At 40.5% G+C, this 72,089-nt stretch overlaps 3 protein-coding genes across 4 annotated transcripts; all 3 read right to left on the bottom strand.

The window, feature by feature from the left end:
• Nucleotides 1-28,265: 28,265 nt before the first annotated feature.
• LOC138210615 (homeobox protein HMX2-like) lies at nt 28,266-30,041 on the bottom strand. 2 transcript variants are annotated; one of them, XM_069169869.1, is made up of 2 exons: nt 29,747-30,041; nt 28,266-29,470 (listed from the first exon to the last, which is right to left on the bottom strand). In XM_069169869.1, exons 1-2 carry the CDS (start codon nt 29,985-29,987, stop codon nt 28,905-28,907), a joined length of 807 nt encoding a protein of 268 aa, XP_069025970.1. In that variant the 5' UTR covers nt 29,988-30,041; the 3' UTR covers nt 28,266-28,904. The 2 variants fall into 2 exon arrangements, with proteins under 2 accessions (XP_069025970.1, XP_069025971.1); XM_069169870.1 differs by having other exon boundaries at nt 29,771-30,041.
• A 1,568-nt stretch (nt 30,042-31,609) lies between these two features.
• LOC138210638 (homeobox protein HMX1-like) lies at nt 31,610-33,863 on the bottom strand. Its single transcript, XM_069169907.1, has 3 exons — nt 33,551-33,863; nt 32,774-32,974; nt 31,610-32,232 (listed from the first exon to the last, which is right to left on the bottom strand). Exons 1-3 carry the CDS (start codon nt 33,801-33,803, stop codon nt 31,805-31,807), a joined length of 882 nt encoding a protein of 293 aa, XP_069026008.1. The 5' UTR covers nt 33,804-33,863; the 3' UTR covers nt 31,610-31,804.
• Nucleotides 33,864-62,549: 28,686 nt separating this feature from the next.
• On the bottom strand, nt 62,550-66,287 carry LOC138210669 (alpha-2 adrenergic receptor). The gene has a single exon (XM_069169949.1). It carries the CDS (start codon nt 65,967-65,969, stop codon nt 64,668-64,670), a length of 1,302 nt encoding a protein of 433 aa, XP_069026050.1. The 5' UTR covers nt 65,970-66,287; the 3' UTR covers nt 62,550-64,667.
• Between the last annotated feature and the right edge of the window lie 5,802 nt (nt 66,288-72,089).

The raw sequence follows: 72,089 nt of genomic DNA, 5'->3' as shown, positions 1-72,089 counted from the left end.
ATTACCACCAGATAAAGGTCGTATTACCGAATCATAGAGGGAAGTCTGCTTACTTGACCCATGACAAGTCAGTGAAAAAATAAAAACAGGCTTCTCAGAGGATTTACAAAACACAAACATATCTGGCACCAAACGCAGTCAGCCAAACAAGCAGAGGAGAGACCTCCATCCACAGCGGAGGAGGGAAATACTGCAGCATCACACAGCTCTCCGGAGGGCTCTCAGCAGACGGGCAGATGGCATCAGAAACCCCTGCAGGTACACGCAGGATGTCTCCAATACTGGAATTCAGTAGGTGCTGTGCAGTGCCTGGGAATCTGTGTTATCATGGCAGGGCAGCATCGACTTTACAGTAATACTACAAATGTAGCCGCAACCGTATCTGGAAGAAAGGCTGCCTGCCGAGTGACACCGTATCCACGATAGTTTGTTGTCATGTGACCTAGGAATGTGATTGGTCAGGTGATGGCAGGTGTGTTTAAGATAAGGCTGCTAGCTCATGAATAATTTAGACCTTCAAATAGGTTTAAGAATGAACTTCCGAGCTTGACCGAGCTGCAGTTGCTTTACGGGTGAGTGTGCTGCAGGTAAATTTGACGATGTCAGTGGGAAATTCAAGTGACAATTGAATTCAGTAACTAACTGTAGTATACGTACTGTAGGAGGGCGTGTCACTTATATTATCAAGGATAGATGTTCTTCTTTATGTTTTGAGCACCCATTATTTTACACTTTCTGTGACAGTAGTGAACCTTGAGGACAACAGGACATGAGACACGCTGTGCAGCAGTAAGGAGGAACTGGAAGGGCTAAAAGTCCAGCTGGCTGGCTTAAAACGAAGTTTGAATTTGAAATGTGGGGAAATATTTCACAAATTCCCTCTCGCTTTGCTCTTTTTTTTTTTTTTTTTTCTCTTAACCTGTTTCATTGTATTGCTTTTATTCAATGCTTACAAATTTCCTTATAGGTTACGATCTAAGTCACATACTCAGTTCAGCTGGATTTTCTTTCTGAGTTTTCAGGAGAAGGTTTAGACATTTTAGTTCCACTTTGGCATATATGTCAGCTGTCATATGACGATATCCATTGCTCCACAAATGTACCATATATTTTAGGAATTTTAGAAACCACAGAATGGACTGACTGACTGACGCTGAGGTCTGAACCAAACCAACGCCGGACTGAGCCTGTTTGCTTTCCTGGGACCCGTTCCTCGAGCTGCCCATGTCAGGTGGGGTGCCGGGTCACCAATTACTTTGTGAGGCTGAGAAAGTAGCAAAGAGCTGCCCTGAGCTGCCATGTTGTGTTAGCATCATGCTGCTGGCAAGTAGGTAAGTAATGCCTGATTTCAGTTCAGTGAACCTGCTCTCTGTTCTCAAAGGAGCTTTAATACGCTTATGTCCCTCCTCGAGATCGGTTTGTAACTATGACTATTTATGAGCGCTCAGTCCACCGTGTGGACAGAGTGCCACCAGGTGCCAGTATCACAGCAGGGGGTGATTTTTTTTTTTAATTTAATGCTCTCATTAACTGATTTTAGTACACAAATGACAAGTGTGCTACACTTTAAAGATGAACTTTAGGGACTTGATATATACTCTTTATTATATCCAATATTTATGAGCACAATTAACATTCAGAGTTTGAATCTGAGTGCAAAACAGAGGTTTGACGGACAGTGATACAGAAGGCACAGACAAGATAAAACAGTATATATAGCAAGGACAAGTAAATGTAGATCCAACACATAAAAAATTATATGATTAGGAAAGAGCCTAAGAAAGAAAATTAAGTTGTTTTTCAAAGATCAGTATTATTTTCCATTGGTGATCGGTTGGTCTTTGCAAATCAAATGACCATAGATTCATGTGAAAGTGATATTACTGAGTTTCTTTTATACCATGATGTTATTGTGGGTTAAACAATTTCTTCATGAAATATAAATGATCTGAAATATTCTTTCAGATGCTTAGAAATAAACATAAAATACATGATGGGACATGCCATCTATCAGTGATTTCTTTTTTTTTTTGGCCTTTGTGGTCACCTCTGCTGAGACTAGAAAAGGGAAACAAATTTAAAACTGAAGAGTCTCACGTATCCAGTTGAAAGATTTTTATGAAGAAAAACACTATTAAAGGAACAGTTCGTAGGATTCATTGGCTGCACACCTCCTCCCCTCACACCCCATTTCAAAGCACGGAAGAGAAACTACGGTGGACGTGAAACTGCAAATCTAGAATCTAGTGTTTGGTTTGTCCCTTCTGGGCTACTGTAGAAACATGGCGGCTCCATGGAAAAAGATCCGGCTCCCTATGTAGACATGAAGAACTCTTTCTAAGATCTATACATTTTGATCTACTATATATATATATAAATAATATATCCCATTAAATTACACTCTGGGCCTTTAAGGTGTCGTGATGATGGTTGCCCTTCTTTCTGATTCAGTTACTGTCAATGTGTTTTTCTATGTGAGGTCGAGGTCTCAACTTCTTGTTTGCTTTTTCAAGACAGGAGCAAGAAGCGATCCCCCGCTACAGGTGTTTACTTGGGAAATAATGAGGACATCTTGCCGTAAATAGATGATTATACCAATGCTACCATATGCCGCATGTTGCAGCGATTAATCCAGTTCACTCTGCTCAGCTTTGTAACATCCAGACGGGAAAAGAAAGACCGGACCGTGAGGAGGAACGCCGACGTTTACCAGAGAGGAATACATTTTACGTAATCCCCGTTCATTCATAAAAATGTCATCCACGTTGTATTGCTCACAGTGAAAATCTCCCACGTCACACACCGCGCCGCTGTGTCTCTGTGAACGTAACTGTACTCTCTTTTCATAATCCGTACAGCGGAGAGTCACTCGGCCCTGCCAAACTCCCATAATTGCAAAAACAGCATTTCATTTCCTAATAATGGCTCAATGTCAAGTCCAATTCGGTCTGCTTGTTAAGCGGCAGCAATTACCGAAACGTACATGTGCAGACAACTCCTCCAGTGGGTGATAATAAGCCACTTTCATTGTTACAGACCCTGACCAAACTCGGAGTGGGGAACACGTGAAGCAAAGATAATGCGGCCGGTCGAGCGTGAGTGTGTACAAAACCCCAGCAATCATTCTTGGAGAAAACCCCTCAGCTATGACAAAGGCAGGTCCAACTGGGTTAAGGTGATTCCACTTTAATAGCGCTGGGATCCCTAACCACAACACCAGACAACAATAGGAAATACAGCTGCTGGTTTGAGAAAGTCACCTCCTTTTTGAAAATAAGAGGCTGCGTCCGGGTTGACTGGCTGCTGGTGTTTAGGAATCGGAGGATTTGAGAGTTCCTTTGTGGCGTTTTTCCTTCTGTTGGTTTGTTTGGGGTGCTCTCCTCCAGCGTGACGGTCAGAGGTCACCGTACAACGAGGCCACACAAGGCTTCCGTCTGACCCGCGGGCCCGCGTGAAGAATCGTGTTTGCTGACATGTTCCTCTTGTGTTCATTTGTTTTCATGTATCTCTGCAACGCTCCGATACGCTCGGCGATCAAAGCGTGAGATGGCATCGAGTCACAGGAGGCCTGGTGGCACATAGGAGCAGAACGGACCATTTCAATTAAAGTTGTTATTATTTTATAATTATTCTTGTTCAATATTTTAATCTCAACCTCATGATGGAAGTAAAGGAAAAGTCAGAAGATCGACAAAAGTCGTTAGGGTTGATAATCTGAATTGTTGATGATTTGAGTGGTGCTGCCTTAATGTCATGCATCTTAGCAGTGTAATAGTCCGATATAAATTTGGTGTATAAGAGAGTGACTCTCTCAACTGTGTTAAAAAAAAAAAAAAAAAAGCAATGATATCCCTCTTCTGTTTTCGTGATTGTTGGATACTGAAACCTTCTGCTGGGCTTTTTATGAAGGAAACGTCCTTTGTAAAAGTTGCCCACTTTGTAACCTCAATGTAAAAAAGGCTCCTCCAGGCATCATTCTCCTTTTCTGGTTTTCTACAAATTCAACATGTGAGCTCACATTTACTCAAATAACACGACGATCAGTTGCACCAGACTCCGAGTGCTGAACTATATCTGCATTACTAATCATAATCTTCCCCGTTAGACAAGATGATTTATTAGTTGGGGCTACATCTGAGCCTGTACGGTGATTTATTGCAAGGTCTGAATTCACCACTCTGTCAAATCTCGTTCTCCCGGACTGAATGGAAACAGACCCAATTCTCAACGTAAAAATTCAACCCGACAGCCACCGAAACGCGAGAGGAGCTGATTCTGGACAAAATGCGGATAGGCAAAATTTGTAATAATGTGCCGTGACGTGCGATTTCTCAAGTCTGAATTTAGAAAGACGACGTTAGCGGGAAATAAATGCGTTCGTCAGTGAGGAAATCCAAGTATGAAATATAACAGAGACACTTTTGGATTCCCTTCACTCAGGAAATGGACTCGGCTCAAAACAGTTTTTGTAGTTTACGTAACTGCTGGAGTGTTTTGTAACACTTTTACAGGTATTCAGTTTATGCAGGTACAAAATAAAATCTTGATTAGATTTAATAATTATGTTAATGCTTAATTGTTGCTATAAAAACTACAAACTGCTGGAGAGTCACGTGAAAGTGTTGGAAGTGTATACAGCACTATAAAAAAAACAACTGAATTTTCTTCGTAGAATAATGTGAAAGAATTATGAGTTTTATGTGCACAAAATAAAAATCACATTAGATAGAAAAACGTAGAACGATACCGATTCGCTGTCAGTAAAAGAGGGCGGGTCCGCGGAAAAAAAAATCTGAAACAGCTAATTGAAGAGCAGCTGCAGGTCACGTGGTTGCCAAAAGCTGAAGGATTTGCGTTCACTGTCGTTTGGCCGGCGTCCGCGCACCAGGAAGTAGACGATGAATGATCACTACCAGGTGCATTTTACCTGCAAACTATTATTATATAATTAATGTATGTTTTACATGTTAAAGTAGTATTTTGTTTTTCTCTCAATGTTGGTAGTATTAACAAACCACCATTGCTTTTGAGGTAGCACAAAAAAAAAAAAAATAAGAAAAATGTTGAGAACAACAAATGAGTTGGATTTTGTTTGAATTGTTTGATTTGACCAGTTGGGTAAAATGGTGGAATTTGATTGGTTGATGTCCAGGAAGGGACTGAGAACCAGGAAGTCTTCCAAGAAGTCCTTTTTCTGCAGATGTCTCCTGATAACAAGATCTAAGTCTTCTTTGCTTAGAGAACATTTATTCATATTTTAGCATCATGTTGAGTTATAGTTATTTTATTTTTTGTGTGTGTCTGCTAACAAGCACTTGTCAGTGTGTATGTCAGGTGTGTTTCATTTGTTTGTTGAGCTGTTCACAGACTCTGGTTGGTTACTGAAGATAAGTCTGGTTCTGTGTTGGGCTGCAGAACTTTCAAAGGTAAAAACAAAACAAAACTTCAAACAATTTTCAGGCTGTGTGATTGATCCAGTTTGAGGGTGTTCAGGTACTGACGGTACCTGGAGCTTCCCCAGTGTATAAATATGAATAAACAGACTTTCCTACATGGACTTAAATTCACTGTGTCAGAGAGCAGGAATATGTTGGCTCATGATCAGGTGTTGCGTTTCACCGCTTTCATATTTTCTGCCTCTTTTGGGCTCGAGGCCTTGAACTCGGTAACATGAAGCATTTTTTGATGTTCTTGTGTTTTCATTGCTGTGTTTGCAGTTAGTGTATTTGTTGGGCGAGTCGTTTCTAAGCACGTTTTTGCCGTAATATTCAATATAATGGTAGTATAGAAATATATTTGCAGCTTTTCCTCTGTCAAACCTTCATTGACTTTAATTGCTGTCACCTGTGGCCTCGTAGTGTCTGATGGGAATGTTCCTCTTTGGAGAGTTTTTTTCATCTTATTTTCAGAGCAAGTAAAATTTCTTACTTTCACCACAAAGTAATGTCAAACCTAAATCTTGTAGCTCTAAAAAAAAAAAAAAAAAACCTCCCACTTTCTTAGTGGTGTATATATATATATATATATATATATATATATATATAAAGTTTGACAGGCGTTCAGGTGTATTTTCACACTTCCCAGTGGCTCATGAACGCACCATGAAAGCTCTGAGAGAAGACACTTTGTAAAATCACATTGTGAAAAATAACTTTTGTTTTATCTGTAAAGTGTGAAGCGGATTAATCACGTGTAGTTTAATGAAGGGAAACTGATGCAGTGGCACATTTACTGTAAAAAATGTTTTTACTTCATAAATAAAACTAAGCTATATTGATTTCATGCAGATTAACTGCGATAGAAATGAGTACAGACTGTGTGGAACTGGAGCACAGCTTTGTTGTTTACCGTGACTTGTTTCATCCCGTTGTGTTTTTGAAAGCTCCATCGAGTTTTACATGAACAAATTCATTTTACATGAATTTTGTTCCTCGGTTAAAATGGCCTCCACGATTTTAAAATTCTGGGATTGAAACAAGAAAACTTTGCACAATCGTTTTCTTTCTTTAACATGTTGGGCCAATCTTGTAGATTTAGGAAATGATGGTTAAGATTTTTATTGGTATGTATAGTGGAGATTATCTTTTTGCCTTTTAGCAAAGGTACAATGTTTTTCTCTGTGCTTAAACTTGATCTTTTATACCTATTGTTTTAAAGTATGGGTTTGATGGTCTCCTGTATTTTTCTTATTGTCACCAAATCTGATCTGTAAATACTCAAATCCATGTGTTACATCCAAGAGAGCTAGAGGCAGGGGAAGAAAGGGAGATTTGTTGAGCACAAGAAAACAGAATAACATCTTTTGAACCTCAGACACACAAGATATATTGCCGGTGTTTTGAAAATTTGGCATTAGCTGGCGTATAGATATCTGAAGAATAATTCCCTGCTTTCGTGCCATGAACAAGCAACAAAACATATTTTTTCTTTGGCTTTTTAAAATACATTCCTCTTTGGCAACACGATAATACAACAGACTTATGTTACCGTTCTCCAAGCCATCCCTCCTCTCACAGTCGGGGATTCTCCCATATGAGCTATTCTCAGCAAAGCACAGTCTAGACACTGCCAAATTTAAAGCTAGAATAAAACATAAAGCACAATTGAAATAAGTGTCCTTGATCTTAATGCACATTATCGCTGTGTCCCAGGGATAAAAACACTTAAAAGTCAGTCATGAAGAAGAGAGAGCCCAAGGGCTCTTTAGGCTGGGTACATGTCCGTGATGCACCCAGCTACTTTAGCTGTCATGCAGCAATATCTCAGAGCCTTCGCCGGGTGCACTGATGCTTGGCTTAAGCCATTTAGCAGCGCCCTGGTTAACTGAAACCGACAAAACTTCTGATTCCAGCCTGATCTTAGAATAACACCCCTGGCGATTGTGAAGCTGTCTTTTCCCATTTCATCCGGTGCGGTCCCACAACTGCATTTGAAGCTGACACAAATGCAGAGGCAGATGCCTCGCGATGTTACAACTGTTGCCCAGAGAATTGAATTAAATGGAAAACATTAAAAAGAGAAATCAGATCTGGCTGACAGTTGTAGAAGAATAAAAAGGGGGCTTGCTATTGCTTGGAGAGAGTGCCAGACTGAAGGGCGCAGAAGAGGCCTAACATGAATAAAATACGATGGCATTTGGCCACTTAAAGCCAATGGGGGCTCCAAAGGGTAGAAGTGTTGGATGATTCCAGTCTAATATTTGCCAAGAGTTGCTCTTTGCACAAAGTAGTTGCCCGGAATCATTCAGAGCAGCGATGAGATGTTTACAGCTGAGTAGAAATGTTAACAAAGGGCACGTTGGAAGTCAAATTTGCTCGTGACACTGAACACAATTTCACAAAATGTTACAGCTACAATGCTGGTGGAGTGTGAGGCATGCTAAAAATGTAATGTTGCAGATTGAGTTGAGAAAATGCCATTTTCCATTGTGTAGCTCCTCAGTTTTAACCTGCAGAGGCTGCCAAACCTTTCAGACCACTAGGTACCAAACCAAATATACCAAATAACTACTTCTTTCCCACGGCAGATACTAATAATTTTTTTCACAGAATAAAATGAATTAATTTAACAATCTACAGAAATAGCTTCAGAAAGGCAAAAATAATAACCGCATAAGACAAAGAATTTACATCTCTTGCTGGAAAAGCTGCCACTTGGTGGCTCAACCCACAACTCCTCTTCATTGTTGAAAGATTCATTTGAGCTGTCAGGTCCAGCGTTGTACTCTGACTTTCAAATGGGTTTTTTTGGACCTTGTTCCCATTAAAGAAAAATGTCCCCCTCGGCTTACTAAAATCAATGACTGCGGAGCGCGACTTTGTCAAGCCAACGTTAGCATTTTGCAAAGTCACAATCATGACGAAGCACAAGCGTCTTTTATTTCTAAAATATTTAAAATGATTAACAGCTGATTTTTGCATTGCTGTAATGTGATGTGTATGCAATAATAATTTTGTGTGATAAAATGAAATGAAATGAAATTGTTTTGGACCAGTTGGAGTGCAATTATTTGTCCTTTGGGCAATACTCTTGCCTACCACAAGGTGGCTCCTCATGTACCACCGGTGGAATGTAGGCTGACCACGGTTTGGGAGTAGTTGCTCTCCTGCAAAATACATCCTGGTAAACATCAGGCGGTACAAATTATAAAGGTGGCAGGAACACAACAGCATGCCCTCTTCAGAGCTTAAATCCTCATCTTGCCCACTACTGTCAGTTTCATCCTTGTCTTCATGTCTGAGAGATGCTCACAAACTGTCACTGCACATATTTTTGTCCTTACAGACATATTGTATTACATATGTATAACGCTAACTTGTCTGACACAATAACAGGAGCAGTGACTGTACAGCCGTATGCTGATTCCATGCTATTCTAAATATATTTCATGTTTTTGCTCAATAGGAGAAATCAACATAATTGCAATGACCAAACGACCTGAACTCGTGTTCACTTTCAAACCTGTTGACATGTCTTTGTGTTTTTCAGCAGATGGAGTTTGGAGTCATGGAGACATGGACCACCGGATGAAGACCGAGGACGCCAAGTCCCATGATGCACTGTGAGTAAACCTTAATTTAAGATTTAAAAAAAAAATAAAAATACTAGTAACAGAAACACCCAAATAATACCATCAAGAAAAGTCTAACAAAAAAAAAAAAGAGAAGTGCTTTTGTACGACTATATATTTGTTTTTCTGTGCTGACGTATCACAACTGCGTTGTTTGTGGCATGCAGCAGATTCGAGACAACAGCACAGCAACCAGACAATCTGTAAAACAAATGTAGTTTAAAAAGGCCAGTGTTTCCGTCACAGCATGCTCATGCTCACAACTTAATCAAGCATAGTCCTGTGCACATGAACTTTAAGCTCGTATTAGTCGTCAAAAGAGATCTGCTGCTAGGTGCACTGAGCTAATTACGTGATGATAAATCTCCTATGGCACGAGGTAATTTCTCAGTGCTCTTTAAAGATAGTAGAGGATATGGCAGATAACTGCTTGAAGCCTTTGCGAATCAGCAGCGGCTAAGCTAAATGTGGCAGCAAGTGTCAGGCCAAATCAATACACGCTTCCCAGGATTCCTTTGGTGCCATAATCCAGGCTGTGGTGGGCACTGACCCTGCGGAGGCCCGGCCTCTTGTTTTCTTGCCCTGTTTTTTCAAAAGCAGCTGCACTTATGGATATGACAGTATTGAGCACAAGCTAATTACCTTTTTTTTTTGAGAGATGAGAGTTTGTGCTGTAAACCGCTTAGCTCATAGCTGAGGCATGTTGAAACCTCTCTTCCCAACGGCGGGCAGCTATATCGCCTTTGGGAACTGGAATATGCAGAATTTACACCAAGGTGTTTTCAAAAATTGGTGATGACTTCAGGCAGAAATGCTACGCAGTTTAGCTCTGAAACTGATCTCTTAATGTGTGGGTGCATAGATGATATATGTGTCAAAAATTGCCTTTGGACATACAGGTTTGGTTAACTATTTCACCTCCGAAATTTGACCGGCATGAGCTGCATTTGGCAGATGTTTCTTTGGTAGAAGCCCTCGCTGTCTTCCAGCTGATTTCACAGATCCCATTAAGTCATAATCTTGTGTTATTTGTCTTAAAATAACAGGAGATAATTCTGGCATGAAATTAATCAGCCATAAAATTGAGGAATCTCTGACTAACTGAACTGCACTGCAGCAAGGAGGATGGTTTGTGTGCAAAAATTAAAAATGTGTAATGTTAACATTTGGTTTAAAACCTATACCTCCTGCGAGTTTTGAATTGCTTTTCTTTGTTTTAACAGGAGACCACAAATAAAGCCTCGTCTCCTTTCCTTCACCCACCAGGAGAGATCGTTTAATCCAGGACGAGGAACTGGAGGTGTGTGTGGAGGAGGATTTCCAGAACATCACATCTTCCCTGGTAAGCGGTACTCACTTACTTAAGCCATCAAGCCAGTCATTAAAAATGTAAAATTACCGTTTTTAAAGTGGAACATGATTCTACTCTGCGCTCACGAGGCAGTGAAGCGCGATGTTTGCATATGAAATGCACTTGGTCATCCCCCTGGCAACAGGGAAGGAAAGGGTGCATGAACTGAAATGAGAGCAGATTGCTTTTATTCTTTATTTAGAGAGTTATTCTCAACGCCGTGTCACATTGTAAAAAAAAATCCCTCCTGCTAATTTGAGGTTGTTGGAAGAAAACGTTGAAGGCTTTTGGTCTCTGTGGGGAAGTATGAAAAGCGATCATGTTTTTTCTTTTCTTTTGTAAACATGCTGCAGATTTGGACAAATATTCTCTTTACATTTAAATATAAAATTGCAATAGGCGAGCAAACAGCAACTACAGGTGTGTGTGAGAAGTTCAATGGTTTCGTTAACAGGGTCCTTGATGAAACGCGCTCTTGTTCACACTAATGTCTGGCCCTGGGCTGAGTCCATACATTTAAATGTACTTGGATTCATGTGTTCCGGATGTGTTGAGTGTAATGTGTTCCATATTGCAAATTTCCTGCGCAAACAGTGTATTCAGTTCCTTCAGCATCTCCTTTACATGGTCCTCTGTGAGGACCAGAGCTTCACCCACGTTTGCTGCTGATTATTTGTAATATTAGCTCATCCCAGAATAAGCAGCAACATGCTGTTGAGTAGCCCGACAAGATATTGCAGCAGGAGTGCCAAAGATCATTTTAACCAATTTGTTTGTTTGTCCACCAACCAGCCTAATATTAGACATTTTTACTATTTGTGACAGTATCTATCCACCGCTCTGTGATTTGTTTCAATTACAATTCAATGGATTACCATAAACTTTGGTGCAGTTAGTCGTGATCCCCAGAGGATGAAACCTGCTGACTTTGGCGATGCCCTGACTTTTCCTCAAGCCCCACTGCAAAGTTGACATTTCTGGTTTTGAGTGAAACACCCACAGCTTTGATTTATGACTAAAAACCTGCAAAAACGAATTCAGATTTTTGCTAATTGGCAAATGTTCGCATGGTAACACCCTAAGCTATGTAGCTTTTTAACATCGTGAACATTACTTCAAATGAGCATGAATTCATTTTTCGTTTGTTTCGAAAGTAAGGTGAACCTTCACGCTCGACTTTAAAAAGCAGAATTAAGATTTGAAGCATCCGTCTTTTAATTGTATTCTGAACTCTCAAATATTTTAGTATTTGCTTCAAAATCCATATCGTTTCAGTTGGACAAGTAACGGAAAGAAAATGCACATCCCGAAGTCAATCACCCTTTCATTCCTTTTATTAAAAGTCGTATTTGTGGCCTAAACGATCAAGCATTTTCACAGCTTCCTAAAGCTCGCATTTGTGGAGCAACTTTCTCCCTGAGAATTAAAAGGCACAAATCATTTCCCCCCTCTTGTCATCATCAATCATAATTACGCAACAATTTCTTCACCTTGGATCAATTTGTGCCATCAAGATCAAACAGTGGCGTTAATAGGCACCCAGATTTCTCTAAAGTTAATCTATATCATGTGGTGTGACCGCCGCTCTTTCAAGCCTCAAGTCAGCTCGTGTTGTATATTGTTTGTCAGTGCCACAGCTTTTTCCCTGCAGCTAACATGTAGATATACTGTTGTGTCTCATCTGTAAAATTGGACAGCCATTAGCACAGTTGGAGCGACGGAAAATGTACAAATTAATAGAACAACTGCAAAATAAGACATTTTCAAACAAATTTTTAACAGCGTGTATTAAGATTAGCATGATAAAAAAGATCTGCTCTTTAAATGTGGTCTCTCCCTTAATCACAATTGACAAGCGAACAAGCTCTAATCATCATTGTTCCAGTCACAACACAAACTGGGTCTTCAAAGGTTTCACCCCGGTGTAATTGCACCAAATTGCTCTCACCAGTGGAGTCAGTCAGCGGCTCTGTTTTCTGCCCTCTCTGCCTGTAAACAGGATGTTTGAATATGTTATGAATGGATGTTGTAAATTGGGCGGTTAGGATCGTGGAAAGAAATACTGAATCATCTCATGCCATTCATACCAGATGGACAAAAGCGGTGTGTGTGTGTGTAGCGGTGAGCCCGGCTTCACACAAAAAGGAGACCTTTTATAGTTCAAACATGCAAAACCTTTTTGTGGCATAAGATGACGCCAGACCTTAATTATTGGTCCAGTCAAACATCAGAGACGCACTAAAGGGCATTTGTGGATTTGACGGGCCGGTTCATTTTCTACAAACCTTTTTTATTCTGCATCAGTTTATTGTGATCTCCATGGTTCCTGTAAAAATGTTCAATGTGTACAACAATGCAGGAATAATCTACTTAACCTTAAAACGGTAAACATGGGATTTTAAAAGTTTCTAAAATGTACAAAAAAAATTTCTACAATAGAGGTCCACCTCATCTTTTCTGGGTGTTTTAACAGCCTCTCCAACTCTCCATCATCATCTCCAGCATGCCAGAAGGATCACGCTGATGAAAACATTGTGATGTAGTTGAAAGCCCCGGAAAAAGCAAAGCAAGTCAAACTTGATTTGGGATTTTTTTTTTTGTCACACTGAAACAAAAACCCCCAAAAGACATAATGAGAATAAAACTGAAATAGAAATAGTCAAGATCCCTAAAAACTAAAGTGAAGCTGACATGAAATAGTGAAATAACCCATAAATACCTGTTGTATGAAAAGTGAAACTACCCCCAATAAACACTCAACACACAATTAGAGCCTTTTTAAAATAAAAGCAACCGTTAGACACATTTTTAATGCATATCAACCAGCCTGTTAACAGTCGGGTTTAGTTAAACTCTGGGCATTAGTTTGGCTTTGTTTTCCTGTGTTAGAATAAGACAAAACACCAGTTGGACTCCTCGGACAATTTGACCACATCACCCACATCTTATTGAACCACATCATAAACTCCCAGTGCTTAAAGGGCATTAGCATGCCCGTACCCAGGAGGTGTAACACTATAGTGTTGGGAAATACTGTAAGAAACAGCCTGCTGCAGATGAAAGGGCATGAGCCCATCGCTGCTCCTTACATAATGTGTTTGTAGTTAGCAGGAGGCAGTTGTTTCTTAGCCTCATGTACTGTAGTTTAAGCACCCTGTCACTTTAAACTAGCGTGATCTGAAATTTTGCCGGCTGACTGCTGAGAATGCTAATGCCCCGAGAGTCGTATCCTGTGGCTCTTTTTGGCTCAAATGAAACCCAGAGAGACACAAGGAAGAGCTGGGCAGCAGCAGTAGCCCCGCCCACTCGAGAAAAGGCTGGTAATGTAATCCTTTGACAAGTTTGTTGGGATCACAGAGTTGGTAATACGGGCCTGTAACTCCAAACACAAGTCATTTCTCACAACTATGACCAATAGTGAATCCATAGCCAAGACATGAGGCTTTTTGATGCTCAGGAGTACAAACGCAGGCTGGATTGGTAGATTTTTTTTTACAGTGTGTCGACTTTTTAAAGCTGTAAATTCTTCCATGACGTCTTATTTAGATCTGGAACATTAAACTTCTCGAGCCAACAATTGGCTGCTGACTGGGTGATTATCGTGTAATTCTTTGATTGGTGACGTGTCTTTTTTGGGAAAAAACCCCACCAAATAATGTGATGCAGACGGCTTTGGGACTTTAACTGTGTTCAAATGCAGCCTGTTTTTATATTAGCAGTAAGCAGCTATGAAAAATAATAATAGATTATATCACAGTGAATATTTGTTAGCATCACAAGCTTTAAACCTGATTTTTTTGTACATTTTCTGCCTTTTTGTTTGCCAATTTCTAAAGTAAAGATAATTATTTTCAGCAACAGGAGTAAACAAGGGCAATGGTTGCCGAAAAACCTTACCAAATGACAATGAATATTTTTCTTTATTAATTTAGTAAGTGGTAAACTATTCATGAGCAGCCAGGACACGTTCTCGGGATACCCATTTGAAAACGTGAACTAACATGACAGCAGAGTCTGTTACAGTGGATTCACATTTACAGCAGAAATCATTGTTGTTCTGTTAGCATCGGCTCCTGGCAAAAAAAAGGAAAAAAGATCTGTCAGAACAGCTTTAGTGTTTTACAGCTCAGAAGAAACACAATACATTTTATGCACTTTATTGTCACTGTTTATCAGCATCACTGTAATTTCCAGTTTGGCCCCAAATTTTTTTACGCATGCAAGAAGTGTCTATGATTTTTGGCACCAGAGAGTGATCAAGAAAACACCAAACTGCTTTTTAAAGTTGGATTTGTCCATTCGCTGTTGATTAATAGGGAATATCTGACAAAGGTTTAGCCGACACGCTCGCAGCATTTTTTATTAAGCAGCTCCTTGTAGCGTAGGAACAAGTCGTTATAACAGACTTGAGTTTGATATCCCTATTCCCAATGAGGAATAACTGGTTTCTAATTTCCAAATGTGTGGGCGTTTAATGAGGCCTAAGACATTTTATTTTCCTGCTATAATGCTGTCTACAAAATTGTGCGCTGCTAAGTGTAATCATGCAATGCTATCTGGCACAGACACTCTCTGGCGGCAACGAGGCAAAACCTGCAGCCCAGAACTGCTCCACTTAAAGGAGGCTGATGTGAGAGGAGCAGACAGGCGAGAGTGGAAGGCCCTCCAGTCATGCAAAATGCAAGAGAAATATGACTTTATTACAGCTCCCTAATGGTGACATAACAATCTGTTCAGCCACTTCCCTCCAATTCTCCGAGCATTTTGGGAGAGTGCTTCAGTCTACGGGACAGGATGGGCTGGAAAATCTCTGTGTGAGTGAGTTTAAACACAATTGGGTTTGAAGTACGGCTTTGACCGGCTCATCTGTGACAGCTTTTTTTTAAAATATATATTTATTTATTCCTTGTTCTTCATGTCAGAGCAGTAAAAGTCCTGAAAGACAAAAATAAAACACAACAGGATGTGATGAGCTGTCAACGTTGATCATTGGAAGGATAACGCTGTCTGTGCTGCGTCGTATTTACTCCATAACCATTTGGAAAAATAGTTCAACACAAAGTTTGGCGAAAGTCTTGCGTCTTTGCATTAGTTAATCCTAAAGAGGGAGATATTGACCTGTAACATCGCCCACTGTCCTGCGTAGCAGCTGGTTGGAAGCCCAGTGGAGTTTACAATACCACCTCATATCAAAACAACACAATAGGCCGATTTCCTTTGACTGTTACAATAATAAACAAGTTGTTAACCTTGTGAAACAGTTGCATTTTGGTTTAAGTTCAGACCACAGGCTGTATATAAAAGTGGACGTAGCGTCCGGGTCTAAAAATTGAGGCTAATTCGGAAGTGCCTTTAACGGCAATACCACAGAGGGCCACTAGGGGCTGGCTCCAAAAAGCCTCTGGCTCCATAGACTCCCATTTATCATGAAATACAAAGTCATTATGGTGCAATTCGCTGAAGTGGCTCTTTCTTATTAGTTTTCTGGAGGTCCATCTAAAAACAATTATCCCATCATTAATTAGATATTAGGCCTCAAAAACATATTTTTGGGGATGTGTCTGTTTAATTGATAGCCAAATATCATCCAAATATCAGCATGGCACAATAGCCATTCACAAACTATGAGTGATATCACTGTTGCCGCATGGTTTTTAGACACCAACACTACTTGGTAAGGTAGAAAAAAAGATCATGGTTGGCTTTCCTTTTTTTCTTTCTCTGTTCAAACCCCAATCGAGTGTTTTACCTCCAACATAAAGCAGCACAGATCCGGGTCGTAACCTTTTCAGGACAGCAGCACTGGATGCTCACTCTTTGATGCCCATGATGAAATTTTAACCAGGACCATTTTGCAGCTATCTATTTGTGGATTTAAGAGATAAATAAAAGAAACACAAACTCTCTGTTTTCTCTTTTGTAGGGTTGTGGAATTACAGTGGTGAATAATACATGGCTGAAAGCATCCGTCTCTCTGAGCTGCCTCCTCTCTCGGACACCGGGGGATCCCAAAGGCAAGTAAGCGCAGATATTTGTGAAGTGTTGTTTGATTTCGGAACAAACGGATGCTGTCAGTTCGCCTCACCTGTTTTTAAAAGCACTTTGCGCTGCAGACAAACTAACAGCGAGAATCACCTTTTGGCTTTGTAGTTTCGAGTTTCAACCTCTGATAATGGGGTAAAACTTTTAGTGACTAGCACCATGAGGAAAGCCACATGGTTGTTATATTGACTACTATTAAGCCTGTGAAAACACTTGTATTGTGTCTTCTTAAGGTACTTTCTCAAATGCTTCTTAAGTTTAACATCTGAATACATATGACATATCAAGCATCAAAATCTCAACCATTAACCACTTTATTACCTACTTTGCCCATCTTCTCTGTTTACACCTGTTAATTAACAATTTGCCACATATCATATGTTGGTGGCGTAGACAGACATGTGGTTTGTGTTTCCCGCTGGGACTTTGCACCCCTCTTGACCTTTTTAATAGCAACATTTCTGAGAGTTTCTCCGACTGGAAAACTTTATTCTGTGTCATTTCGATATGCTGTATAGTTCATGTTCAGTATTATATTATCATTAATTATAGCTTAACAAATTCTGACTATTTACACGTCAAAGCGAATTGTTTTATAGACTGTACGTGAAATGTTGTGTTTAGCTGAATTGACGTAGACATTTGTTGACAGTCTGAAGCGAGCTGTGACCCTTGCAGCACATCAGTCATCCCAGCTGCTGATGAGTAATGTCGACAGCCGTGTTAATAGTAGTTTAGATAGCAGATGACAGGCTGTATGAGAGTCTGCTGAGCATCAGATCGTGATGCTGATGAGAGTTCAACCTCCGGCTGCTGTCATGATAGATCCACTTGTTGGCTAAAATGGATCTTCAGTTTGCGATCTCCACTTTATGCCAACGCACTCGTTCCATGATTGACACTTGACATTTACCGAATATAGCCGGTTGCTGTTTTGTTCCCATGAAGTCTGATATCCAGACTGTGTCTGTTGGGCTGTAATTAACCGAGCACTTAGTTTCGTTGCACCATCTGTATCTGCGTATAACTGAGTCACTGGATTTGTTGCAGATGAGCAGTTTGAACAAAAATAGCTGGACTGTTACAAATTGTGTTTCACTGGGGACTCCATCGAGGGCCAGAGAGCTGGTGAACGGGTCAGAGCTCTGGCACTGAGGCGGCATCGCTGTTTAGCTCTGATGTGACCAGTGTTGCTTCCTTCTTGGAGGGCAAGTGGAGCGGTAAGGCGTTTCGTTTGTTAGTCACTTTGAAAGCAATCGCACTGTGTGAGCACACAGACTCCAACGAGATCAGTTGTGTTATTTATAGTCATTCAGAGGGATTTTCAGTGGGTGAACAGAGCCATACAAAAAAAAAAAATCAAATGTACTCTAGTAGCTGCCAGTAAAAACACAAGTACTTTTTAACTGGAGTTGGACCATATAAAAAACATTGTTTGACGGTATACATATGTGGATTCAGTGTTCTCTGTAAAATCAGAACCTTCCTCTCTTAGTTGTAAATATATTTTATGATAAAACCACCTGATACGACATGTTCTTTCTTGGCACAGCAACTTACCATTAAATTGCACCTGCAGGTCTTGTTTGGTCTTGTTTTCCGATATCTACCCATAGAGTCTGATGGGTTCTGTAGTTTCAAAATGTTGCTGCTTCATAGCTGAGGTTATTCATAAAAACTACGTTTGAGTTGTGACTGTATATAATCACAGTTAAAACACATTTTATATCAACAATTATATTATTGGTTCCCTCATCTTTACTGTTTTGATTTGTTATAACTGCAAAAGTTTGTGTTGTTCGATTCAAGTAAAAAAATGCTCATAAATTCACTGTATACAAGGGCTAGCTGGTGAACATGATGGAGCATTTAGCAGCTAAAGAGCACGGTTGGTGCATCAGGAAATGGTGTCGACCAGAACGGAGCTAAAAATGTCCACCGTCCATGAGATGAAAACACTAAATATGCAACACGAATGTGTCGCAACAATTAAGGTCATTATGGGTTGTTAATGGGTTTTCAGCTTGTTCTGCTGGCCCGAAGTGGCCAACAATATCAGCTGCTGCTTAAAATACAACTAATGTTGATGGTCATTTTTGTAATCGTGAAGAATATAAGACAAAGACCAAAAAAACGTGTGTTTGGAGGTGTGATCGTGACACCTTTTTTTTTTTTTTTGCCTATTGAATTTCGATATATACTATTAAACATCCAATCAGAAATCTTTGGGTGACATCACGGACAGTACTCCCTCTAATTTTTCTATCCTCTGTGTGTAATTGTTTTGCCTTCAGAGGACACTATCTTGTCTTTTTGCTTCCTCACTAAACGACTGTATTTGTGCTTATGAGCGTAACGATTGTTTCTCAGCCGCTTTGAGTTGATGGCCATCTCGGTTCTCTGTAGCGGTATGTAATGGTTTAACTGTAGTGATGACGCAGGCTGTTTAAGAGCCGCAGGTGCATCTACCTGGCAGGCTGCCACTCAGGCTATTAGCCCACAATCCAGTGATCTCTGTTTGGGGAGTAGTTGTCCTTTTCACTGCATCAACCGCAGCTCGACTTGTGTTCCACTCAGCCACTGATTGCTCAGTGATATGTGTGTTTACAGATGATAAATTCCCATGACTGGGCTGTTGCACTTGTGATTTCGGGCTGTCACACTGGATGAGCTGAGCGACGAGCAGCTGCTCAGCCCTCGGGGAGAGCCGAGCTGCGAGCACATGCTGCCAATTCAGAAGGAGGCAAAAATGGTTGGAGTGCAGATTATTACATTTTTGTGGTGAGAAATGTGGGTCAGGTTATCGTCCTGTCGCCAATTGCCTGGAAGAGGAGGGTAAATCAACAGGAAATACACCAGTTGTCAATTAACGGTCACTCTGAGACCACAATCTCATATTGAGTCAGCACGATTTTATGAACACCTGAAATAAAGTAATGCGATTTTGAAGGGACTCTTCTTAATGTCACTGATATTGCAGTCTCTCCTTTTGAGCTCAGTGTTGCCCATGCTTCTTACACTGCAGATAATATTGTTGGAAATAATCTGTGGTTTCTAATCTGGAGTCAGAACGAGCAGTAACTAGATGAATCGAATAGGTTGTAATGACACGGGAAAGCAACAAACAACAAATGTCTTCTGTTTTTCTTGAAGGTTTGATATTTCAGTGTTCAGGGAGTTTTGGTTCAATTTACAGGTCCCATGTTTTACTATTCACAAGTGTTTGAAATCTTGATATCCATAAAAAATATATTTTTGTGGTTTTAAGTGCCAAAAAACATCTCGATATAGTTGAATGTCTCTTTTTCTTAAGCATCTCTCTGTAAATGGACCAAGAACAGACTGTTTTGGTGTCTGTGTATTTGAGGTCAATTGCTATCAGCAACCCTCTCTTCTGATTGGCTGACCGTTTTCTGAGTGACTCACGCTCAACCACAGCTTTTCTTTGGTCTTGTAGTTTGCTAGCTTCACGACAGAATATCTGCTTAAAAGCATAAAAGGCTATACAGTGGGTTGTGCTGAGGGCGAACATATGACATGAGTGTGAGTTTGTGACATCACAAGTCCAAACAGCACAGTTGCTGAATACAGGTTGTGTGCATTTGTCTGTGTTTATAGAGCACCTACACCTGCTATCATGTTAAAAAGAAAAAAGGAAATCTAAATTTACACTATTAAAACAACCTTTTGTGTAATTGCTCTATAAAATCTGTGAAAGTTGTCGCTGTCCAGGGGAAAACTTGTATCTCCAAATTTTTTAATACTGATTCATGAGGTTTTTTTTTAGTTTTTGAGTCTTAATGTTTGTGTGAGAAATCACTCTGGATTTTTGACCACTGTCTCCAAGTCTTCATGCATTAGTATGATTTCTTATAATGCAATATTAGGCCACAAATAATGAGCAGGATTTGTATTTCCAATATACACCAATCTTAGCAGAAAAAGTAGTTATTGAACATCTAATAACCTGCTATTGATCAGAACAAGAATCCCTCTGGACTGCTAAGAAACTGATACGTCTGATATGTTCACATATCCAAGCACCCACAGACACATTTCTCTCCGTGGGAGCATTCACAGACTTTGTGCCTCCCCGTTTCATGTTAGTCACTGCAGCTTCTTTCCAATTCAGTCGATAGGCTTCCATTAAGAGCGGGTAGGCTGTCAGAGCAACCTGTGACCTCCTCTCACCCCCTTGGAGCCCACTGGCCTGTGATGTCTGTATCAATATGAATTTCATCCCTTTGCAGCCATCAGCCACGATTCCCAATGTCCATTAGTCTCAAGTTTCCTCCAACTTGTACTATTGATTTCAGTGTGTCTTTTGCTCAGAGCATGTCCTCTTGAAGACAGCGACAGCTTCTTACGCCGGTGGATTCTGTCACTGGAGTATCATAGTTTGTCCATATTCTCCTTACTACATGATTTTTTTTTTTAGCCTATCTCTCTCTTAATGGCACTTTTACTCTCACGACTGCTCATAGCTTCCTCAGTGGACATCTGATCCTCATCATGACATGACAGGCCGGACCAGTGCCCTCCGAGGTCATGGCTTTTCATCTCAGAGGTCACGATGACATGACCTGTTGCTGTCATACACAGAGGGACATCACGGCAAATCCAAAGGCACAATATGGTCTTATATCCCCAGAGACCTCGGTTTTCAAACACTCGCCTGCATCTGTTACCATGAGGTGTCATGCTGGTCTGATAAAAGTCATATCAGACTTTGTCATAGGAAACAATGACGAGGCAGATTAATAAAGACAGTATGAGATACTTTTGACTCTCAGTTAATATTTTAAAAACGTCAACTTCATAGTTTAACATGCATGAATCAAACAAAATAAGAGATTGAGGAAAATTATTTTAAAGCTAAATTCATTGCAGTACATGAATGAGTACAACAGTTGTTGTTGTTTAAAAAAACCAAAAAAACAGTTGACATCATCATCCCCAGACTATTTGCACAACCCATTTCCACCAAAAGTGAAAGTTGCACATCGAAGGAAGTCGCAAAAACGTCCACTAAAGAACAGAAGACGTGACCTCGCTGTCCTCATTGGTAGCCTCAACCTTGCTCAAAGGGGAAGCAGAGTAACTTCCTGCTTTGTTTAGTGCTAATTACAGAAATAATCTATTCTAAACAAATACAGATATGAATACAAAAGCAGGTACCCTATGGTGCCTTGACCTTCCCACTAGTCCCTCCCCACTGTGCGTCCAGCCTTTCCAAAGTGTGAAGAGCTTATGCTGACATTTGGCCCCTCTCCACTGCTGTGACATATTTGCCACTAGGGGCGGATTCGAGGATGAGATTAGATATTCCTTGACACATTAGACCAGCTCCTGAGAGAGGAATATAGACGACCTTTGGCTTTATTTATGTCATCGTCGCCACTCATGCAGGACCCTTTTCATCAGATACGGTCATTGTAATCCCAAAGCCCCCATTCAATTTACAGAGGCACTCTGCCACTGTAGACCACTGAAGTCAACCAAATTAATGGATCAATAAGCCCTCTGAAAGCCTGGTGAGAGGGTCAAGATCCCCCCGGTTGCTATCAAGTTACAAGTCATAATGAATGGGGTGTTGTTTATGTTGTAAAGTGCAACGTCACTGAGTCCTCTGAACAAACCATCCTCTGAGCCACAGCTTATTGCACCGCTGACGAGAGTTTTCAGGGATGTAATGAAGACACGATTAAATTATACCACTTTTTCTTTCTTCTTACAAACATCTGGGTCGATATGTTCTAACCAGTGCCTTTATTAAAGATTTATAAATCTTTATAGATCAGTGAAAATCAGGTTTTAAAGTTAAAAGAGCTCCTCTGGGGTCTGTCATGTCTTCTTTATCAATTAATTCACTTGCTGCTTTAAGAATAATTGTATTTGTGGGGCAGCACAGATTCAGGCTTGGAGCGACTACTGGTTCATTCTGGAGCGGATCCATTATTCCGTTTTCTTTTCTCACATGAAGGTTCCATGTTTGGTAATGACAGCAGACGACAAAAGCAAAAACAGTGAAATCTCATGACAGGTTCAGGTGACAATCAATTCAGGAAAGGTTGATTCGGTATGAAATAGGGCGATGTTATGTTTTTCTGGTGGAAGCTGAATGTGTTGTGCATTATTCGTACTGTGTCTTACAACTTGTCATAGGCAGCGCCGATCCTAAACTCTGGAGGAGGGGAGGGGGGGGGGGGATTTTCCGTTGCAAAAAAAAAACAAAAACAGCAAAGAAAACTGAAGCTGTGGGCGATAGTCTGGGGTAAATTGAGTATGGAGCTGCAAAACAATGCCTTCATGCTGTGTGTGCATTTTAAGTGTAACTTTAAAAGAGCAACAAACCCACTGAAAATTATTGGCAGTTCTTCATGAAGTTTTTAGTGTCTTTCAGCTGGTTGTTTTGTTTCTCTCTTTAGGTGTGGTCTTTGTGTTCTCAATTACCCTGTTTGCTTGTGGTGGAGACCAAAACACTCCAGATAATCCTAATTTTGCTTATTTGTCAGCATGAAAATAATGATTTACTCCGCTTAGATTTTGGTGTAATGTAGTCTTTTAGTGACAAACTACAGTATAGAGGCTATATTATCATACATACTACCATATTAGTGTTTGGATCGTGCGCTATATATCTGTCAGCCTCACGCTTCTTGCCAACTCTTGAGTGTTTACAATCGTGTGAAAATCCATAAAGCAGTTTTATTTCACAGCAATTACAGCTCAGTTCTTCATTCATCATTATAACAAATTAAACTCGGTCATCACAGTTAGTTGCCCAGTCACATCCAGCCTATCTCCAGGCAGCTTTAACAATAATTGGTAGTCGCTATAAATCTCGTCTGAGGATGCACAAGGAGAGCTCAGGGCGAAACAGGCCTGTTTTTTTCCCCCCGTGTGGAGTGGGCCGCGTAGTGTGCCCGTAGATTAACGGGCTCGTTTTCAGGGTTATTTAACAGCCGTTAGGATGCTCGGCTCTGTTTACGCACGAGGCCAGTGGTGAATGTTTGATATGGAGATCTCAATCACAGTTTTGTCACTCTGTGTTACAGAGATGAAACTGGATATGACAACATGTCGACCTCCTTGAGAGGAAGACGAGATGATCCTTCAGCGAACGCACACGCACGCCCGCACACACGAGTGGAGTACACGAATATGACTCCAGCACGTACAAACCTAGACCTCTGTTTACTCTCTCTGTTGTTTTGGATGTGATTTAAAAGGACTTTTCCTAACTTAATGGGGATGTTTGAACACGCTGCTGATGGTAAAACGAAGCCGTGAGCAGGGGTCACGTCTCCATATTTGCATGCAAGTGGCATGAGAGAAACTCCCACCGCAATCACTCAGCGGGACCACATGATCGCTTGCAATTTGGGATCAGTGATTTCAAACAATAGTGCTCGGCATTCATACGTTTTAACGCAGAATTGAAACCATGTGCCGCGCGGCTCACTGACGGTCAAACTGGAGAAACGTGCTGACAGCTCGGGATGGCCTTGAGGTGCACATCGGCCCAGAATAACTCCGCCAAACTCTCGGCTCTGTTTCTTTACAGAAAAAAAAAAACAGCCTTTGTTGCCACTGTTGGCAGTTAGTCAATCGCATGTATTAAACTACCTCACGATGCTCGCCAGTCATCGATAGCCCCTAAATGAGTGCACATGGAGTCCTGGCTGTAGCCGTGTTTTTGATCAGGTGGAGGTTTTAATGGATTTTTCTTCGCCTCTGACAGACGTGGTTGTGGGGTTTGAGCCCGGCTCGGGGCAGACTGCCGGCGGCCGGTGGGGTCATTTGAACCTTGTGGTTGCAGAGCAGAGTGCCGAGACACAAAGAGCCAGCGCTGCGTTCACAAGTGTCCGACAGTGGGAGAGTCAGGAAGTCTGGCGACTGTAAACCCCACCCGGTCCACCCCCACCCCACCCGGTCCACCCCACCCCACCCCGCCACCCCCACCCCCACCCCCATCCCTCAGACGCGCTCCGAGACACGCCAGGCGGACACTTCTGCACACACAAACCTGTACTTCCACACTTCTGAGGACATTTGTGCTGATCACATTATTTGTCTGCAGATGAATTTCAACCATAGCTGCCACATGTTTCACCCCAAACCCCAACCTTTAAAGTAAACTTAAACCCGTGGTCATAATTACAGCCTGTAAACAAAACTGTCAACCCCAGCTAAAAAAAACAAAAAAACAACAGTGACAGGGAGAAACACAATAAAATGACAAAATATTAATTATTAGTGTTTTATTATTAGTTATTTGTCTTAATTTCCTAATATTTGTAAACATTTGAATAAAATAGGTCTTTGTTTTGATTCATGATCACACGAAAAACCTAAAATAAATATTGTTTTCCTTTACATATGCGAACCTTAGATTTACATCAATAACAAACTTAGTTAGAAACCTTTAAAATTCATCCACAGGTACACCATTAAGAATAATATGTATCCTAATTCATTTTACACTTGGTTGTAGGGTTCTAAATATGAATTTAAACTCTCTTGACGTAAAGTTGACAAATGTATGAAAAATCACTGTTTGTGTTTTGCTTTTTAAGCTAAACTTGATTCATGTACAAACTTAAATCTGCAAGCTTTTAAAACTAAGATTATTTTCAAAAATAGCTTTATGGCAGCTTTAACATTCTGTTAACACTATTTATAAAGTTTACAGCTACTGAGAGGCTTTTATGCAGTATGTAAATATTGCCACCAAAAAGTCAGCTGTAAGTTTGGTTCATTTTTGTCATGACGTTTAATGTAAGGTGACATTTATTCCACAGTAAAAAGCTTTTCCTTATTGTATTACCTCTTAAATACTTTAATGACAAACTGGCTGTACTGTCATGTCATTACAGAACTTACATCCTCAATCATTCAGTGTAATTAATGCTACAAACTAAACAGGATGCTTAACATTGGTTAAGCAGGGAGCTAAAAGGTGTCATTTACTAAATGCTGCTTCCAGTCGATTAAACGCTAAAATTCCAACTGTGTGACAACACTGAAGGCTTAGAGAAGGAACTGCAAAAGTTTAGAGTTTAAGAGTTGGTTCCATGCTACTTTTACACTTTCAATTAAATGAGAAAGTACTTGTGTCCTGATAATTAGATATTTTACACCCACAGTTACAACTTTGCTCTCAGTTAAATGCACAAAGATTTAACTTCAGGTTAAAGCACTTTAATTTGTTAAAAATATGCAAATACGAAATGGAAAAAAGAAGTTCATGAAGCATGTTACAGACAAATGTGTTGGAATCTAATTTAAGAAAATCATTGTGTAAAAGAAAAGTTTGGTTAAAGGGCTCAGTCCTTTCTTTCTTCTCTCCATTTTTTTAATTTGGACACAACATGCTCCAAAAATGAGCCTCGGCTCAACATCCGAGCCGCGACTCCTCGCTTCCTTTGTGCGGAAATATCCCTGTTCTTTGCGGGAATGATGAGATACTGTACAAGTCAACATGCACTGCAAAGGTAGACAGGAATTTAGCAGAGAAAACAACAGATTTGCAGGCAGACTAAGTGGGTGAGTGAACAGGTTAACAGCGACGGGGCCCTGAATGGCTGTGACAGGGAGAAAGCAGCGAGAGGCTCCTGCACTGAAGGGGGAAGTGACCCGGAAACGGTGAGTAAGTGCAGCTTGCTGGGCCCTTTAGGAAAAATCTCTCCAGAAGCACTGATGCAAGTCTACCTAAATACACATTTCTCTTATTTCGCTCTACTCTCTCTGCACAGATGCATTACTCAGCTACACTCATGCGCTCTAACAGCAAAGAAAAACAGACAACGAGGAACCGGTGTTTACTAGTCTGCAGGAAAAAAACTCCCAATGATTCTTTCATTTAAGCAGATTTTCAACACTTAAAATACTCACTTTCTTTTCAATACAAAAAAAATTAAGATCTTCTATTTTAGTTGAGGTTAGATATGTGGCAGCATTATGTAATTTTATAAACAGTTTGGATACTCGGTGTCATGACTTGATGGACCGGGGGCCACCTAAATGTCGGAGTGTGTGTGTTTATGGGAAGAGTCTCGGCTCAGATTTACTCTGACTGTGTTAAAATGTGCATCTTTCCTCACAGAACAGTAAACTGATCAACAATAAGTGCTTAGAGTGTAAGACGCTATATAGCCCGGTTATTGAGAGATTTTACCCCCATTAAGAAGTTTTTTCCCCACATAATTTCTTGTTTTAAAATCCTGATTACAGAAACTAATAAAAAAAAAGTAAGATAAGTTTCCACAATATAAACAATTCATGAAAAGGGTCAAACTAAGACCAAAAGACTGTACAATATTTTATTATAGGATTGACAAAACTTTAGTCATGTCAAATTTAACATCTACACAGTTGACTAAACTCACTTTACACACTTTATCCAATGTAGTCCAAACTTCTTGACAGATAACTAGCCATAATGTTTGACTTCCCTCCTTGATTCAGGGCTATTTCATGCGTTTCAGTGTTAGTCACTTAAGTCCAAATGAACTACATATCATTATGCCACGTAGGTGTTTAAATGTAAAGCAATAACTTACAGGAACCTTTGTGACTGACACATGTTTGTAAAGACTTTGATATCTCGTTCTCTGTTTTATGTCTTTTAATGAACTTGTGAATAATGAAAAAAATAGATCCTAACATAAACAGTATATAACGACTACAAACATTTTAACTGCATTATCTTACTAAAGTAATCATCAACTAACTTTTGAATTTTTTTTCAAATCTTTCCTCTAAAAGTAGGAAAAAAAAAATTCAAAACAAATTCCTAAATCTGAACAAAAATATCTCTGCTAATCTCAACGATTTGTATTTTACAGCAGAAAATGCCACTAATGCTTGAAATCACAATATAAATAAGGACATGATCATTTTTGTACCTTGTTTTGCATTAATAGAAATCTTCCCCTCATACTACAGCTCTCATTGGTTGAAGCTTTACTGAATATTTTCACATGTTGAATTCTCAGTTTGGTTTAAAATGAGTTTTGTTCCATTCCATTATAATGTCGCACGACATTCATTTCAGAATAGAAAATACTCTCTTCAACTCATTGAGTCAGCCACAGGTTTACTTCTGAAGTAGAGAAGTTAAAGTTGAGAGAAGTTCCTCTTTAGATGAAGCATGTAAAAGTTATTGCGTAGATTCAGGTCCTGTTAAATGACACAAGTTGGCCTATAAAGTTTGAACAGGACCGCTCTATGGTGCAACAGGGTGGATAAATCAGACAGGCAGCAAAAAGGGACCAACATTAAAAGAAACTGGTAAGTTTCTGCAGCTTTAACACTCCACGTCAACGGGAAGCTGGAAACTGGTGATAAACCTAAGTTTTTTTAGTGTCCTTTGTTTATTATTTAGGATGCCAAAACAGACTGAACCATCAATATATTAAAGAGGCCGGTAAGAATAGCCAACCAACTAATTTACACAATTCAAAGATATAACTCAAATAAAAAAACAAAACATAAAATTTTAACTTCAGTTTCAGTAATTTAAATGACTCAAGAAAGTGGACTGTTGCTGTGATAATTATTGAACTAAATTTAAATTGAGTTTAATCTGATGTTGCATTAACTGTCCCTTCAATGTATGTTTCAAATAATAACACCTACATTTTTCAGTTTTCAGTCATGTTTAGTTCTATTCTTGAACTTTATAGCACCAACAATCAGTGAATTCATCACCTTGTCTCTGCAAGTAAAAAACTGAGCTCTAAATTTCATCAAATACTAATTAAATAACTCGGATTGATCTTCTTATAACCTGGAGACAAAAGTACAATCTTTTTTTTTTTTTTTAAATACAATGGAGCATTTAAAGACAAAGCAAATCTGAGACTTCCTAGTATATTTCAGTTGAAGTCAACACACCTTTATAAATTGCAAATCTTCCACTTTTTATTGCAAAATTCATCCTTGTTATGATAAAACTGTCCTCACAGTTTAACAGTCTTATGAAAGGTCACGTGAAAACAAACAAAGTTTTTTTTTTTTTTTGAAAGAACAACAACAATAATAAGGCCATATATAAATATAAATGTCCCAGTGTTGCTCCACAGAAACGAAAACACACAAAAACGGACAAAGTATTATTGCAGAATAACAAACAGCTGGTGCAGCATTAAAAGACATTCATTCAGATGACATTACTGCGAAAAGTAAAACTGCTCAGGATTTTTAATGCATGCACATTTTTCTGACCATAAAGTTTTGAAGTCAAAATTCCCTAAGCATTCAAAATATAATATTAATAATGATAATAATAATAATAATAATAATGTAACACCGTTAGGGGAGGGACAAAAAAGTGGCACATGCATGTCTTGGATTAGTTGATATGTTGACATCAAAGTTTGGAGAATTTTTCTTGACGTAGAAAAAGAAGAAGAAGAAGAAGAAAGAATGAGAAGCTCATCGGTCCGCGTCAAACAGGCCAAAATATTTGCCAGTGTTGGAGAAGTAGATGTAAGGCGCCGCGTTTGCAGTCGGGTACACAACGGGAAAAGGCATCGGTAACAAACATCCGCCCAGCAGGCTGCTGTCTTTGTAAAAAGTCGGTAATTGCACATTTTTTCCTGCCTCTGAGAAGTGCTCGGCGGTCAGCGGCCCCTCCACGTCCGTGGATAGCTGTCTCTTGAGCTTGTTGCGGCGGTTCTGAAACCAGATTTTGACCTGGGTCTCGGTGAGCTGCAGGGAGCTGGCGAGGCACGCTCTCTCCGAGCTGCTCAGATACCTCTTCATGTCAAAAGTGGCCTCCAGCTGAAATATCTGTCTCTTGGAGAAGATGGTACGCGTCTTCTTCTTGACCATGGCTTTGGTGTCCGCAGTGTCTTCTTCTTGGTGTTGTTGTTGTTGCTGTTGCTGCTGCTCGGACGCGTCCTCGGCGCTGTGCTGCGCGCTCTGCGCCCCGGGACGAGAGCCAGCGGTCAGCGGTGGCGTGTTTTCCCCGCGGTCCGCGCGATGGACTTTGGCCTTCACTGTGAATGGAGCGACAAAATGTGCTTTGATGCAGCGTTAAAAGCAAGCGTACACTTTTCTTTTTTTTTTTTTTTTTTTTTTTTATGCCTGCAAACACATTCGGAGAAGCTGCACCATGTTTGGTGCAGCATGATTAATAAATAGAAATAGACAACGACCTCCTGTTCGCGTCCATAACTTCTACATTTTCCTAAAAATCGTTCTTGAACCTTAAGATTCATCATCCTAAAACCTCCAATATTCCTTATAAAATCTCTGTAAATAATGTAGCCTACTTTTTGAGGACCTGGGGGAGTTACCCGTCTCCTCTGGCCCGCTGTCATGCCTCCTCCGGACGTCCCACACCTCTTCATACCGCGCTTGAAAATCAGTTTTACATCCACTGTCCTTCTGCGACTTTGAGCCGTCCAAATCTCCGCCGCCGACCTGCTGCTTCAGGTTGAGGATGTTGTCGATGGTGAACGTCAAACACGCGCTCCGACTCGGGGCATCCTCCTTGCTCATGTTCCCCGGCATTTCATTCGCTCCTGCGAGATTCCCGAAACACCGACGTCTCCGGACGCTCCGAGCACCATTGCTCCCCGGCTGCGACTAGCGCGCAGAGGAGCCGGTGCGCCGTAATTCAACGACCCGGAAGACTGCGGTTTAGCAGCTTTTGATTGGTGAGGTTGTGGGGCAGATGAGGGCGGGATGAAGATTTACATCTGGCTGCCATATTGCAGCTTTAAACACTTTTCTGCCTTCTGAATTTATGCGTACGTTCTCAGTGCAATATGATACAGAGCAAATTCATAACATTTTCAGAGTTCCTTTGGACTCCGAGTTTGTTAACCTTGGAGTTAGTGTTATTTTTGGGTCGCTTGATGTTCAAACTGGCTGAGGTCCAAGACTGATGCTTTGTTGATCAATTCTCTTACTACTGGTGTCATCCTCATTACGATTATGGAGCCTATAACTGGGTTCCGGGGCCCATTTTTCCTCCTCCAAGGCACAAGTCTCTAACACCATCACCTCAGATATAATCCAACATCTGAATTAACCAGCAATCATATCTTAGCTTATCTTACTGTATTTTTGTCAAAGAACAATTTACCACCATCAAACCTATTTGCATTATTAAGCAACACTTCTTTTCAAATAAATCAAATGAAAAGAGGATGAAACAAACCAGTAAGAAACCACAAAACAGTTTGTGCATAAGTTTTATTAACACGTGAACATATACGTGTACAAAAGTCTGTATTAAAATCCTCTTAAATTTAAAAAAAATTGTCTGTCAGTATTGCTATTGATTTACCCCTCATGATTTCTAGTCACAAACATCAAAATGCCTTTTCAAAAAGTTTCTACATTTTGTAGAACAGTTCAATGGCACCATGTCCCCAAGTTTGTGTATGGAGTCAAAAAAGGGTAAAAATGACTCAACGCTTGTGAAATGATGTCCGGAGAGAAAGTTAAAAACTTATGGTTGCGTGACAGATTCACGTTTGTCAGCATGTTCGAAAGAAAAAACTGATACCTGTACTCATATGTTCACAACCAGAATATAGTAATGCGGTATATAAAGTATCTTTTAAAAGAAGTAAATATAAAGTTCAACTTGCTTTAATTTGGTCTGTTTTTGAAAAAAAAAAGCACAAGTAATCATACTTGTTTCAGTTTTCTGCTTTGAGTCTGAACTCAAATATTCACAAAGCGTTTTTTCTTTGTGAAATCTCACTGTTGATAAAAAAAAAAAAAAAAAAAAAAAAAAAAGTGCAAATTATTTTACTTTTTTTACTACAACAGATTTTTTTTTGGACATATTCTTACTCTCATGTTCATGTAAAGTTTGAACATCTTTTCACAAGCTGAGAGTCATCATTCATTGACCCTTTTTTGTTCCCTCCATGAATCATCTGCACATTTTCTGTGGAAAAAAACCCCAATTCATCACAAAATAGAGCTATACTTGGAAACTATATGTGACCTTGTGTGTAATGGACAGGATCGTGGCAGCTTAAACCGTTCAAAAAATATTCATCATCATCACCACATCTTGCACGAAATCTTAAAAATAATCTGTTTGGAAAAGAGAGACTTCTTATAATGATAAATTATGTAGTTCAAATGATTGTAAAGAAACCATGAGTATTTTAACCTAATCTAAATCTGTATTTAATAAAGTTTCTTCCAAAAAAAATGAAACACAGGAGGAAGTATCAACAGTGCTTTGGGAGAATTCCTGACTTCACATAATCTCAAACTGAACACTAAAATGAATATTTTGCAGCATTTTATTTGATTAATTTGAGTCACAGGTGTAGTGGGTCTCTTCACTTCCTCTCTTTAAGTCACACCAGTCCGGTCATCTGTGGCGCTATGAACGACACCGGGTGGGTGAAGGTTCCAGTCAATGGATAGTTGATAGAATTCGAGAAGCCGACGACCAGTGGCGACACGTGTTGCAGGCCGGTCAGCGTCGACGGCGTTGTGACGTTCTCGCGGTACAGCACGGGAACCCTGATGACCCTCTGGGCGGCGTAGGGGACGACGCCACTGCTGGCCTCCATGTCCGCCGTGATCTGCCGCTTCCACTTGTTCCTGCGGTTCTGAAACCAGATCTTCACCTGGGTCTCGGTGAGCTGCAGCGAGGCGGCCAGCCCGGCTCGATCCGAGCTGCTTAGGTAGCGCTTCAGGTCGAAGGTGGACTCCAGCTGGAAGACCTGACTCCGGCTGAACACAGTGCGCGTTTTCTTCTTTCGCACTACTTTCACGTCGCCTGAGATGAAAGAAGAAGCAGAGTTTTTACTAAATGTAACTAAATTCAAGTCCTTACAGAATGATAATTGGAATTTTCTCCCATTGTTAGGTAATGTTTACGACACCAACTCATGCTGCTTCTTTTTTTATATATATACCTATCCATTATTAACTAAAGCCCAATTTTTGGCTTTTTAAAAAAAAAGAAATTTAAGTGAAGTAAATGGCATCACTTATTTTGTTGTATTTTTCAGAAAGCTAACTGCGGCTACAGCAGGGCTAACAAGGTGTAGCCCCCTGGACCCTGGAACTGTTAGCTACGCCCCTGCTCCTTAATGTAAACTTTAGAGATTTGGGACACTGCTGCTGCTGATAACCTCCTGATGGACAAAAAAATGCACCAAACCCCAAAAAATATTATATATTCAGCCTTTTACAGGAGGTAAAAGATCAGTTCTGCCTGATGCGCATGCGCTTGTGCTTACGGCAGATCACGTTGTTTTAAAACACTTTTTTTTTTTTAAATTAATTTTAAACTGTAGCTCATACTTTGGCCTCACCTGTGTCACAGCTGTCCTCTCGAGAGAAGCAGAACGATCGCGCATCTTCCTCTTCCCTGTCATCCGTCAGACTGTCGTCACCCCTTTCCTCCGGCTCGTCGTTCTCCTCCGCCTCGTGCACCGTTAAAGTTGGGGAATCCCGTTCGTGGGTTGTCACGAGGTCTATAGGTTCATCCGAGAAGCCGGTCCTGTACCGTGAACCTGCGAGGAATATCGTGAAACGGAGAAGAAGAAGAAGAAAAAAAAAAATCCACCTACAATCATTCTGCACGTGCACTGTTCGGTCTCGACGTCGAGTCAGACTTTGCACAGCGGGACGTTACGCGCTCTCTGTCCTTTCCAGGATTATAAATATGCATCAGCTCCCTGCTGCTGGTCTATTTGAAGCACAGGAGTGAGATTGTTGTGAGATTGTTACGTGGATGCCAAATAGGCTGCTGTTGGCACAAGGCTGATAATTGGAGCGCTGGAGTGTTTTTACGCACGGAGGTTCAGGGTTTCTGTCACTTGTGGCTTATTTAAACACCAACGAGAGATGGTTTGGGGGTACAACGTAAATGTTAGAGGTATCATCTAATTATTACACAAGTGTTTTCGTTAATAGTTTGTTGACACAAGCCTGGTAAACAAAGCCTATTTTACTCCCGATTAAGCCTTACACCCAAACATGCGAAGTAAAAACGATAATTTGATCTTTTCAGATCATTTTCACAACAGTAGCCTTCATTAGCTTGGACTGGAGCAGGGAAATAAAACGACTGTCAGATGAGAACTCACTTCCTGAGCTGCCGTACACTGCTGGGTTCGGAACGGTTCCGCTCCAGCTCAGCAGCTCGCGGTCCCTCTGGCGTCTTGTGTCCAGCCCCGGACAGATCACCGGGTTGTGAACGGTAACTTTGAAGCCCGACGTCTCCACCTGCGCCTCAGCTGCAGAGTCTCTGCCTGCAGTCCCCAGCAAATTCTCAATGTAAAAAGACGAACCTCTCGACGGAGGACCGAGTTTCGTCCTCGGCGCTTTATCGTCCAGCATTTCGACTTTCCCCGGTCCTTCCCCGCAGCCCGTTAAAACTCCCCAGATGTGGATCTTATAAAATCATTCCCGGTGAAATCTTCTTATCTCCAACCAGCAGTGTCCGCTGCTCCGCGTAAAGCATCCCGACGCGGTCAACGCGCTGCCAGGCTGCTGCAGTTGAGAGAGATCCAGACAGAATCTCCGTCCTGGGTCTGAGCTGAGGGCAGAAAGCGCAGAGGGATCTCTCCAGAAAAAAACAAGCCAGACACCGTCTCGTTCTTCAGAGCCTCTCTTGCAGGCTGTGATGGTCTGCCTGGAGGGACTGAGATGCTGTATTTAGGTCAATTAGGGAGCAAACAAGCAGAGATACGATGTTGTCCTCAGGGCTGGAGATGGAGAGAGCTTCACGGAGAATGGCACAGTACCGCCTATTGGTTACATTTGTCCATGCACACTGTGTATTTACTTTGCACTGTATTTCTAATTTATCTTACCTCTTTCTCTATGACGACCAAAGAAAACATTGAAATATCTATTTTTACTAAGCACTTATTTTCGTAATTTCGTTTACAGCGCGATAGTTTGCGTATAAACAAAGTGTAATCCTTTTTTATTTTTTACGCTCAGTCAAGACAAGAAGAAAAAAATGGCTTAACAGCCGGAGAACCTGTAAATAGATTAAAATAATTATTATTGTTATTCTTATTATGCACTAATCATTTGAAAAAGACAAAAACAGATGATGCTAATGTTAAAATGACGCCTAAACCGGCAGAAAACGAGTTTACAGGAAGAATAACGGTGCTTAATGTCTTTATGTAGAGTGATGTGCAAAGTTGTTTATTTTCTTGTTTATAATTCTTAGGTTAGTTGATTATATCTACTCTGGTTAGGTGAACATTTATCTGCTTGTGACATCTTCCCTCCTTTTTTATGACTTTAAAGATCCCCCTATGTTTGAACACATGCATACAAAAGTATAGATTACATCTATTTAAAAAAAAAAAAAATTGTTCTACATGACTTTAAAGATTCCTTAAAAAGACATTTGAAGATGCACATAAAATAGCAATTATATCTTCCCCTTTTGCTCACTTAAAAATCCTGGTAAAAGTTGACCTACTGGACACCAGCTGTCTCCTTCCTCTCTGAAAAGCTCCTTCTTAGGTTTTTAACTAATTTAACTGGCTTCGCAAGTTGTGATGGCACAAAAGAGAAACTTTCCACCTTCATCAGACGGATGTAAAAACACTTCTCTAGTTTTAGAGTGAAGCTCAAACATCCAAAGACAACAACAAAACAAACATTTTTGAGTGATGCCGGCCTTTAAAGTTTGTCTCGTGCTTCTTTTAAAACTTCTCATATTTCACATTGTAATAGATTTTTAAGGTATAACTTGTTTGTTTGTTTGCTGTCATGCATTTTCCCACAGGCATCAACAACACGTCGCTTTTGGAGTTGTAAACATGTCATTCCTCCTCCAGCGCGTTTAAGAGGTCCAATCAGTGAGCAGTTCTGCAGCAGCTTCACCACAGGCTGAAAATAATTTCCGACCACTGACCGGCTGAGAAGGAGGCATTTCACCACGGTTAAGAAATCTTTGCAAAGCCCAAGAACACTAGATTATCGGTGGGGAAAACATTTTATTGAGACAGCCTCGGTTACCTTGAATGCCCGTAGATGGACCTGAGTGTGTTCCAGTTCGTTAATGCTGGCGGAGGAAAATGTTTAGTCAGCTATATGAAGCCGTGAACAGCTCTGCATTTGGACTTGTAATAGGATTGAAACACTGTGAAAAGCTTACTTTCATCTGTAAGTAGCCTCGAACAAATGCTCAGAACATTCCAGCCTGCAGATTTTTCAGGCTACATGTTGAACAACCGGCCGGATCTCCTGCTTTTACTTCTTTTTGCACAGAAAGTGAGGCACAAAACTACAGTAAATATTCATACAAGAAGGAGAAGGAACCCCAGGAATGAAATTAAATCCCCGTACAGCTGACCAGGCATGAACAGAGGCAGAGAACAACAAACTGAGCTCTCTATTGTGCCACTAAATTGACTTTATTAAAGCCTCTTTGCGAGTAATAGCCTCCCAACCTTCTACTCTGGAGAGTAACACCTCCACAGACATTTTTTAACAAGTTCCCAAATTACAACATGGAACACGCAGCAGTGATTAAACTCATTAATCAACATGTGCATTTAGCTTTCTGTCAGTATTACACAGCATTATGCAGTTACAGCAAATGTTTGTCATCCAAAGAAGGCTTATGAGTAGATTATTAATGTTTTGTATAACGGTGTTTTTTTTATCCAAATCTGCTGCTTGAGTTCACATTGAGACTGCTCATTTGTTTAGTGTTGGAAGATTGGTCTTAAAATGAAAAGATTTCAGCAGTCTCGATGAATGAGTCATTAAATAAACAGATATTTTTGTTTCCCCATAAAGCCTCAGAAAACTGCTAATATTAGTTACTTTTCTGTATAAAATATGATATTTATAACTTAAGAGTTAAAAATAAAATACTTTAATTTAACGTTCAAAACTCTTTATAAGGACTAGTCTTTGTCAGATTGTGATAAAAAAAGAAAGCAGCAACTGTCACCGCATTAGGATTCAAATGTCACTGAATCTGATTGTAACTGGTGCACGACAGAGCGCGACATCATTTTGAACTCCTGCCCTCCTCAAACCGGTGACAGAGGTGCAGAGAAGGAAAAAAGAAATGTGAAAGTCTCTTGTGTGAAAACACCAAAACTCCTACAACTTTAGCAGGAAGTAGATGTAGGGCCCCGAAACTGGTTGAGAAAATCGGTTTTCATTGACTTTTAAAATGTCGCCTCGTCTCAAATTGTACACATCGAGAAGTACACGCAGTGAGAAGTTGTGATTTTTGTTTTCCTTCAACAAATGTTTTTTATTTTAATATTTATTTAGAGACACAACTCGTCAATGTAAAGGGAAAACAAACTGAGAAAAGCTGAAGAAAACTAAGTAGATATCTTATCGAAAACATTTTTCTCCATCTTCTTAATGAGCCTTCAAACTTGTCATGTGATTGTTCTTTCGATTTACTCACATTTAGATTCTAGCTGGGAATAACACCTAATGTGATTTAAAATTTTCATTTTTCTTTTGGGGAATTTTGCTGATTTTAGGCTGATTTTATGCTGTTGGGTTGCACGAGTGAATGTTGTCTTCTTTAAACACCCAGTAGTTTGATTGCGGTCTGTGTATTGAAGTGTCTGATTACATGTTGAGGCAAAATAGAAGCATGTTTTTTTTTTTTTTTTATTCCACACTTCAGTGGTTCGTAAAGTCATGTGTTGGCTTGTCAGTGAAATAGAATGGACTTCATCCTGTTCACCAACTCTTTTGTGAGCTGTGAAAATATGCAGGACCTCGTTTAACAAATGTTTGCACGAGGCTGCAGGAGATGACTTGAGATGTCTGGGAAGACGTGTTGTTTGTTCCCCGCCAACAGTGACTCAGCCACATGTTGTTGTGGGATGCAACGTAGCTAGAAGTGATCTCATGCCACTTTGCCAACAGCAACACTAACAGAACGCTTCCTGTCCTGTCTCGCCTCACTGTGACGCCCCGTGCAGAGGCGTGTTCAGCATCTCTCTAAAATGTATTATTCATTCCTTCAGAGAAACTTAATTGTAAATTTAGGCTCATTTTGTTGGACTTTTTTTTGTACTGTGGTGAGATTTCTTTGACTCTTCATCGTGTGAGTGGAAGAAGAAAGTAGATCCTTGGCTGAACTAAATGGAGCTACTATCATTTAAAAATACTCCATTATAAGTCCTCCATTTATATTTGATTATATATTAAATAACTCTATTAATATTACTGGTGCATTAACAGAGAAGCAGCATTTTGTAGTTGGTCAGGCTGCAATTAGATTTTAAATATAATTCTGTTCATATTTTACAAGCTCATTTAATTTGTGAAAAATTGCAACGTTCAAAAGTAACTAAAGCTGCCAGATAACTGCAGTAGAGTCCAAATTCAAGCTCAATATGAAATACAAATGCTCAAAACTGCACTCAAGTGCTGCACTCGATACGTTTTCTTTTTCATGACTTACTGCTCTTTAAAAAATATAAAACCTTTAATAAAACAGTTCTTGATTGGAAAAAAACCAACAACAACAGTAAATAGACCTTTTTAAAAGCTGCAATTGTCACAGAAAAAAAAAATGTTCAGGACCTGAAATCTTGTCACCGTGTATCCTGCTGATTGCTTTGATTTCCCGAGGGCAGCTCATCCATAACGAAACCCTCCTCAGTCTAATCCTGGCTGGATTCTTTAATCCTGTATCATTACTGTTTTTGTTTGTCTTTCCATATTCAGAATGGGAATCCCTGTATTAATAGTCTGCTGGGGATCGTCCGCATCATTATTTCTGGCAATATAATGGGTCACTGTGTCGATGCAAGCTGTTCAGGTCAGATCTGCGGCCCAGAATGAGCGAGTGTATATGAGGTCAGTAAGGTCCAGACATCTTAGGTCGGCCTGAACAGAGCCAGTCAACCAGAAGGCCCCTTTATGCCACACTGAGCGTAGAGTTATTGACCAATCTGTCTGATTTAAATTCTCTCCTGAAGCCCTCACGGTCTATGTTTGTTTCACCCTCAGTTTCTTCACTTTTCTTATTTCACATGCTGTATTTCTGCCCATCAGATGAGATTTTAAACATGCTGTTTCCCCGGCAGTTCATGTCAAATAGGTCAGCGTTTGGCCCTGCGTGAAAACAGACCTCCAGGCTCTCGCTGTCACTTATCAGAAATGCTTCCTAATCTGCGTTTTATACCTGCTCAGAAACTCCAAAAAGAACACTCCAGATTACAACCATCGAAACTGACACATAGTTCTCCTGCTTAATCCCTATTAGCCCTCACCTCAGTGCACCCCGAGCCCGATTCATTGGAACAAACCAAAAGGCATTCTGGGAGCTGTTTGGTTTATTGCAAAAGCTTTTCACGCTCTCACACAAAAAAAAGCCTGTTAACAAAAATAACCGTGTTGGTTTTAGTTTTTGCTGGTTTGAATTTTAACCCGCAGAGCCTTCAAAAAACAAACACACCCAAAGACTTGGCTGGAATAAACTACTGATGCCTGTTTGTTTAACCCTTGAACAGCAAATTAACCCCTGTTAGAGCCAGCTTGTCAGCTCAGTACAAAGGAGGAAAACGCTTGATATTTTAAACACATTATGGGCTTTTGTCGCACATCCCAACCCCTCCTGTGCATATTTCAAACAGAAAAGAGAGATTATAATAAATTCTAATAGTTTTGCACCATTTTTATGCACTTAAAATTTACATTTTTCAGAATTTTTTTGCAAATATCAAAGGATTCAGCAATCACTCACTCTTTCCTGTGCCTGTTAATGATCAAAGTTAGTGCAGCGGCCTGCAGCTGCTACATACATACACAGGAAACATGTTTTATCCCTCTGGGTTGGGAGTGAAGGAGCACTTCTGATGGATCACAAGCCCACCACAAGTATAGAGGCTTATGGGACATCAGATCAATGAGAAAACATCAGGCTTCCCTAATGCTTTAGCTTTGCCAGGAACCGGGGGTCAAATGTTAACGTAGCAGCTAAATAACAATCGCAGGAGAACTTGTTGTTAAATGTAAAAATGTCAAGGCTTTTAAAACTTCTCGGAGTAGATGGAATCCTAAAAATACAGCTTCTTCCTCCCTTTTCGACTTCGCGAGCCTCAAATAGTGCCCTGAGCACCCTCGCTGTGACCCCAAAACTTCCAGGATAAGATTGTTTCTACTTGCAAACTTAAGTAAATGTGTAAGTTGTGAAAAGCCCCCCATCCTGTCACAAAAAAACAGGGACATGGAGCTGAAGAGCCTCAAATAGAGGAATCGCGTGAGAAAGAAGTCGAGTACACTCAAGGTAGCAGCTGACTGCCGTGGAGAGTGCACTGCCCCCCAAGGTCAAAGCACTTCTGTCATATTAGCTTATACACACCGTCCATATTTTTCAATAAATCATGGCCCTGAAGGATAGCTGGGAGTACTCGGGCTATTAGAGCTGCAGCCTGTCCTGCCTCCTCCGACTCTCTACTGCACTGCTGAATTACACCTGATGAGGAAAGTGAGGGCCTAATTTTGGTGATGTAGATACAGAATGCTATTTCTAATTTATTATTATTGCCCCTTAATTTAAAATATCTTAATGTAATGAAAATTTGAATAAACTTTTGATATAAGCATACAGGGCGAATGAGGTGAGTTTACCTATATGGAGATACTATTACTGTTAATTAGGAAAGCTATTTGTCATTTGAAAAAAGTTTTTTTATTTTTTAAATATGGCGCCAAAGTTTTGTGTTATAAGTATGAGATATATTTTTTTAGTCCTGGAGGTAAATTTTCTACGGAACATTTAAGGCCTAAAATTATTATTATTAATAACAATAACCGAATGATAATACCAATAATAGATATCAAGACTATAATATGTTTTCTCTTTTTTTTAACTCCATAAAACACAATAATAATAAACGTTAATAAATGTGTCTGATGTCCACCCTCTTTTTCTTGAAAGTCGGGGAGGATCAGCGGATCTCTATTTCGTCTCGCGCCCGTCTGATTAAACATGCATGGTAGAGGGGCAGGGCAAAAAAAAAAAAAAAAAAAAAAAAAAAGCATGAAAGATGAAAGAGTCCGTAATGTGTGCCTGCAGGACAGATTTCTGCAGAAAGTCTTGTTTTCCCTTCTCTTGTCACGCAAGTCCTCTCACCACGCCACACACTGCTGCTGCCCTGGGATTCAAACCCGCAACCTCCGCTCAAGTCACAGGGATTTAAAAAAGAAAAATCGTTTTGTTTTTTTGGTTAGTAAAATCATCTTTTATTTATTTGTTTAGCCGGGTCGTAGGTGTAGTCAGGTTTCAGAGACCTACCCAGCCTCACGGGCGTAAAATAGTTGAATTCGACATTTATCCCACTTGGTTGCTCGTATAAATCCAAATTAAAACGGACTAAATATTTGGACATTTAAGGACGCAGCATGTTTGGTCGGTTAACTTCTGGGGAGAGAATAGTCAGGGTTTTTGGCTGCATTTGAAGGTGAGCTTGTCGGGTTTGCATCGATTTGGCGGATCTTGAACGTTTTTGGCCTTCTCAGCTGTGTCCTGCTGGTAGACGGTGATCAACGGACGGAAACACCCGCCTCATGTAGGCCTCCTCCGATCAATTGGTTCTTTCTTGACCCGTTTAAGTTTATAATAGGCTATTATTTAATTTCATTAATAGGACCTTTTATTTGTTCAAGCCGGTCCGTTCCAACTTTACAAACTGCGGCCAAACTTTGGCAAAACTTCAATTCAAAAGTAAAGCTGATTTGAAGTCAGTGTTGTATTACAACCTGGGAATTATAATAGGGCCATTATAATTTAGACTGAACACACCTCCGTCCTTTCAGGCAAAGTGGGTCAGAATTGAATATTTCAGTCAGCCTGTAGCCTTACTATTATAGTTGGTTGCTTTTCTTGGAGTCATGCTCGGTCCTGATTGGCTGAGCTGGAAACGCTGGAGCTTATAAGCAGACGTTGATCTTAAAACAAATTTACAGAAAAAAAAAAATCACTTCGAAAGCTTTGTCGAGGTGGGAATTTTACAGAGTTGGAAAACAACGGTACGGCCTTACAAACATGAAACAGTGAAATAAACAAAATAACTTTTTTTTTTAACTTTGTAAATAAACCCCCTGTCCTGAACTGCAGTCAAAACGCCGCTCGTGATATTTGATTTTTGTTCCACGTTATGCAGCTTTCACACATTTTCATCACATTCTTCTTTTCTTTTTTTTTTTTTTTAGAGAATAAGTCTGTCAATTTTGCTCAAACACGACTCAGTGGAATTTTAATTTAACCTGAAAGAAAATAAATAAATACATGATTATTGTTTGACTGAAAAAAAAAATCATAACGTTTTTAAAGACGGGTCTCCAGAGTTTTGGGTAACGTGACGCAGTAATAGCCTGTATTATCTAGTTATAAAAACAACGTTTTAAATGATGAGATTTACATTTAAAGAAATTAAATGAAATGTTTGCTCATTTGCGTATTTTAGACTTTATAGGCGATGCAAAGTTCAAACACTGCTCCCTCACGCTGAGCACTAACATGAGAGTCGTGAAAAGAAGCTGTAATAGTGACAGCGGTGTATTTATCGTCCTCTCAGCATCTCACCCTTCATGACCAATGGGACAGTTACTCCAAAGTTTGGTAAATAGGGTAAATATTTTCCTGTAGACTAAAGTTTAGGCAATTATTTGACCAACGGACAGTAAACAGACCGAGTTAAAAAGTTCATCAGAGCTGAACAAAGCTGCGTTTTAGTGCCCACGTGTTCCTAGTTAGAAGAAACAGAATCGGGCCAGCACATAGCTTTAGTTTGAACGAGTGTGTGTTAATAACTTCAATTGTGTGACATGAAAGAAACTAAACTTGAAGCCGTTTCAGGGAGAGTTGCTGAGGGAGGTCTCTGTAATGCCCGAAGCTGCTTTCAGGCCTAAAACTCAAGCTTATTGTAATCTGCTGTTTGACTTCAGTGTGTGCAAACGCATAAAAAGACGCCTTCATCTGATGGCTGCTCGTGATGAAAGTTTATTCTGGTTTGTATCACTTGAAAATTCGGACTGACAAAAGATATCACGCAGTTTCAGCTTTGATTAGTTTCATTTGTGCCTGAAAAATAGTGAGCCAAAGAAACATGAATACAGCTGGAAGTTATCAATACAAATAAAAAGCAAGTTACAAAGGCGGTAAATAAATTATATATTCAAACTTCTAAAGTAATAAAATTGAATAAATTCAAAAACATTACAGCAATGCATGTTATTACCACTGCCAGCCAGCTGAGGGCAGTAGAGTGCATTTCCCAACCCGAGCACTTCAAAAATGACCACTATGAAAAGAAAATAGTTTGTAGGGGATTATGGGTAAAGAAACTGTCTCTTATTTTGTAAGCAAAATGTTATGATTTTTTTTTGTCACTTTGTTCTGCCTACCGTGAATATATATATATATATATTATATTACATTAAAGCCAGGTCCTAATTTTTCAATTAGTTCAACAGGAGATGGGAAAGTATTTCAGGACACTGAGATAATGCTTTGATTCCTCTGAAATCCAAATACAAGTTAGAAACTTCCTTTTGAGTAAATATAAATTCAGACATTTATTTTGAAACGACGGAGATGTTGCTCATGATACGACATCATGAGCAGAGCAGTGGATGGAGATATTTGCTTGATAGTGGACAACACTGACTCCTTTGGACTGATTTTAACCTTGTAACAGCAGTCTTTTGTCACTAGATGGCAGTGTTACACTTAGTGAGTCGTCGTATGACTGCGTTTAAGTCTCAGCAAGACACGGGGGAAAGTATGGAAGCCATAATAAAGGTTGTTACAGGTTTCAACAATGAGCACAGACTAAATGCGACGCAGGGAAATAAAATATTCCTGTCAAACTATAATACAAACGAATCATATTGAGAGCAGTTACAGAGTATTAAAGGTCCTGCTCACCTGTAGTTCACCACCTTCGCAGGAGTGGTCTGACTTCATTATCAGTTTAGCATTATGTCCTTTAATATTCTCATTTGAAGTTTGATGACTTTATGTAACTCCATCTTAGCCCCGCCTTCTTCAACCTGAGCAGAAGTCCATCTCTTCCGACTAACAGCTGTCTGGTCATGCAGGTGCCTTTAATGTTGGGTTACATGTTTCTACACGTACACTATTACAGCTGAATTCATAGAATAGATAACCTCAAATACACAGATTCCAGGATTTATTCTTATTTTACCAAACGACACAGTTTACATCTCTGAACTTCTGATATTTCAGTAAAGCTCAGTAATGACACTTAAGTATATTTATGCTGTAATTAATCTGTTTTAAAACCATAAAAGAAGTCGCTAACTTTTGACATTTCAGCTTGTCAACAAAAGAGCTTTTATCTTTTGTGAAAAAAAAAAAGTAAGTTTCGCTGTCAATCAGTTGTTGCTGTATTTTGGACACGAGTAAAGCGGCACGCCGCTGAAAGACATTTGTGTCGGCTTGATAGAGAAGCAAAGTGCTTTCCCGAATACCTGCTGATTAGTCATCTGAGCAACATCGCCGGATCAACCTTTCTGAGGGACCCAGGGCAAAACATGTTGTGGGGCCCTTGCTGACCCAACATTATGGAGCATATACATGAATATATATATATATATATATATATATATATATATATATATCTAGTAATGCCAGCTACAGTTCATAGAGGCCGACATATGACACAGATAAGTGTTTGAGCTTTTGCAGGGTTTTCTTTTTGGTGTTATGTGCGGGGTATGCTTGTTTGATGGTAAAACATTTTCCCACCTGCTTCTTCATATTAAAAGTATTTCATTCCAAAATACACTTATAACTACGACATACTAAAGTATAAAATGAAAAAGTACAACCAAACACAGTGAAATATTTCCTCACGAATGAGAAAAGAAGTCAAAAGATCAGTATACTTTTTCTTCCTTGAAATGTTGTACGGTCTAATACAACATGTTTATATGCATCACCCTGTAGTCCACAGTTCAGATGCTGAGTTGTGTGTTCAGGACTACTTTCACCCGCCTGGTGTTCATTTCTTTCCCCGCAGTACTCCGAGAGGCTTTAAAGCTCCGGTGCCATCCAAAAGCCAATCAATGGGAAGCTCATTAATAGATCATTTACCAGCAGAAAGCCTCGTTTGTCACGAAGATCGTTCGAGTTGCTACAGAGCAAAATCACATTATCATCTGTTACCTGAGATTATTGTGTCTCTGCGGAAAATCTCATTCTGGCCTCATAAAACCAGACGTATATTACATAATACTCATCTGGATCTTCCTGCAGCGAACAACATGGACTCTCATGTTTTGATGGCTCCAGGTGAATATGTGGCTCATCTAAGAGTCTTCATACTTTGTGTTGAGTTGGTCCCCTGTGGATGTACAGTAATGTATAGATGTACATGGGTGAGATTCTTAAAGACTTACTGTATGTTGCAACATGGAATCAGTTTGTAAACTGAGGTAGAAAATAAGTTTCATGTGACCACTCAAACTATGTTTGCATTGGGAAGCTGTATTAATCTGAGCACCTGCAGAATGCAATGCAATGGCTCGATGCCACTTTTTTGAGAAATATGTTCTTCAGGTTTTGTTGTGACTGTTTGTAGTAAATGAACCGAATTAAATTTTTACACATTAGAAAAGATTAAAATTGCACGGTGCCCCTTTTTTATGTACTGTAAAGCCATTAAAAAAAATAAAAAATAAATCAGCACGTCACAGGACAGCTGTCTGAGATTATATAATCGCAATTGTTCCTGGTTAATCCATCCCTTGAGGTCAGTGTTTACCATGAACCCCCATGACAGGATCAGGAAGTGAACAGCCATCGTCTGAAGCCCCGAGCTGTCACTGAAATCCACAGAAGACGACAAACGGGGCCGCCTGGGCAGCGAGTGGACCCGAGTCTTCCTCAGTGGAATGAAACGAGCGCCCGGGTTGAAGATGAAGACGGGCACGAGTCCGTGGCAATTATGCCCTGCCGACTGGAGGCATGGAGCGTGCAACGTCTGAGGCTGGGGCCGTGTCAAAGCCCCCGTGCATGATGCACAACTTAATTCATCACAAGGAGAATGAGGGCTACTCTGCATGCGCGCAGCATGGCTTTTTTCTTCAAAGCCTATCAAATCAAACTAGTCCTTCAGAGAAGCTTGGACGGGGGACATCGCCTTGTACAAAGAGAGAGGGGAAAAAGTAAATTAATGGCACGGGGCTCTCTCGCATGAGAAAAACACTTCCATCATAATGCAAATTAGTGGCACGGGGCTTTCAATTCAACACGATTCTTAAAGTCAGTGGTTGGATGTTGGAATGGGCTCTGCTATGACGCATCTCCTGGGAGTCCAGTTAGACTCGGTCATTTGCATTGCCTCCAGCTGTCTTTTTTTTTTCTTCAGCAGCGTGAGCACCACCATGCATTAGAAAATCACTTCATTCTCCAACTGCAAAACATCTTATTTAACAGGACACGGATGCATTAAAGCGGAGAACGGGCTGTGCAGAGCCAACGACCTCGCAACACGAGCAGTTGTCACTTTTCTGAGGTGGTGCGTTATGTGCTGCGTGACTGTATTTGCATACCAAAAACTTATGAATTTAACAGAGAATGACATTTAATTTTATGTAATCTTTTAGGGCTTTTATAACTACGCTTCTGTCTCCTCTGTTTTAGTGTGCTTAATTCTGGAGAGCACAACGAGCAGAAAACATGAATCCTCCCGCTAAAAGGGTTTAATAAGAGACCTCGAAATCGAAGAACTATTTGCCACAAAAAGATTCAATATTAGATTTGTTCAGAAGATTTTGTGATGTTCTTTACCTCTTCAGTCTCTGGAGAGGAGAGCTGCAGCTAAACCAATAATCGGACCCATTTTTTACAGTTGGCTTTTTTTATACACATGAAACAAACAATGTGTTAGTTAGTGAGCTTTTAACCTGGTTTCATGAAAGAGAGATCAGAAGGAATTAATAATGACTAAATCAGGTCAGGACTGTTGGACTTTTAAAACATTTGAGACTCCGGCGATGATGAGAGGCCACCTCCTCGAGCGATGTCCCGGATGGATGTTGGAGACAGGACGGGACCTTCAGAGCCTACGGGTGCTGGAGTTCGTGGAGCAGATTTTAAAATGTACAAACAAATCGCAACACAAGGCGTTTCAGGGCACGTAGGACAGGAACCCCAAAATTCAACAATTCCCATAGGAGCGACAGCCGGAAGGAAAATCGCCCTTTTTAACAGGAAGAAAGCTTCGTGACTGTCGGAGAGATCCAGGCTAACAGTTTCCCCCTGTTTCCAGTCTTTATGCTAAGCTAAGCTAACAAGCTGTAGTACCCAAAAGGCTCTTGTTAAAACTATGTGTGGAGAACACAAAATAACTGTTCGATATTTATTTATTTGTCCTTTTTCCTGCATAAGAGTCACCACGTCTGCCACTCACCCTCCTTAAGTATCTTTATTTTCATCTGAGCAGGTCTCCGGGGAGCACAATACCTCCACGGCTTTTACCACCTTATCAGCTTCCCGGATGGAGCTGCGACTCCCTGAAACGTAATCACAGACACTCACTAGTCTCACAAAGGTTTTCATTTTGCTTTCGGCTGAGTGCTGTGTGGCGTGTTAGTATGCAGGACATCGCAGCCTCTCTCACATTAGGCGGCAGAAAAAACTCTGATAAATGATGGAGGTAAAATCCTCCACAGATGCTCTTTTATCGTGATGATATAACCTTCAGTGTTTGAGTCAAAAACTATTTTTTTTGTTATTTGTACTTCGGTTACTGAGATCTCATCTCATCAAATGACCTTCACAGGTTGTTTTTTTTTTTCCACATGGAACCTCCTAAAAATATGCGTCACATGTCTTGTGGCCATTTTTCGTGGCGTGATTGTTCGTTGCATGTTTACAGCGGCAGCTCGACTGAGACAGCTTTCCGCTAATCTGAAGGATTTTGATTCCAAAAGCTTTATTATGTTGTCGAGGACTTGGTGAAATGTTTCCTTTCATTGGAGCTGTGCCTGGAAAAATCTTAATAAGAAGGCATCATTATTTGTACATTTAATATACAGCACTGAGTACTGGGGCAATAAGTGCTGACAGCATCCTGCTTCTGCCGAGTAAAGCTTTTGTGTTGGTCACAGCCCAGCTGTAGTTTTTGGATGATAATGATCCCGCAATTTGCAATTTAAATCTGCAAACCTTTTATCGGTGATAGTTCAGTTTAATTCATAATTGTGACGTTTTTAGCAGGTTTCTTTGCTTTCAGCTCTCGTTCAATCAGTCCATCCCTACCAAGACCTTGACTTGCTCTCATCCTCGCTGCTAAATTATTTATCGGTGCCCTCCTATCCTGACACTGACTGTGTGAGTGTGGGCATTATATTATGCATGAGGTAAAGAAATACAGGAGGTTTCTTGAGAAACGATGACATTGTGGATAAAGTGGCACCATAGAAAGTGCTCCAAATCGCCAAGCATCAAAAAGAGCACGGTAGCTGTCAAAATCTGTGAAAATACATTCTGGCTTCTAATCTAGACTTCAATCAGCCCTCTTTTGTTGTTGTTGTTGTTGTTAGACTAACCCCATTCTCCTTATTTGACCTTAGCAGGAAGGACTGAGAGAAGAAGGAGGGTTTGCAGAGATAACAGCCACATCTGAGGCAGGTGCAGAAATACGAGTTGTTCTCTCCAGAGACTACGAGCAGTAGAAAATCCCTGACGATAGACTTTCCTGCGCACGACGACAACAAAGCTCTTAAACGAAGGCAGTACTTTCCTCACAAGTGTTAAAAGACTTCTATTTGAGGACCGTACACGAGCAGTGAACTCATCTGCTCGACAGAGTGAATGAGAGGCTGAGAGAGTCACGGTAAAGCTTACTGCTGACGGACAGGTCCGTTTCTGTAATTAATCAGAGGAGGACTCTTGTGTCAACACGTTTCTTGCACTGAAATGCCAGAATAGGTCTATTTTCAGCCCGGTATGGTGTAACACACCCATCGGTCCACTAGAGGATGCCGAGACGGTGTCCCATTGGCCTCCACTCAGTTTGAAAAGTAGGTTGTGGGTGAAAACCGACGCGGTTAGGTTTAGGTGACGATCACGGTCTGACTTAAAATAATTTTCACAATTAACGTTACGCTCGTCTTGTAAGTTACCTAACATTCGTTACGTCGGTGAAATATGTACGCAAGTAACTTTAATTTTTTGTCTCGGACTGAAACAAAAAAAAAGTTACTTGCGTACATTTTTGCACTTGTCACCTGACTTCCTTCTTTGCTCCGGTCATTAATTCTCCGGCCACTTGAGGTCGCAACAAATGTGGGTCGCATTGGTCCGCTTGCACTGACGACCTCAAAGAATGGCCGCGTTTTAAGGGTGTGGAAACTTGTAGGAAATCACTTACCTTCTCTTTTGTGCTGACCTCAGGCCAATCAGGTCGCTGTCACAGCAAAATGACATTCAGTTTACCGATTTGAAAAGCAGCACAATCACATGATGCGATCAGTGATAACGGGGACAACATGCTGCCATTAACGGCCCCATTGATCGGCCTAATGAAGACAATTAATTCCACTTGAGAGGGAGGGATAAGTTGGAGGAGAGAGCAGCACTGATTTTTCTAACAAATCCTCTGACGAGAGACAGAAAAAAACTGAAAACAGTGATCCCGTTCGTATAATATAATCAGCAGTGTGTCTGACTGGTATGATGTTTCACAAGAAGTAGCTGTATCATCAATGGCAAAGCTGCTGAGCAACAGGATGCCTTTGATTGCTGAACACTTCAATGGGGAGCTTCCATCATGTCACGGCTCTCGGCGTGTAACACAATATCTGATGTTTGCTCGTCTCTTTATGGCTCTTGTCAATTTTTATGGGGATTACTCTGCTGTAATGGTTCACTGGAGTTGCAACTGGAGATGCCGTCAGAAAGGTTTTAAAGGAGGAAAAGTAATTTTGTTTGCTGCAAAATTGTTGCTATTCCCAGTGATATCAAGCTTGTTCATCTGTTGCTCTGTTGAGTACCTGGACCGGTACTTTATCAGGCATCTCGGAGGACTGCGGGGGGATTTGTAATCACTCTTACCTCAGAGCAGGGCTGATATTTATTCATCAGTCATTCTGCATATACATACACTCAGCGACGAGAAGGAGGAAGTGCTCTGTTTTATAGTCTCGGGGTCGTAAATACTTTCAGAGTTCAGAATATCCTAGATTAGATATCATTATCGAGAACTGTCGATTCGTGTCTTGAAGTAACAAATAACCCCCTTTTATCTGCTTGTTTTTTGTGTGTAAAAGTATAAATCGATCAGCCACAACGTTAAAAACACTGACAGGCGAAGCATTAAGTCAATAAATCTTCCCTTCAGGTTGTTCAATCTGAGAGAGTTGTTCATTTATTTAAATGGCCAGGATTTTGTGGTGCTGTTGAGCTGCCTTTTGTTATACTTAGAGGTGTTCCTAATATTTTGTCAACCCTACTCATTTGAATATTAGTATAAACCAGTGAAGCCCAACGGCACCACAAAATTACCGCCTCCAAGTTGACCATTAAAATAAATGGACAGCTCCCCCAATCACATTGGAAAACAACTGAGGATCCTAATTAATGGAGGATTTATTCCCGGGCTGTTGTTTTACAGTTAATACTTCACCTGTCAGTGGTTTTCATGTCGTGGCTGATCCATGTAAAAGTATAACGCAAATATTAATATATCTTTATTCTCAAAATGATATTCATAAATATGTAATTTCGGAAGGCCAATAGTTAACACTGGCAAGCCACGTCTTAAAATGTAAATGAATCAATGTATATACAAAAGGACATTTTGTATGAAACCAGCTCCTTCAAAATGCATTGCTTTGCCTAGATAGAGCTTTGTAGCAGTTTCCGTTCCACAACTTTACACAGAGATTCAGGGAAATGTATTAATTTTTGTACTGCAAAGTTATTTTAAAAGATGTATTGCTGCCTAACGGCTGGTTGTCAAAAAGCTGCATTTTCTCCACCTGTTGCCAGAAAGCATAAGTTTGATGAAGCAGCTGCATCCAGCTGAAGGCCAGAGACAAACTTTATGCCTTTTTTTCGGACAAAACTCCTAAACCTAAAACTGGGAACTGTACGTGTCTCTGATTTATTTCCTTTGGCCAGCCATGGTTGTATCCCGACTTTGAGGTGCTTGATTTACTCAGAAGGCAGTAAAACACCTTGGACTAGTTTCAAGGTTAATACTCGCCAAAACACTTTTGTTCCTCGGCGAAACGTGCGTCTTTGTGGCCTCCGTCTGTTGGAGGAAACTGGAGCATCTTTCACTGTCATCTGAAAAGACATGAAGCCCCGAGCAGTCACCTGTTTAAGGGCCATAGAAGCTCCACCATATTAAAGTATCATGTGAATTATTTCCCAGCTGTACATGTGTTGTTGGACTTGATTGTGACCACGTTCTCTGATGTCCCGGGTCGGTTTTAACATCTCCGCTCCCTCCGTCACATCACAAGACAAAGTTCTCTCGCTGATGAACACGAGCTTTGTAGGTCATGATTAGGATATTTATTTGTCTCGCCCACTCCGTCTGCTAACTTTCAGCCTTCCAAGTAATTAAGGAGCTGTGGAGCGCCGAACGCCCAACGGCCTCGGGGCTTTTCACTCTTACTTTCATGCATCCATTAACAACACGGCCAATGCCTTCCATATGTAGTCTGGTGCTCAGGGATTTGTTGCTTCCTTCATGGGAGTCCTCATGGAAATTGCAGCTGATGCTGTAATTATTCTACAAGGAAAACTAGTGATATAATTATTACCTTATTACTGACATCATTATTAAGGGCACATCATGACTTGTGGGTTATCTACGTCACATTTTTAGATCTCAGTCGTAGAAATGTAAGGTGGATAATGACATTATAGAAGACAGCAGGTATTATTCAGTCTGATTTATCACATTTTATGGCAAGAATCCCGTTTGGATCACGTTGGCGCGGACAGAGTTTGTCTGGAAATGAGATCTCAGACATCAAAAGCCTCCTGCAATAAACACAGATGTCACAAACAGGCAAATCTGGCAATTTCATTCAATGATTCATCACAGTGGAATCCTCAGTGTGAACAAACAAGAACTCACGAGACTCGTAAGGAATGTGCATAAAGTTTAGGAGCTGCAAAATATTCGATAGGTGTGCGGTAAAGAGACGCAGCAGGGACTCTTGAGGCGTTCACTGACTGACAGTTAATCAGAAGTTCCAGAACAGTTACACAGTCGGACGAGAATGTGTTTTTTCTTCTTTTTGAGCGATTCAGAAATACTATTTATTTTATCTTCGCCGCTTTCTGCCGCAGTGTGGGAGGAATGAGGAAATGCTGCAGATGGAATTACAACAGATACAGGGTCAGGGTGGGTGAGTCTGGATTTCTTTTTTATTCTGCAATGGAAATGTAAAAATTCCTCGTTGCAAAGGAGTCCAGTATGAAAGACTTAATTAATCCTTGGGGGGGGCGTTTGAATAACATGAGCAAGAATCTTATATTGCCATCATTTATTAATGTTAATGTAAGTGTAACACAGTCGGACACCTGTAAGAGTTACCTTTAATGGTCTTCTTCATAGTTATCTGTACTACATTGTCAGGGGGACGCTGCACTGGAGCTCGCTGCGTTCGTGTGCTTATTTAACTTTTGTACATCCCCCGGTTCTCCGAGGATCAGCAGCAGACTGAACAAACTGCAGTAAAATATTGGCAGCGTTCCATTGAAAACATGAAAACTTCACACCTTTTCAAACCTCCCAGACACTTTGTGCTTTCAGGCTCCCGCTTTTGTTTGCCTTCACTTTTAATAATTTAAGGACTGCAAACAAAGTATTTATTAGGTCCCATTCTTAGTTTGCAGACCCGTTCATAATTAATGATGTCACTGCTATTGAAGTTTTACAATTCAAATGTAGTAAAGGATAAAAGCTGCCTTTTATTTCTTGTTAAAATCCACCTGTGAACATTTGGAGGTATTTACTGTGTAACTGTGTTAGTGTCCAAAACTTTTCAGAGCATCCTTGTGTTTTTTTTAAAACACTTATTTCTTCACCAATTTTGTTTGGCAGATTTGACATCCCAGGACAAGTATATGTGTTTTTATTATCAAAAGCATACTTAACATGACTTTAAATATTCATCCTCGAAGACACTAATTGCATGTTTCTCATTGAGTACAGTAGTTAAAGACAGCAGTGAGATCTAAAGTTAAGAAAAAAAGATAAAGTAGCTCTGCATTAAACCAGAAGAAACTCTAAAGTACACAATCCTGTTGATGATCTTAACTAAAGGTTCATGACTTGCTTGTTCTGGAGCTTTCAGCCTTATCACACCGGCTTCAGCAGCAGTCGATATTTTACACTTCATTCTCGACCTTGAAAACGGCTGCTGACACAACACAGGCTTCACAAAAATCAAGTAAGCGGTGCTTTAGTTAAGATTAATTTGTCAATACAATTTTCTGTTAGCTTTAAATAGAATACTGAATTTTACACTTAAATTATTCAGTATTCTCGTTTACAAACAAATGTACTCTTAATCTGGTGGTAATTTGTTGTCTTTAGTTATTTTGTATTTATTATGAACTTGTCCCCTCTAGAGCCTGTGTGCGAGCCAGCATTCACAAGACCAGTGCTTTCAATCAACACTTGTTTTTGTTTTTTAGCCAGACAGTGATGTTGTTAGATTGGGGACTACTGAAATTTCACAATCATGCCAACCAAGGCAGGTGGCTGAGTGTCCGACATCTACACGACGTCTATAGTCTGCACAGATGGCTGACGTGGCAAACACAGTGACGAGCTGTGATATTTCCAATCCAAGTTATTTAAAGGTTTCTGTTTGAACAACTTCTCAGCAACCGCAGTAAACCTGAGCGCCGTCGTTTCTGCTGCGTACCGTCTTAACGATAGATCCAAGACTAATCTCATCAAGGTGAATGATGCTGTGAAGGTTGATGGTGAGAGTGACGTGGAGGAAAATATACTGGTCTGTTTACAGTCAGCTGTCAGATGTTTTAATGGGACGTATTTATGAAATAATACACAAGAATCGGCGTTAAATCGCAGATGGTGACAGCTGAATAGTAAATAGGACGTAGTGGATGTTGACAAGAGCCGTGATTGATGCCATTAAGGCGTCCGGCGTCTTCTTCCGTTGACGTCACTGTAATGTCTGTGCCGTTAGCGTTTGCTTTTATTTTTCATGAACAACACTAATGTCTTCTGAATGAAACCAAACATGCAGAAGTCAAACAAGTTTTAAGTGGATTATTTGTGCCTTCAGCCCTGAGTCTTCCAGTGGGATGCTCTGGTGATTTCCCCGCTGGCACCGGTCTGTAATACGCAGCCTGATGTTCAATTTGGGGTGGAGCACTTGTTTTCAGAAGCAATAATTCTTAATGGAAGATGAACCCTCAGATGTCTAGGTGGTGCCGGATGAAGCAGGAGGCACTCTATTAACTAAAGATCCCAGGCCTGCCCCCGGCTGTTCACCTATTAATGCAGCAAGCAGCGAATTGGCCAAACTGCTGTATCAATAATTCTCCTGCGCTCCCATCGGATCGCCCGCCAACGTCCTCGAAACTCATTTGCGGTTATTTTTTTCCGATATCTGAAGGAGGACATGAAAAACAAAGGCTTGATTCAACACATCGCCCTTGATAAAGCGTGCTGGAAAATAACCAGTGCAAGTAAAGTTAACAGTTGAAAGGAAGCTAATGCAATGATGTAATTGGGTGCTTTAGGCTTCATGAAGTTTCAGGGTAATTTTATTCCACTGAAATTTAAGAAACTCTTTGTGGTGCTGTGTGCGAGTCTTCACAAAGTCTTCTCCTTTTGTTTCCTGGGCTCGCCGTCCTCCTGCTGGCACAAAAGCAAGACACCACAGCCAAGGCGGTGGGCCTGCAGGTGCTGAAACAAATCCAGCGATCAAACGGCAAACGCTGTGTTTCAGTCACAGTTAAACTGAGCGTCAGCTGGAGCAGGATGAGACTTCACTCTGGGTGGAGGGAAGGAGAGGAAATGGGGGGTCTGGCAGGAACAACAGTGGGAGCACGAAAAGCCGTTCACTTTGTTTGCAGAGATGTCGTCTCTGATTAAGGCCGGCGTGGCTCGTCTCATCAGGTTTTTGTTCCCATTAAAAAGTGGTGTCCACCTTGATTATAGAGATCTCTTGTGCTGCCCATAGACTGCATATAAAAGTGGATGTAGCGTGCGAGCCTGTAAAATGAGGCCAATATGGAAGTGCCCTGAACTGCAATACCACAGAGAGCCACTAGGGGTTGGCTCTAAAAAGGCTTTGGCTCCATAGACTCCCATTCAACTTCTATCATGAAATTTGAATACATTTTTTTCACAACTCATTATGGTGTCATTAGCTAAAGTCCCTCCTTCTTATTAGTTTTCTGATGGTCCATCTGAAGATAATCCCGTCATTAATTAAATATTAGGCCTCAAAAAGCCATGTTTTTGCCACGTCTGTTTGATTGACAGGTCTTTGGTGCAGCCAGGTTTCCGCTGTCTGTGGGTGGGGCTTAGTGTCCTCGGGTTCCTAATCAGATCGAGTCAGATCTACAACTTCAGAATCAGATTTAGCTTCATTGGTCAAATTCCTTCAAAGTCTTCACTACCTATTAGTTTTAATGTACACAGAGTTCACTCATCTTGAGTTTTGAGTGTTTGCATTGTAATCCATTTTCTTTTGTGGCGCTTTGCCTTCTTTGTACATTTCATGTAAATACAAATATCTGCGCTTTGGCTAACTGAACGTGTTGGAAGATATTTTCTTTGCTTAATGTTGATTTGACTTCCAAATCTTTTACTGCCTTGGCTGCCTTTTCACCACAACTGTTGTTTTAGTTTTTTGTTGCTGCTATTATCATCTTCTCTCCGCTGGGATTATTTTTTTTAAATTTATTTGTTGCCATGTTTTTAATGAAGTTTGATTTTGTTTTTGTACCCTGTGTTTTTCTACAGCGGCTCCAGTCTTTCCACTGGTTGCAGTATTTGGGGGACCTTTTTGGTCCAAGTAGCAAACTGACTCATCTTCTTTTCTTTCCTTTGGTCATTAAGCTCATCTGTGTCCTTGTGAGAGAAGCCTGAGAGCCATTCAACCTTCTGTTTGAACCCTCAAACTCTTTTTTTCTTTTCTTGCATGACTCAATACATGACACACAAGTGTTATCCTGATTCAGTTGAAAATGTCTCGGGCGGGAGCTGATCATTTCATTGACTTATAACTTTACTTAAACTACAGTTTAGAGATTCTTGCAGTTACCTGGTAAAGCATGTGCATGTTTCACGCTCTGATACTGTTTGAGTGAATATTTTAAAACTGTCAAATGGATGCAACAACTATCTGATCATGGTTTCATGCATGTATTAATCTCGCAATACTGGATCCTGCTGGGTTAATAGATGCAGTGATTTTCATGTTTATAGATGATTCTGTTTCCTTTTAAATCGTACCAACTCTTCACATAATTTGTTTTCAGCAGATTTTAAGAGACTGTATGTTGTGTGATTGAAGAAGTTCATGTAAAATCCTTCATGTGACATATATTCTAAAATGCTGCTGTAGGCGACTATGAAGTTAGTCTCTTTATACAGGACACGGATACGACATTGGACCAGTTCACTTTGACGGTGAGGCTCACTTACTATTTTACAGCTGACAGAACAGGTTGATTTGGTGACATCATTCCTTTTCCCCCTTCTTAAATGTACCTGCTATTTGCCACTATTTGCCATTCGGGGCTCCTCTGACATCATTTATTAAAAAAAAAAATAAAAAAAACTTTACAACTTTAAATGGCAATTAGTTTTCCTCGCACATTATGCTGGCTCATCTAAAGTTTCAGTGCATTAAGTTTCTGTAGCATTTTGACAAACGGCACCGGATCTTTTTTGCATGAAAATGTCAACAACAAAAAAAAGAAAAAACAGCTTTAATCATTATCTTTATGGGTCAAATGATGATGTGCTTGTAAGAAAGTTCCCTCTTAGTGATGAACCCACAGAGATTTATCTGCAGTCTCTTTCAGCTGTACAGAACCGTTCACTGCAGCATCGTTCGGCTCTCTGTTTTTGTTTTATGTCCCAGAACTTGACTGTTTCATTCCCTCTCTCAACAACGTTGTTTACAGATGCAGCAGAGTTTCTGCAAAATACACTCCAGAATCCTCCTGCGCACGCAAACCCAGGCGAGATTTGTGCTAGTTAAACACCTGGCAGCAAAAGAGGCAGCTCTTTTTTTCTGTGGACTTTGTAAATAGACAGCAGAGCTCAGAGAATTTGAAGCTGGCCAGACACACAGATGGATCCAAATGAATGTAAAAGTTACCCCACGCCGGGTGTGATATTGGGCAGTGGGCTGCTTTAAAAAAAAAAGGTCAAAGATGTATTTGCTTGTTTGCACCACCCTCAAGTGGCCACAAAATATCCGCTAATGAAGATTTAAAGCTGTGGTATAAATGGAAAAGATGTAATCTATTGGCAGCTTCACCGTAAAGACATTATAATCCATATCTGCCTTCAAAAGCAATAAACTCACTCGCATTAACGATCTGTGTATGAGCAGAAGTGACAGGTGAAGTGTTGCATTTGTATCTGGTGATGTATGATAGTGGTTGTGTGCGTTGTGTAAAACAGAGCATGCTTAGAAATGTGATGTAGAGCCCCGGAGTGGGCTTTGAGCTTGTATTGATTTGTTGTTGCTGTCGAGCTAAGGGTTCAATTAACTTAGCGGTAGCTCTGTTATAACAGCACAAACACAAATGCTTATTTTCTTAATATTTCTTGCAGGACTTACAGCGGCCCTCCGCTGCAGAAGCTCTACCTGTGTCACAGAAAGCATTCCCATTAGGAGATATTAAATGACATCTTGTTTTGTGGGATCTCTTGCCCCCTGCACAAGTAATTATCACCAAATTCACACTGTGTTTTGGAGTTTGAGGTGCAGGCTTTAATTGGAATTGTGAATTACAGTTGGCAGAAAAAGGTTTGGACACTGTTACCATGGAAAAATAAGTCATTACATATGATTGGATTTGAACGTCTGTAACTGGTTATGGAGTAGACTTGTGATGCAGAAGAGTCGAGCCGCGGTGTTTCGCCTTCACGCCTTCCCCGAGGCGCGACGAGCTCGCTGGCGTAAACAAAACAATAAAAGAGACTTAAGGGGTGTTTAAGGGTCGGCCTGTTCTTCTGTAACTCGGTGAAACCTGTTGTTCCCGATGAAGACAACGTAGTAGAAAACAGAGAAGCCTAAATATAGAGAAACTACCTTTTTGTTAGGTAACATAGTTGGAGAGTTCACGGATAGAAGTGTGGAACGCTTCTGCAAATCTGAACCGTTAGTTTGAGGCAGTTGTACTTTTCTTGAGTATTTCCATTTTATGTCAATTGTCTTTATTCTGCTTTACATTTCAGAGGGAATCATTGTACCTTTTTTTTTAAAGGTTAGGCAGATCAGTGAACTTACAAATCATGTGTTTTGTAACAAATTAAATGAAATCAAATTGAATTAGCTCCAATGCAACACTATAACTGTTTACAACAGTAAAATGCTACTTACACATGATAACATCAGTAATAATAAAAACAATTCACTCACAGCTGCCCTTTTTCAGTTTTTTCTGCTTTCAAAACCTGAAGTACATTTTGCTAAAAAATATTTATAACTGCATTTTCTGCTGGGCTTAAACCTGCTCGTACCTTTTAGAATTTTAATGTGGCTACTTATGAATCTGAATTCTTCCCTTCCGAGTTCACAAAAACCTAAATATACAGTAAGCATTAGACAATGGATCCGCTAAACCCTTCGTGCAAAGGTCTGTGTATTATTTATCATTTGTAGGACAGTATATGACCAGTCAGGGTCTCTATACAATAGACACAGTGTATTGTCTCTTTAGATTTATTAAAGGGTAAGTCTGGCATTATTTTGTTTTTCAGACTGTCAGATACCATAAAACAAATGAACTGCATATCCAAAGCCTGGTGTATGTATTTTATACACAAAAGTGGAATCTTTTTACAACTGAAAATAGATCATTTACTCCAGTGTGAACACTGCAGTGACCAGTTTCAGAAATTCATTTGGTTCGTTAAAACGTACCATATATTTGTGAATAGTTTTATTTTTGACAACAAAATATTATGAATCCTGAATCCTTTGACTGTTTCTCCTTTTCCCATTCAAGTCATTTGCAAATGTTCTTGCTTTAATGCGTCTTTTAGAAGGTCAGCTGTGTCTTTATTCAATTCAGGGTCAAACAGAGTTCTTGTACAACTGACGAGACGATGTGAGGCAATGTGGTTCTTACAGGAGCTCATCTTTAGAAAGCCGAAGCACGAAGTGTAACAGAAAATGCGAGGCAGGTGCTCAGTCTGTCTCCAGTTGAGTCATTTGCACGTTGTCATATGGAAGCTGTTTAACAGGACGACCAGCCAGGCGGCGAACTGTGAGCTCAGCTGTGAGGGAGTTACTGAACAGCGTCTGAAGGGCTCTCCATCATTTTCTAAGACCGTGACGTGTGAGTTGCCTGAAGTCAACAGGCTAATTCATCACTCACTGAAATGCAGAGTTAGGGGTCGTAATGCTCTGATGCTGGTTCAGCAAATCCCGGCGTTTTACACCAAATACTAACCTAGTACTTAATGCACTTTATATGCTTCACTCAAAAGGTGTAACGCCTCATTTTTATTCAAAGGATTTTTGAGATTTCCTGGTTCGTCCTCAGTGCACTGCAGCACAGACAGACTCTTGAATTAGGTGTGCATTTATGTATTTAAACTTGTTTTCCAAGGTAAACACATAAATCAGGATGAAACTTTTTTTTTCTTTCTTTTTCTTGAAGGGTTCAGCCATCAAATAGCTTTTTTGGGATGTGGTGTGCTGTTGCAATCTCATGATCGCCTGCCCATATTTTCTCACTGCTGGTGTCTGATGTCTGGCAGAAAATTGAAGCCAGTCAGGTGTGTCAACATCATATCCACAGGACTCTGAGGTCTTTCATCTTTCACTAAATTTGGCAGGTTTTAAAAAAAAAATAAAGACAAGGGTAGCCTCATGCACTTTCCATGAAGAACAGATGTTAGAGGTGTAGCTGAAAAGCAACTGAAAAACACTTGATATGCTAATGACTCAGACTACACATCTTTATCGAGTTAAAATTGCGTATTTACGGCTGCATCTCTTGCATCTAATGCGTTGTAATACACACCTCCTATTTAGAGCACTAACAAATGCATATAGACAAAAAGAAGATGGAGACACCTGTGTGAGAAAAGATGTTGTAAAAACTCAGCGCTCTCACTCAGCAGCATAGATGGACTGAGAGACAAAGAGCTGCAGGCACAGACGTGCACTCACACTTCCTATTCATTGGAGTTATAAGAGACACAGTTTTCATATTCAAAGCTAATGGATAAAATTACAATGCAAGAGTAGGTGACTATGAAATGACAAAAATAGATTTCATCTAAATATATACACTATGTACAATTAAAAATGTAGTTGGATGTACATAGTCGGTATCTATTTGCTTCAGTCTTCTGAGAGACTATTTTTTTTTTTTTAAGTCTTGAGTTTTTTATTTTTTTCATTCACCATCTTCTTTTCAATTGTTTGGAGCCATGCAATTGTAATTTGGACCACAGCACAGAGTCTGAGACGAGATGAGAGCCAGCAAACGTTGACAACCACAGCAAGAGATGAGACACCTGTCGATACCAAAGTCTTCAAAATTAAGTCGTCCTCGGATTCGCCACCGATACGGTACTCTACAAACATTTCAGCAGCTGAAAGTAAAGTGAGGATCAGTTGAAAAATAATATCATGAATATAGTTTTGAATCTCGGCGAGAGAGCAGAAAAAAACTAAATCTAATCAATATTTGTTGTGACCACCCTCTGCCAGTTCTCGGTGCACGGTTTTTAAGGTACGTGGCAGGTAGCTTGGTTTATGCATCTTGCAGAACTTGCCCGGGAACTTGTGTGGATGAAGTTGCATCTGCTCTTTCGTGTAAGCCCAGATCTTAAGATGAGGGTTTTGTGTGTATTTATAACATCTTCTGCAGGACTACTTAATCTTCCTGAAAGATAGTTCAGCTAGATGACCAGGTTTGGGCTTTTTGTCGTGTCGCAGTAAGAATTTGGGATCAGATTTAAGTACCAATATAGCTTTTGTACAGATTTGTATGCTCATAAAGAATAGAGGCAGGAAGTTTGAGTCTTTGTCTCCTAAACAAATGAGCGCGCAGCTTTCCAGAACATCACAGTATAATGTTGGTCGGTGGGATTTTGCTATTTTTGTTGCAAAATGTAAAATAGAGAAACGACCATTAAGAAAAGTGTGAATTGTACAGAATGAGTTGTTGTAGAATCAATTGATAGAATTTTAAATTATCACTGAATCACCACAATCGATAAAATAAATTATGTTAAAACGCTTTTTTTCCATTCTTGTTAACGTTGGGGGATAATATGTGGCTAAACATAGTTTATTTATCCCAGTGAAGGAGGCAATGTGCTTACCAAACCTGTAAATCTTTAGAAGAGCAGTTACCTTGACCTTATGTAGAAAACCATTTTGTGAAGAAAACGAAGATTAAGTAAAAATATGAACATGAAGTGACACTTTAATTATTATATATTTTTTTAAAGCAATAAAAACAGTATTTTGGCTCGTGGCAGTTTAATCAAATAGTGCCTGGACCGCTGTTATGGTGGTATTTATTCAAAAAGAGCAGACTGTCATTATAAAATAACTTTTCATTACACAATATGTACAGACTGGGGATAGAGATATATTTGCCTGCTGCCATCCATCAGCCACTTTACACTTCCCTGTTTATTCTCTTTATTCAAACAATTACGCAGGCCAGGATACTGTTTTCTTCTCGTGTTTTCTCAGACATAAATCTCTGGTGGCTGTGAGCAGCAGTTGGAACAACAGCAGATGGGCTTGTAACCCGTTACAAATGGCTTTTGGCTGTGCACACTCAGCTGCAGCAGAAAAGTCGGAGGAAAACAAGAGTTTGGTGTGGGGAATTCAGTTTCACCTCCGTGTTGCCCACAGGGGCTTTGGGGAATATTAGATTATGATGCTGCCAGAACCAACATCAAACCTGTTGTGCTGAAAGGTCACCAGCACCCTGAAACGGGCATGGCCACAGTCCATCAGGGGGAACTGAAGCATTTTTGGCCCCACCGTGGCATCCAAATCGATTTCAAACTCACGCCGCTGAAAGACTTGTGTAGACTTAAAAAAAAAGATAAATTTTAGTAAATTTAAATCTCCCGGTAAACAGCGGTAAAGAGCAGTTTTGTAGTTGTAGTGATTTTCTTTTCCAACACTGTTCAAAGTGAAACAAAATGTCGAATCTACCTGGCTTGTATAAATGGATATTTTGCCTTTCAGTTAAAATGTAAACTACTGACTAGGATTGAATAAAAACAAGTCGTCCAACCCGAACGACCGTAGGTTGTTTGTTCCTACCCTCAAACCCACAGGTGGGTTTCCAGAATTAGGACCACTGGCTCGGTTTAGGCACAAAAGCCACTTGGTTCAGGTTAAAGAAAGATAATAGTTCGGGTTAAAATGAACAGATTGAACAGTTTTGTGCATTACAATTACTACTTCCTTAAGGTTATGCGACATATGTTGTCATGGCAACAGTAAACGTCTCCTGCACCCATCCATACCCAATCCGCCTCCCTTTGACAAGGAACACATTATACAGGCGTAATCTGAACTGCGTTATTATTCATACGACCACTAGAGGTCGCTGAACTGAAAAAGTAGCGGTGGGTCATAAAAAGATGCTTTAACAAAATACCTGCAGGGTCATCTTTTGGAGGAGGACAGCCTCTTAATTAAAACCTGTTACATTTTGGGATTTGAAGATAATACATTTTTAGACAAAAATACCTCTTGGGACTGTGGAATTAGGAAAGTCATAAGACATGGACTCTGCCTGTTTTTTAAATTTAATATATAACTCCAACACCATTTTGTTACTTAAACTGAGCCGTTTGGTGCCATTTGAACCATCAGTAAGGCTCCAAGATGCAACATCACAACAGCAGGTCACATAAGAGTTCTTCATTTTATTTTTGCACGACAGCAGACAGCTTAAGCAGAGGAAAAGTGTATACTGCACTTTGCAAAATATCATTCAAAAATCAGCAGCGAAACAAAAAACAAACAAACAGAGAGGTAGTTTCTTGAAAAATAAATGCAAGAAGGATGCATTCAATCAGAAATACTCAGTAGTTTAGGGCCACTGTTAAAACAATGACCTCGTTTGCACATCATCAAAATATTTATTTTTTATAATCTGCAGCGTGAGCCCTTCTCTGTGTCACCTGAAACCTAAAATGTCCAGTCAGAGTTCAGGTATCAGACTCTGTAGTGACTTACTACTGTTGTGCCTTGTCACTTTTCTGCTGTTATTGTGATTTACCACGATGACACTCAAAGCACCGGGTCCTCAAAGAGCACAGTTAAATGGTTAGTCCTTCAACATCTCCGTTCCACAGTCTGTTTATAGTGGAGAGGTTCACAAATGTAAAGGCTGACATAGCCAACAGCATCAGGGCAAGAAAACAAACAAAGAAACATGCAATCTAGGCCAATGGTTTCCAACCTGGGGGTTGGAAACACAAGATAAATTTAAATGGTCATGGCTAACAATCAAAAACACATTTCTCAGATTTTTCTGTAATCGCTTTCTTGTAAAATACTGAATAATTTCAACCTGTCGGACTAAAATGAAACAATTTGAGAAAAAAAAAAAGTCTTTAGGTTCATTTTAGACAATTTAAGCACGTAACACATGTAAACAGAGCTTCATTTTCAGGGAAAGCGAAACAGATTGGAAACCACAGCTGTAGGAGTGTATGAGGGAATGTCAATGTGGGTCTAGTGGACAGATTCCCCGAGACCCCACAACTTCAGGGGCTCAAAGAGCTTCAGACGTCGAGGGTGTAAACCGTTTTGTGCCAATTCAATTTAGATTGCTTTTCGGATATACCAATTTAAAGCACAACACTGACTTGACACGGACCTTAACGCTCATCCTGTTTTATTGATTTTTTCCCCGTAGTCTTAGAGGCATAATTTGACATTAGAGGAAATACTCTTATTTGATGAGTTTGATGAGAAGATCAATACCAGCTTCCTGCCTGCACATGTGGAGCTAGCTGGAGTTGGAGCTGGTTAGCTTGGCATAAAGGCTAGCGTGGCTTTTTCCAAATGTAATGATTATCAGCACCTCTAAAAATTTACTAATTTAGTTGATTGACAGAAAATGAATTGCCAATAATTTTGGTCATCTATTAATCATTTTGAGCCATTTTGTTTGTTAATTCTCTGACTCGAGCTTCTTAAATGCGATTATTTCCTGCTTCCATTTATCCTCCATGATAATAAAATTCTGCCCTGTACTAATGAACGCATCACATCTTATTTAATTACAAAAACTGAAGCGGAAAATGGGAACTAATTAATTTGCTTTGTTTTGTTTTTTAACAGATCAACCAAAATGAGACATAACGTGTTAATTTGTGAGTTTTGGAGGTGCCTCTCAGATTTTATTACCTGGAAAAAAAAAGTGATATCAATCTCATCTATCAGGAGAATTGTTGAGCATTTTTTCCAAAACCTGTTCTTTTCTTGAAACGAACCCGTCAAAATCGAGCTTTCCAACCTTCTTTATCTCAGTTTGTGCTTAGATGTTACATATTCTGAAATTTAGATGTTAAATCAAATGAATCCGAAGAAAATCTGTGATCAGGTCGTATTCCAGCCAGGAGACATTTTCACAGAATAGGATGACCTGAGTGTGACCGGGCAGGCGGAAAAATAGACTGTGTGTTTCTTTTTATTGATGCAGAGAGCTTTATCAATGAGGATACACTATTAGAGCATTACAGCACACTTCAGTAGGAGTAAAAAAAAAAAATGCTGGTGCTCACTAATCGGATTGGGAAAGCCTGTAAGAAGCCTGGAATGGAAATGTACTGTATGTTGAAGCTTGTGGAGACTCCTGGTGGGTGGTTGAGGGTGTGCACCGCCGTGACTGACATACAACAGTACAATGAGACGTAACAAGTGGCAGTAACAAAGAGAGCAGATTTCTTTTTTGAATTCACTGTTATGTGTCCTGTAAGCTTATCACGGTGGTGCAGCAGCTCTGCTTCACATCTAAAAGGACTTTTTCCACGACTTGCAGAGGATCTTTTGGAAGGCGTGTCTGAAGTCCCGGTTGAAGATGGTGTAGATGGCGGGGTTGAGGGAGCTGTTACAGTAGCCAATCCAGAAGAAGAACTTAAAGAGTGGGTCAGGAATCTTACAGGAGTCCCTACACACACCGTACAGGCTGTAGCTAAAGAAAAAGGGGAACCAACACACGACAAACACTCCCATGACCACAGCCAGGACAAATGTAAACCTCTTCTCCCTGGCTTGAGAGACCTTTTTTCTGGCTCCGGAGCTCCGGCGACGTTTCCTCCTCGAAGCAAAAATATCTATGGACTTGTTACTGACCCTGGAGATGCGGGTGGAGTGTTTGGAGATGGAGCGTTTCTTCTGGCTGGCTCTCTTGGCTCTCTGGAAGTCCTGATGCTGCGGTTTGTGACCTTTGCCCTCTGATGAGGAGGTCTCCTCCATGTCAGGATCTTCAGTCTGCTGGCAGGCGGTGACAGTGGGCTGGCTGGGCGTGGGCGGACACTGACAGTGACCATTCTCTCTCTCTCCGTGGAAAGGGGAGGGGGCTTTTCTCAGTCCATTCTCAGTTTGTGTAACACCATCTGGCCTGGCATTTTTTACCGACATGCTTCTGGTTCTGGTTTTGGCCACCTGGTATATTCTTATGTACACCAGGATCATGATGATGCAGGGCGCGAAGAAGGACGCGATGCTGGAGGAGAGAATGTACCAAGTGTCATCATTGAGCTCGCACTGAGGCTGAGAGCTCATGTCGTTGTTGCTGTCAATAGATATGAGCGGCGGAGATGAGATGAAGGCAGATATAAGCCACACGATCAGGATGATGCACTTGACGCGTTTCGGGGTCCGCTTCAGGTTGTACTCTACAGCCTGCGTAACGGACCAGTACCGGTCCAGGCTTATTGCGCACAGATGCACAATAGATGAAGTGCAGAACAAAACATCCAAAGCCAGATAAATACCGCACCAAACTTTTCCAAAATACCAGTAGCCCATAAGTTCATTTGCCAGAGAAAACGGCATCACCAAAGTGGCGACCAGGATGTCCGCGGTGGCCAGAGACACCAGGAAAAGGTTCTGGGGGGCTTTCAGCGCCCTGCTCGTCAACACAGCAATAACCACCAGAATATTTCCAACAACCGTAAAGAGAATGAGAAAACTTACAAGAGCAGCAATGCCAGCTATTGCTGCTAATGAATATCCACTGTCCAGGTTCCAGGAGGAATTCAGATGGATCACCGTGAACGCGTCCATTGCGCTGGCGTTAAGCGGCTCCATCCCGACTATGCGCGCTTTACATAGAAATCCTACACCGGCTGGATGTTGGCATTCACATTCAGCCCTTTAGTGACAGGAGAGTCCATCAAAAGCGCGCGGCTCCGTGGCTGATTTACAAATCTGACGACATGGATACGTGCGCCACCAGAGATTCCCACCTTAACGGAGTCTTATTTGCCGCCTGTTGATCAGGTGCAGCAGCAGATAACTTAACTTGAATCATGTAAAAATAATCTTCCATGCACCCTGTTGTAGTCTTGTCATGCCTCTCCTGTTTGTCAGGAGTTGAGTGGCGTCCAATCGCAGCTCTCCCTCCTTCAGCATGGTGCGCTCTCGCTCCTAATGATTCCCCATGCGTTGTTCTCATAAAACTCCCCCACTGCTGCCCCGCCCCCGACACAGAGCATCATTTTCATATTGTGGGAATGTGATGAGGCTGTATTTTAGTCACAAATAATCATAATATACTAATTATTTACAAAAAATGTTTTGTTTTTACCTTGCAAAAGGACCACAATTTCCCAAAGTTATGAATCAGTATAAGAGAAAAACACCTGATTATTAGTGTGTAGGTTGTGTTTTAAGCGTCTATATAACCTTGACAGATTTTCTGTCCTCCTCCAGTAAACCTGAAGTCACTGGAGGTGAATATTGCTGCACTCACAATAAAGTGTTTTACCAGCTGTTCAAGATTGTCTGTAACCGTAAAGCAGAGAGGTTGTGGTTGAGGTCAAACGCAGAAATATGTGCTCACAACTCTTCCAGACTCGTGTGGGATTTGTTTGTTTGGAGCTCTGCGCGTGTTTGTGGCAGCTGTTTTGAGGAGATCGCGCAGGAGGAGTGTGAGCGGGTGAGTCGAGGACGTGAGGCTTTGAACTCATCAGCTGAGAGTCAGGCTGCTCGTCCAGACAGCCGCTGTGTACATCAGGTACAAGATGGGGTTTTCAACCGTCTGCTGCGGTTCACCTCTTTATACACACCTCCACGCATTCACATCTTCAAGCTCAGTCTTTTTACTGTTGGGTTGGACTCAAACATCTGGCGGTACAGTTGGAGGATGTACAGTTTTAATTGTGTTACCAGGTTGAATAGGATGCTTGCTGCCTCTGCGTCAGAACATCTCCGTTTGCTTGAGGCAGGAGCTCCTCAAGGGAGTTGAGCTGTGCGATATTTGTTGCTTCTTTCTAATGAAAACAAAACACATTTTCAAAATGGCATCTTACATTCCCAGAATATTGGAAAACATGAGGTTACGTGGATGAATTGAATGATCTAGATTTCTGGGTACAAGCTCAGAGGAATAGGAGTGAGATTATTTTTCAGTGTCAGTTTTCAGAATTATATGCAAACAGTGCTGAAGTCCTCATATAGGTACATCAAAGTTGATAAGTGAAGTGTGTGGACCTTCCGGTCACAGAAGGACTGCATTGTAGAAGCCACTGACTTGAAAGCTCACGTACATTAAAATATAGATTTGAAGAATATTCTCAAGACGAAGAAACTCCTCCAGTGGTGATCTTCCATAACCCCTGCCGATCTCTACGGCACTCATCATTCAAAGATGGCTTATTTCTTATTCAAGGCTAGACCGAGGTGAATTTGAGGACACGATATATTGAACATGATTCTTGTACATCCAGCAGAAAAGAACATCTAGTGAGCCTCAGCTTCTGATGCAGTAACCAAGAGACAGTGAAAGTCAGTAAAAAAAAAGTTCAACATTTATAAAAAAAAAATAAAAGAATTACAATTATCTCTATCTGTGGTAAATGATCAATGTTAATATCCACTTAATAACTGATACAATAAAGTTAGCCATTAAGTGAAAATAAGCCTGAAGATAGCAAATGCCAAAAATATCCAGCCTTGTCTCACACCACGGCGTACCCATTTGTTCACTACAGGATAATGTGTCAGTGTCACGTTTGGCCTCATTTATAACCATAGATATATAAGTTGTCTTAGGATTCAGCAAACAAAAACCAAGTGGTTGGATGTTTAGGAAAAAAAATACTTGTTTTGAAAAAGATGTCCATGTCACTTTCTCACGGACTCCAACCCTGGTCTCTGCCCCCGATCGCTCACAGCTTCACTGTTCTTCACTTCCAAACGTAGTGGCGGTGATGGAAAAGTTTGTTAAAGCTGCTTCAACCATTGTATAATTAACTTGAGGTCTACGCCAACCATTCCCTATGGAGGCGCACCCAGACCCATATATTCAGACAGTGAATTTGGGTCTGAAAACACCAGGCTACTCCTGACCTGCCTCTCAATTCAGAGTTTATCACTTCTCTGCTGAAATTACCTCTGTGACATTTTGTCCTTTTCGGACCCCGTTCAAACATGCGTATTCTTTTCAAAGGATAAAATCCACATTATAATTTTTTTAAGCATTTACATTAAGTGGTTTTAAATGAGAACTGGCAAGATTATGACAGCCTATTTCTTGCTATTGTCCTCTGCTCTATTACTTCCACACACTTTAATATGAGTCTTTTGCAGGAACACAGCGTATGAACGACATCAATTTTGTCTTGATCTTGGTTTGTGGTTCTGTGTTTTATTTTTTTAACATTGTCATGAGAGATGCCGTCACAAAAATGCCCACAGTTGAAGAAAAAGGGGTTCGTTTTTAGGCGATATGTCCGTCAGGGTCACAAATTGATTGTGAATTTTCCCTCCAACACCTCCATAATGTTTTTTTAAGCCTCCGTGCCAGTGATAGCCGTGACCGGAGGCATTGTCGTCAGGCTGTCTGTCCGTACGTGGACCTGTCCGTTCGGTCGTCACCGTCACCTCGATTCGACCCATTCTCTCAAACGGGATTTTCAACCTTTTATTTTTTTCAAGTTGGATAGGTTCTTATCACGTCTGGGCTCCTTCGCTGTTGGTCTGCTTTTGTAAATTCAGCATTAAAGTATAGAGGAACATTTGCAAAGTGTAATTTTTGGCTCTATAAATCTGAGCAGCTTGACTCGTGCTGACAATCAAAAGAATATGTCGTTTCATTGGCTGGTATTGATCCAATCACGCAGCTTTAGTCGAACAGCTCGGAGGGAGGCGAGCATGACTCACTGCCTTACCTCATCGCGATAGCTTGTCCAGGGAGTTGAACTTGTGACCTTCCAGCTTCAGGAATTTTTATCTTTCAGTCTCTTTCCTGAGACACTTTCAAGACAGTAAGTCTCAGCTTCTTGTGAATTCCCCTGTAAAGATGTGTTCACGTTGTCAGTGTGTCTATGAATATTGCAACAGTTAACCTGTGGTGTTTGTTTTTATTCCTCAATTATTGATTGGAAGCTCTTGTATACTAGTTCTATCTACTTGTGAAACACCCACTGACACAAAAACCACACCTGACAATACTTAAAAAAAACGAAATAAATGCACACCATTTACTCACGAGATGGTGTCGGTTGTGATCTGGACACGTGATCACGAGGACAGGAGGACGGTCGGGTAGCAGTGACCTGCAGGGTTTACAGGATGCCAGCGTGCGGGACAAGAGACGAGCCGACAGACATCAAAGACGATTCGTGTTTGTTTAAAGAAACCTGCTGATGATGAGTAGCGATGCCTCTGCTTTCAGCCCCAATTACTGCTCTGCTCTTATTAATCCTGACTGTCATTCTGCATCGCGCAGTAGGAGTGGTCTTCCTTTTGTCTGCTTCATATTCCTTAACAAGCTTTGTCTCCGAGTTTTGTTGCTGAAAAGTGGATTTCATCTTTGGTTTGGTTAGAATGATAAATATCTGGTGTGCAAACAGGCCACAGGATAATTATACAGGAGGCAGCAGCGGCGGTAGAGTTAAAGGTCCGATGTGATGGTGGTGTGTTGGCATGCCTTAAAGGATGTAGCCACACCTGAGAGGGGTCAGACCTTCACTGTGGACCAGCTGACTGCAGCACTTTTTACAGCTGTCAGGGTTACTTTAAAAAAAGGAACTTGAGTTGGTGTAAGTCTGTCTGTGTCCATTGCGGTGATGTTCTGACAGACTCAAATGCAGCCAACTGCATGTATTAATGTTTAATTTTGACATGGGGAAAAATAAATTAAAAAGTGAGCCTGTAAAAGCTGAATTTCAAATTGACACTTCGCCGTCACATCAAATTCAACAGGGAGCGATCGCTTCAAACACACAAAATCCTCTGCTGCCCTGTAGTTAACTCGGTGGAAGACTGCTTTTAAAAGAACATGCTTTATTATAAAGTCTTTGCCTTTCTCAATATCTTCAGCGTTTATTCTTTTACCTTGATAGTTCATTCTGTGGATCTTTTTTATTGAATCCACACCGTGTCCAGGAGATTTTTTTTCTGTTGCTTTGTGCACATTTTTTTCTTCTGTTTGGTCTTTGTATTTTAATTTTGTAGTGAGATTTACCAGATTTTATTAAGTCAGCTTCCAGAATGACATGTAAGCATTTACAGCACCCTTTATGTCCTCATGCCAAAACGACATACTTGACTGTTTTACTGGTGTATTGGACCTTTGTCGTCATGGTAACCACAATAAAGTCGTGATTAACGTTGTGAAACAGTCACAGTTGGATTAGGTCAGTTAGGCAAGTTAGTTGAAATAACTCACCATTGACTTTTGCTTTTAAATGGGACATAAACCACTGTCTCGTCCTGTGTTTGAACCGTCCGACCTGCACCGACTTTGTCAGTCTTTTAAACCTTGTTACCTGACTTCCTCCTCCTGCCATAATTACTACAGCCACTAGAGGTCGCCTACGTAAACATTGATTGTTTTAACACTCTTAAAAAAATCCACTGCTGAATATCAGAGTCTTTTCATCCCAACATCTGATCATCGGCACAAATTATTGGGACTGGAAAGACAATTTTCAGTTCCAAGAATTAAATTGCTCCCTCGGCGGAGAATAACACATCGAATGGCTTCATTGTCTTTTACAACGCGTAGTCAGCCGCGTTGACTGGACGTCACAGCCATGCAGCGCGTTGAAGGAAGGCAGAAATGATCCCTGCCGAGCGTATTGTTAAATGAGCACAAAAGGCACTTGAGCGGCATGACAAGAAATTGTTGCGGCGGAAGGCAGGCTGAGTGAAAGCTCCATGTGAATCCTTTTGTTGGTCGATTATAATGGATGGCAAGCCTCGCAACCCAAATAAGATGTTGATTTGCAGGTAATAATTCAGTTTTTTTTTTTTATTTATGTGTTTGGTTTTCGGAAAGGGTGACATTGTTAGCGCGTCGGCATTGTCTTGTGTGAATGAAAAGCCCATTACGGTTCCTCTGGAGAAGGATGCATCCTCCATCTGCGCTTTATTAAAACCAGTCGTGCAGCGGCTTTGACAGCTCCTCCTTCCAGCTGGATATTATTGTTGGTTACTTAAGTCACAGTTACTTCAATTTAAACTCCAGACAAAGGCTCTGTGGATGTGTAAATCGGACCTTTTGCAGCAATTAAGGCTTTAAATCTTCACCAAAATGATATGATGCTGCGGACACCTGTGATATACAGTGGTGTGAAAAAGTGTTTGCCCCCTTCCTGATTTCTTATTTTTTTGCATGTTTGTCACAGATCATCAAACAAATTTAAATATTAGTCAAAGATAACACAAGTAAACACAAAATGCAGTTTTTGAATGAAGGTTTTTATTATTAAGGGAGAAAAAAAAATCCAAACCCACATGGCACTGTGTGAAAAAGTGTTTGCCCCCTCCTGTTAAAACATAACTTAACTGTGGTTTATCACACCTGAGTTCAATTTCTCTAGCCACACCCAGGCCTGATTACTGCCACACCTGTTCTCAATCAAGAAAACACTTAAATAGGACCTGCCTGTCTCCATTTGTGGATAATGGCTCTCACTGTAGTTCGCTGGAGTCCCAAAGCTTTAGAAATGGCTTTATAACCTTTTTCCAGACTGTTAGATCTCAATTACTTTCTTTCTCATTTGTTCCTGAATTTCTTTGGATCTTGGCATGATGTCTATCTTTTGAGGATCTTTTGGTCTCCTTCACTTTGTCAGGCAGGTCCTATTGAAGTGATTTCTTGATTGAGAACAGGTGTGGCAGTAATCAGGCCTGGGTGTGGCTAGAGAAATTGAACTCAGGTGTGATAAACCACAGTTAAGTTATGTTTTAACAGGAGGG

Source organism: Embiotoca jacksoni, unplaced genomic scaffold, assembly GCF_022577435.1.
Source record: "Embiotoca jacksoni isolate LCO1_2020_lvr unplaced genomic scaffold, fEmbJac1.0.p SCAF_47, whole genome shotgun sequence".
Classification (NCBI taxonomy): Eukaryota; Metazoa; Chordata; class Actinopteri; family Embiotocidae; genus Embiotoca; species Embiotoca jacksoni.
This window is presented reverse-complemented; position numbering and strand designations above follow the sequence as displayed.

Excerpts from the sequence above, each read along its gene's own strand:
- LOC138210615 (XM_069169869.1), bottom strand. The coding sequence starts at position 29,987 with ATGCCGGGGAACATGAGCAAGGAGGATGCCCCGAGTCGGAGCGCGTGT. Across the intron at positions 29,471-29,746 it reads CTCCCCCAGGTCCTCAAAAA|TGAAGGCCAAAGTCCATCGC; the intron begins GTAGGCTACATT and ends CTCCATTCACAG.
- LOC138210638 (XM_069169907.1), bottom strand. The coding sequence starts at position 33,803 with ATGCTGGACGATAAAGCGCCGAGGACGAAACTCGGTCCTCCGTCGAGA. Across the intron at positions 32,975-33,550 it reads AGTGTACGGCAGCTCAGGAA|GTTCACGGTACAGGACCGGC; the intron begins GTGAGTTCTCAT and ends TATTCCTCGCAG. Across the intron at positions 32,233-32,773 it reads AGAGGACAGCTGTGACACAG|GCGACGTGAAAGTAGTGCGA; the intron begins GTGAGGCCAAAG and ends CTTTCATCTCAG.
- LOC138210669 (XM_069169949.1), bottom strand. The coding sequence starts at position 65,969 with ATGGAGCCGCTTAACGCCAGCGCAATGGACGCGTTCACGGTGATCCAT.